The following is a 72,089-nucleotide window of genomic DNA, read 5'->3' on the forward strand; positions in this document are numbered from 1 at the left end:
TTAACTTTTCTCAAATAATCTCATCCGTTTATGAACATTGAAATCTCCAGTTAGTATAATGGTCACATGTGTATCGACTTTTAGTTAAGTACAGCTCCAGCATTTGGCTGGTGTGAAAATGGAAACCACAAACCTCACAGCAAATTATGCACCAACTAATATAAATGCTTACTGCCAGGTAGTTTACAGGTGCACTGCAACCCAGGCCATGAATACCAAAATTTATTTAAACAGATAGTTTACAATTTCTACTATGTCATTGCAGAAATTTCAAGGTCACTACTCTGAAAAAACTGTGTCAACAATGTAGGACTTTGGGAAGTTATGTTCTCAATGGATTCCAGACATTTTTTTTTAGGAACACAAGACAAAGAAATGTGTAGGTGCTTTAACATTTTTGACTCGATACCATGAGGAAGGTAATGAATTATTGAACCAAATCATCAAGGGTATGAAACATGGTGTTCCATGTGACTTCTGAATTAAAGCAGGAATCAATGGAGTGGCAACACATGTTTATGAAAATCAAGCAGACATTCTCAACTTGTATTGAATGGCTGGTGATGGAAGCATAGAAATGAATGAGACTGAAATGAACTAATAATTAAGTAATATATGGAAATATTTAGCTTGTACATGTCTACTTAAAGTAAATAGGTCAATTCTAGCCCTATTTCATGAAGCCAAACACTTCCATTGGCAAAATGCTTCATAAAATAAAATTCATTGTGCCATCTAGCTGGTTGTATGATAATGGAACGAATTTTGTGCAATGATTCACAAAGTTATAGGAAGAAATATGTTTCAGATTGGAAACACAAACTACCTAATAATGTTAAAGACATGGGTCCCTGACCTTTCTATTTTCAGAACTTTTTTCTTTTATATGAGGACATCTTCAAAGGAAGACTTATTGTATACAAATGTGACTGGGAAAATAGAAAAGAACCCCTAGTTGTAGGCAAATTAGCCAAGCCTTACTACTTTAAAAATCTCTAAATTAGTGGTCTTCCCGTCAGTCAGCGGTGTAACACGTAAGTATTGTTTTCAATTGCTACCATGAATAACTGGTTGACCAGTTTCATTGCAAGGATATCCTAATGAAAATCATCAATATGCACTTTTTTCTAATACTATCTAGTAACTATTGCCCTGACATAAAACTCTTCTAGGAAGGTGTTTTAGCTTCCATTTAGCTCCACAGGTACAACCAATTTGATGGACACAGGTGTGATTTACATCTTCAAAACTTATTATCAATGATTGTTGCTCCCTAACTGCAAATAATGACTATCAAACCACTTAGCAACATCAACCTGCATGTCATAAACAGAGTTGCTATTGAGGCAATGGTAACATTATAAGAAAGTATTAAAGTTAAGGCTGTAACCACTGTAAAATGCTTTGTAACAGCAGGATTTAAGGAAAGTGATAAATGAAAAGGTACACCAACAATAAACAGAACTATTATTCACACAAAACAGATACATACATAACTGACAAATATCTTGCTCCTGCTGTGCCCATTTTTTGTGTTATAATGCAATTTGCTTAGTGTCTCTTTAATTGGTATGGATTTTGAGAAATACTAGGTGTGTCCGAATTTAATACTTTGTCAGAAGCCAATGATAGAAAGCTGTTGCATTTAAACATCCTGGAATGCTGCCAGCCTCGACTGGGATGGAATCTATCTTAGGAGTGGAAGGATAATGACTAATAACTGTGCCACTAAGGCCAGCCACTCTTTTCAATCAGCTTCATACATTTTAAGAATTTCCTCAGTAAAGTGGTAATGTTGATAATTGTTGTAAAGGGAAGTACAACAGGACAGCCATCTCCTCTTAACATTTCTGCTTCTTTTACTGCCATTTTTCTACAACCTGGCCCGACCAACAGCACTGGTTACGAATAGAGGAATGTGGCAGTGGTTAGTCAATTCACAGAAGCTTACAAACTGAATGCTGTCGGAAGTCACCCAGAACAAATTGTGCTGCTTTCCTTTGGATCTTTTCCAGTTCCCATATCAAGTAATCCTGGTGTGGGTCCCATGCACTGGAACCATACTCTAATTGGGGTCTTACCAGAGACTTACATGCCCTCCCTTTACATCCTTATTACAACCGCTCAATACTGCCATAATCATACCAGTATGCAGAGATCTGTAACTTTTATGTACAACCTTGCTAATGTGATTAACCCAATGAAGGTCTTTCCTCATATCAACACCCGAGTACTTACAGTGAACCCCATGAGGTAGTTTCACCCCATTAATACAGTAATTAAAACTGTGAGGACTTTTTCTCTTGGTGAATGATAAAACCTGAGTACCAGATTTTTCAACCTGTTTACCATCATTCAATTGTCTGCTGCCAATCTCTCAACATTATTGAGGTCTTTTTGCAGTTACTCACAATCCTGTAGCTTGTTTATTACTCTATACAGTAGAACATCATCTGCAACAAGTCTTATCTGTGATTCCAGTTCTTTACTCGTATGATTTGTATACATAAGAAAACATAAAGGTCTAATAATACTGCCCTGTGGGACCACCACTCTTAATTGTTACAGGAGGAGAGAATGCTTCACCTACTCTAATTCTCTGAGTTCTATTTACTAGAAATTTAGCCACCCATTCAACCACTCATTTGTCTTCCAAATGCCCTTATTTTCATTAGCAATCTCCAATGATCTACACTATCAAAAGCCTTTGATACATTAATACTGATACAGTCCATTTGGCCTCTTGAATTTAAAATATCTGATAAATCTCAATTCTGTAAGTTTGCACATACCATACACTCCTCTTGTTCATTAATGATCACTGGAATGTCTTTCCTGGAATCTGTTTCTACCTTAAATTACCTATACATTCCCTTCCATTTCTCCGTAAAATTCATAAGACTACCAATCATGTTATTATGTTATTATTAGGTGTCTTTTTTTCACTAAATCCAAATTCCTAGTAAGTTCCTCCAGTCTCTCCTTACTTCCACACTTGTTCCTAACTCTATTTCTTTCTTACTTGCACTAATCTCTTTAACACTCTGTTATAATAAAGTGTGGTCTTTCCAATTCCTTACCACCTTTAGAGGTGGTAGAATTGCTATAAACACTCTTTACATTTTTATTTACCATTTTCCACTGATCATAATTACTTTTTAAAAACTCCCCATGCCACTCTTCTCAACCATTCGGTATTTCCCAATAGCACTAGTTTTACAACCTTTGTTTCTATTTTATTTTATTTTAAACTACAACAAATATAGCTTCCCGAGTAATGAACAATTCATAATATTGTAGCCTGGTGGGTAATGATGATTATTATAAGAGGAAGTACAACTAGGCAACCATCCTCTACTAACATTAACCAGAGAGGAAAAAATGAAGGTATCTGCCAAAGGAAGACAAGGGCCATGAAAGACTCTGTAGGCTTTGTAAGCCTAATAGGTCTAGAATCAGGGTTAGAAAAGAATAAGAGTTGGCCAAGGGAGGTTGAATAGGATAGATGAAAGTGAGGAGCCTGGTACAAGTAAGTGGAAACAATGCCAGAACTCAGCTAAGGTCCCAATTTAAGAGCCCCTGCAGCCTCTTTCAGTGTATGTGCTATGGTTATCAGCCCTTGTTATTCTTTATTTCTGTAAAAACAGCACATCAATAGTAACTTCCATTTAAAAAATGTTTGGGGTGATAATTTTAAATTAATTAAATTAATTCTATTACTTTCTTTACAATACCGGTACTTCAACAGTTGAACACTAACTACTTTATGTCATCTTTACTTGACTTCCAGCTCCCTACACACTCATCACTGCTCCCTAGTCCACCCCATTACACTGATTGTACCACCCTATAACTCTTCTAAATAAACTTCCTAACTTTTACATACCATAGAAGTTGAAGTGAAGGCCACCTGCACGTAGATTCCTATGTTTTACCCACCCATTAGGATCTACAGATCTCGCTCCCAATTTCTTACTCTCCCCCTACATATTCTTATTTAAAACCGCGTTCACTCTTATTTACTCTAGTTTCATTTCGTTAATGGCAATAGGCATTGTTCCGTTCAAAACTTTTCTCGCTGTTAACAATCTCCGCTCCTGGAAATTTCTCTTGTGTTGTCATATCCAATTCCATACATCCGCAACTATGCTAGTACCTATTCCTGCTTGCCTTATAAATGTTTTATTGCGCACAAAAGTGCATGAACAAAACTCTTATCAACAATCGTCTGTACAGAATTTTGTTAAGGATTCTATTCTCAGTTTACACTTAAGCACGTGATAGCATTCACAAAGTTCACCGCATCTTTTGCACCTGCAGTCCGGACTTGGCTCATGGAAACTCACTTCAATACACAGACGTTGGTGAAACCCATGGACTGAGAGTCTGGTCACAACGTGTTTCAACTCATAGCTTCCCTGAGTCCAGTTGCGGTTGATCATCACATCACATTGGTAAAAGTCCCACCATATAATGTCCCTTTTTTGTTGAAGTTCTTGTAGGAGTTCCTTATACACTGGGGTTGCTGGGAGCAGTAGATTTAAACGCAACTCTTCCACAAAGAATAATCCCCTCGACAGTTGGTACCAACATGGAAAACTATCACCTACTCCTTACCTTCAACTTTCCTCAGCATCTGCCTTAAACTAATTCCTGTACAACACTCTTCCCTTTTTCTCTTTCGCCCACACACTTTCCTAACAGTCACTAATGTCCAGAGCCTCAACCCCACCCATCTCAACAGATCATGTCCTCTCTTGATCATTTTTAACTTTGCTGGTGGCTACAGAATCTACTTCCTCAACCCTTCTCTCCCTCTCATGACCTTGTGTCACCTCCCTCTTCCTAGCCTCTACTCCATGTTTCCCTTTCCTCTTACTTGGCCCCTCCTCTGTAACACTTCCCTGTTCCCCATCTTCCCTTTGCTATTCTACCTGCAGTGACTCATATCACTTCCTCTCCTGAACTCATCAAGCAGACTTAATTATTATCCCATCCATGATTTACCGTATCCATCGATCCCCTGTCTTGCTTTCCATCCTATTCTTTGAACAAAAGCCCCGACGATCTCATGTCTTAGGGCTGTCTAGTTCCCGTCTATTGTGTTTCTTTCACCATCTTTCATTCATCCCAGTGCAACATTTTCCAAAAAACTTTCCCTCACCCACTTCTAACTTATCTAAATCCCATATCATTTTCCTTTCTTTCTTTTCTTTCTTTCACTTCAGCTACCAAGTTACAGTATGACTGGAATCCAGGTCTAGCAATTCAATACATCTCTACATAGGTAAGTATAATGAAGGCTATTTGATATTTCTAGTGTCTCCAGGTCTTATCTGTGTATACAGGTGTCTTTTGTGATTTTCAAACCAACTGTAATGAGTTATTAATATGGGATCAATGCACAATTCCATCAGCTGGCTTCCTCTTTTATTTCTTTGTCACAGTTCATATTCCCCCAGACTACTGCCAGACTACTGGCAAAAATGAGTGCAATTGGACTAGACAAAAGAGTGACTGAATGGGTTGCTATATTTCTAGAAAATAGATCTCAGAGAATTAGAGTAGGTGAAGCTTTATCTGACCCTGTAATAGTTGAGAGGGGAGTTCCTCAGGGCAGTGTTATCGGACCTTTATGTTTTCTTATATATATAAATGATATGAGTAAAGGAGTGGAATCAGAGGTAAGGCTTTTTGCGGATGATGTTATTCTCTATAGAGTGATAAATAAGTTACAAGATTGTGAGCAACTGCAACGTGTCCTCGAAAATGTTGTGAGATGGACAGCAGGCAATGGTATGTTGATAAACGGGGCTAAAAGTCAGGTTGTGAGTTTCACAAATAGGAAAAGTCCTCTCAGTTTTAATTACTGCATTGATGGGGTGAAAGTTCCTTTTGGGGATCATTGTAAGTATCTAGGTGTTAATATAAGGAAAGATCTTCACTGGGGTAATCACATAAATGGGATTGTAAATAAAGGGTACCGATCTCTGCACATGGTTATGAGGGTTTTCAGGGGTTGTAGTAAGGATGTAAAGGAGAGTGCATATAAGTCTCTGGTAAGACCCCAACTAGAGTATGGTTCCAGTGTATGGGACCCTCACCAGGATTACCTGATTCAAGAACTGGAAAAAATCCAAAGAAAAGCAGCTCGATTTGTTCTGGGTGATTTCCGACAAAAGAGTAGCGTTACAAAAATGTTGCAATGTTTGGGTTGAGAAGAATTGAGAGAAAGAAGAAGAGCTGCTCGACTAAGTGGTATGTGATATAGATGTTGATTTCCATAGGGAATCTGAAATATTTGTCCTGAATGAGCAAATTTATAATACCAATATAAATGGTCCGTTATTGGACATTATAAATTTTCCAGCTAGCTCATTCTTGGTTGCCAGCGTTTCGCCCTCGTGTGCTAGGGTGGGCTCGTCAGTTGGCACCTAGCAGACCTACCAATACGCTGGCTAGTGCATACCGTGGAGGCCACTGCGTAGGCTAACTGGAGCCACCGGCAGTGCCAATGCACTAAGAGACTTTGTCTCATCACTAAAAATTTATGCCTGCTTGGCCATCAGATGATATAGATGTTGATTTCCATAGGGAATCTGAAATATTTGTCCTGAATGAGCAAATTTATAATACCAATATAAATGGTCCGTTATTGGACATTATAAATTTTCCAGCTAGCTCATTCTTGGTTGCCAGCGTTTCGCCCTCGTGTGCTAGGGTGGGCTCGTCAGTTGGCACCTAGCAACCAACCTAGCAACGCTGGCAACCAAGAATGAGCTAGCTGGAAAATTTATAATGTCCAATAACGGACCATTTATATTGGTATTATAAATTTGCTCATTCAGGACAAATATTTCAGATTCCCTATGGAAATCAACATCTATATCATCTGATGGCCAAGCAGGCATAAATTTTTAGTGATGAGACAAAGTCTCTTAGTGCATTGGCACTGCCGGTGGCTCCAGTTAGCCTACGCAGTGGCCTCCACGGTATGCACTAGCCAGCGTATTGGTAGGTCTGCTAGGTGCCAACTGACGAGCCCACCCTAGCACACGAGGGCGAAACGCTGGCAACCAAGAATGAGCTAGCTGGAAAATTTATAATGTCCAATAACGGACCATTTATATTGGTATTATAAGTGGTATGTTCCGAGCTGTCAGCGGAGAGATGGCGTGGAATGACATTAGTAGACGAATAGGTTTGAATGGCGTTTATAAAAGTAGGAAAGATCACAATATGAAGATAAAGTTGGAATTCAAGAGGACAAACTGGGGCAAATATTCATTTATAGGAAGGGGAGTTAGAGATTGGAATAACTTACCAAGGGAGATGTTCAATAAATTTCCAATTTCTTTGAAATCATTTTGGAAAAGGCTAGGAAAGCAACAGATAGGGAATCTGCCACCTGGGCGACTGCCCTAAATGCAGATCAGTATTGATTGATAATAATACTTTATTAATGGTAATACCCCATCACACAACCTCATAATTTTGGACCTATCACTGCATTAGTCACTCATCACAATAAGTGTTTCACTTATTGTTTCACCCGGGAGAGGTAACGCGGGATACTTCCAGACCCCCATGGTGAAATCTGGAATTTCTGAGTCTGTGTTTGGTTGGCTGTACTGCTAATACTTAGTCTACCTTCATTCAGGTGTTCTCTTAACAAGTTCCTGCATGCATCTCCAGTGTTCTGTGCCTTGGAGAAAGAAAACAGCCAGTTAATGTGACTGGGGTGCCCGTGGACCCCCACGTCACCATTTGTGGAACTTTTAATTTATATAAGACTAGGCGATACTGTTGAAAGTGATTATAATATTTATGTGCACGAACTATATGAAAAATGTTTGCAAACCTTCCATTAAATGAAATGTCGTATGGCTTTTAGTGCCGGGATATCCCAGGACGGATTCGGCTCGCCAGGTGCAGGTCTTTCTATTTGACTCCCGCAGGCGACCTGCGCGTCATGATGAGGATGAAATGATGATGAAGACAACACATACACCCAGCCCCCGTGTCGTTGGAATTAACCAATTAAGGTTAAAATCCCCGACCCGGCCGGGAATCGAACCCGGGACCCTCTGAACCGAAGGCCAGTACGCTGACCGTTCAGCCAACGAGTCGGACAACCTTCCATTTATGCTGGAGAACACATAAAAAGTGAATGTGAATGAATATTACAATGAAACAGAATTGCAATTAAAACTCAAGTGATAGCAAATGGTGTTGTCAGGTATTGTTGTTGTATCTGTTTTTTGACATGACAATGAAGTTACTTTACACAATATTGCAGTTTTATTTTCTGTTAAAACCTCGCTTACTGTTTATTTAATAAAATTTGGTTTTGCTTTCATTCCAGTATCACAAAAGACAAGAAACTGATGGGGGTCTGGGGACACCCCACGTTACTACTGGCTTTAAGAAAAGTCACGTTACCTCTCTCAGGTTAACGACCTACATTAAACCTGTATATATATTATTATTATTATTATTATTATTATTTTTTTTTTTTTTCCTGCTGCATCTGCTGAGATAGTAGGCATATAAACCTCTTCTTCTGATATGGGAAATGGCTTGGTGTCTATCTTAACTGAAACAATCCATTTGTAGAACATGGTAACATACCTATTGTCATATTTTAATATTCTTTAGTAAATAAACCCGGATTTGCTTACTTGATTTTGTGAAAATAATTCTGTAGTCATCTGACCAGAAATCCTGCTCTTCCTGTCAACATACTTCACTAATTATATCTCACCTTAAATTACTTTTTATGAAAGAGTATACCTCTTCAGGATGATGAAATTAGACAGAAGTATACGGATATGATTAGTGAGACGTTCCAAACAGTGAACAGTAAGCAGATTCAGGATATAGAAAGAGAATGGGTGGCGTACAGGGATGCTGTAGTAGAAACAGCAAGGGAATGCTTAGGAACAACTGTGTGTAAAGATGGGAAAAAGCAAACATCTTGGTGGAATGATGAAGCGAGAGCAGCTTGTAAACGTAAAAAGAAGTCTTATCAGAAATGGCTCCAAACAAGGGCTGATGCAGACAGGGAATTGTACGTGGACGAAGAAAACAGAACAAAACAAATAGTTGTTCAATCCAAAAAGAAGTTGTGGTAAGATTTTGGTAATAACCTGGAAAGGCTAGGTCAGGCAGCAGGGAAACCTTTCTGGACAGTAATAAAGAAACTTAGGAAGGGAGGGTAAAAGGAAATGAACAGTGTTTTGGGTAATTTACGTGAACTCATAATCGATCCCAGGGAATTACTGGAAAGGTGGAGGGAATATTTTGAAAATCTTCTCAACGTAGAAGGAAATCTTCCTGGTGGTGCCGCGAACAACTGAGCTCATGGGGAGGAGGAAAATGAAGATGGTGATATTACGCTTGAGGAAGTGGAAAGGATTGTAAATAAACTACATTGTCATAAAGCTTCAGGAATAGATGAAATTAGACCTGAAATGGTGAAGTATAGTGGGAAGACAGGGATGAAATGGCTTCATAGATTAGTAAAATTAGCGTGAAGTGTTAGTAAGGTACCTTCAGATCGGACAAAAGCAGTAATTGCGCCTATCTACAGTATAAGCAAGGGAACAGGAAGGATTGCAACAACTATCAAGGTATCTCATTGATTAGTATATCGGGCAAAGTATTCACTGGCATCTTGAAAGGGAGGGTGCGATCAGTGGTTGAGAAGAAGTTGGATGGAAACCAGTGAGGTTTCAGATCACAGAGGGGCTACCAGGATCAGATTTTCAGTATGTGCCAGGTAATTGAAAAATGCTACGAGAGGAATAGACAGTCATGTCTATATTTCGTAGTTCTAGAGAAACCATATGACAGAGTACCGAGGGAAAAGATGTTTGCCATCCTGGGGGGACTATGGGATTCAGGGTAGGCTATTAAAATAAATTAAAGGCATTTACGTTGACAATTGGGCTGCAGTGAGAACTGATGGTAGAATGAGTCCTTGGTTCAGGGTACTTGCGGGGGTTAGACAAGGCTGTAATCTTTCACCTCTGTTGTTCGTAGTTTACATGAATCATCTGCTGAAAGGTATAAAGTGGCAGGGAGGGATTCATTTAGGTGGAAATGTAGTAAGCAGTCTGGACTATGCTGACGACTTGGTCTTAATGGCAGTTATGTTGAAAGCCTGCAGTCTAATATCTTGGAACTTGAAAATAACTGCAATGAGTATGGTGTGAAAATTAGCATTTCGAAGACTAAATTGATGTCAGATTGGTGATACAAAGCTGGAACAGGTAGATATTTTAAGTATTTAGGATGTGTGTTCTCCCAGGCTGGTAGTATACTAACTGAGATTGATTCTAGGTGTAGCTTCAATGCAGTGAGCTCGCAGCTGCGATCAACAGTATTCTGTAAGAAGGAAGTCAGCTCCCCGATGAAACTATCTTAATATCGGTCTGTTTTCAGATCAACTTTGCTTTATGGGAGTGAAAGCTGGGTGGACTCAGGATATTTTATTCAAAAGTTAGAAGTAATAGACATGAAAATAGCGACAATGACTATTTTTTTTTTTTTTTGCAAGTTGATTTACGTCGCACTGACACAGATAGGTCTTACAGCGACGATGGACAGGAAAGGGCTAGGAATGGAAAGGAAGCGACCGTGGCCTTAATTAAGGTACAGACCCAGCATGCCTGGTGTGAAAATAGGAAACCACAGAAAACCATCTTCAGGGCTGCCGACAGTGGGATTCGAATCCACTATCTCCCGAATACTGGATACTGGCCGCAATTAAGTGACTGCAGCTATCGAGCTCGGTCGACAATGATTTCCGGTACGAACAGTTGGAAACAATGGCAGGAGGGTACTCAGAATGAGGAGATAAAGGCTAAGTTAGGAATGAATACGATGGATGAAGCTGATGCGTAAACCGGCTTTGGTAGTGGGGTCAATGGTAGTGAGGCGAATGGAGGAGGATAGGTTACCTAGGAGAATAATGGACTCTGTTATGGAGGGTAAGAGAAGTAAAGAGAGACCAAGACGATGATGGTCAGACCAGGTTTCTAACGATTTAAAGATAAGAAGAGGTATAGAACGAAATGAGGCCACAGCACTAGTTGCAAATAGAGGCTTGTGGCGATGTTTGGTAAATTCGTAGAGGCTTGCAGACAGAATGGTGAAAGGCATAATGGTCTATAATGAAGATGTATGTATGGATATACCGTACCGTACATTATATTTAAGAAGCTCTCTTTGTGTAGTAATAGTCATTGATGTTTACTGGCAGAGTGCAGTAACAAAACCAACTTCAAAGTCTAATTTAGAATGAGCTATAGGTAACATATAGGTAGGTACCAATTTATTTTATGACTCCCACAAAGTTTTGGTATCAGCTGGTACTATAATTACATACTGATGTGCCTATTAGAGGGCACTGCATGCATAAGTATAATATGTACCTTGAAGTAGGATAGTGAGCCAAAATTATTTTCTAGCATTCTATTTGTTGAAAATTAGTGCGTATCGATTGATAGAAGGACATCAAGACATAAATGAAGAGGGGAGAGTTCATTATTTATGCCTAACGGCATTACAAAATATTGGTAAATGATGAGTGTTTTCAAGTTTCTCTCCATGGTTGAACGGTCAGCATGTTGGCATATGGTTCAGAGGGTCCCGGGTTCGATTTACGGCCGATCGCGTCTGATTAACTTCTCTGACTTGGGACTCGGATGTTTGCATTTGGCCCAATACACTCCTCTTCACACCCACGGACACAGCACACTACACTGAATACAGCTCTTCACAAAGGGTTGGTGTCGGGAAGGGCATCCGGTCGTTAAACAGGTCCAAGTTTACAGTTCGCACCAGCGACTCCTCCAGGGTGTGGGATAAGCGGTAAGCCTGGAAGAGGAAGATGGTTGTTGTTTTAAAGAGGCACAACAGAATAATCAGAAGCCCTTAAATATATGAAGAGGACCATGACAGAAATGAGAAGCTGTGAAGCAGGCTGATCAGAAAACAGAACAGAAAAGTGTAGAGCTGCCTACCCTACAAATGATCACGGTGAAATTTGAACGAACACGCAAGAGGAGTAATGTATCCAAATCATTTCAAATTGAGCGAGTTGCAGGAAAAGCAGAATGAAAAACCTCTCATTAGGCCTAAATATACAGATTCGCTTTCAAAATAACTGTAATGATCGCAAATGCAGGATTGAAAGGTACGGGCAAAAATATGCAGTTCGCCCTATTACTGTTACTATCATTATCACCATCAATTTATTTTATCTCTCGAAACCCCGTAGGCAAGAGCACGGTAGTGTCGCTTTGTACAGACATATTTTCAAAGAAAATAGCACTTTTTTTTAAAAACAATATTTCATCATGGCCATCTGTACGATGTAAAGAAAAAGTAAAAGTATATATGAGCTCGTTGTTTTCCATCCCGAGCTTTACCTTTCTTTGTTATCAGTGTCTCCCTCCAAATTCTATTTGAAAACTATCTTCAAATCTATTGGATGATGTACAGGAGCATGTCAACCAATCATTTATCAAGTAGTTTATTCCGTATGAAATTAGTTCCTTATAATTAATAACCAGTGGTTTATTTATTAAGATTATTATAAAATAAATCTTAATTAAATTAATATTATCTAATTTTGATTTATTTCTTATTAGTTCTTGCCATAAATTTAAATTAATATCTTGAAGCGGAACATGCGCAACAATACCGCGTGCAATCCTTTCCGTCCTCTGTTTCAAATTCGTTGTGGAAGAGCTCAGACGTAAGCAGGATAGTGGTACTGGAAGTAATTGGTTTTCTATCTCCTATCTATCTGTTTTCGACAACAGACTTTGAAAATGCGAGAAATTGTTCATATTCAAGCTGGACAATGCGGAAATCAGATTGGAGCTAAGGTAATTTCATATATATTTAATGGTCTTTTATGGATGTTTTCTTCGCATGCTTAGTGATGTTATTGGTGAATATTTCTAACCCTTCCCTCTTTTATGAATTAATCTGTTCATGGTAGAGGAATAATATATTGTATATTAATATAATGTAAAGAGAGAGTTTATTGGTTTCAAGCTTCACATATAATTTGTGTATAATGAACCCATGGAACGAACACATTTTGAAAAAAAATTTCCCCCTGTAGATTTTTAAACGTGCTGTGATTGTGGTGAATTAGAACACGTGCCGTAGTTACATCTTAGGCCTAACTGCAAGTGGCTCAAGGTTCTCTTTATGAATAATTATTTAATGTGTGAAATAGGAATGAATTCATGACCTGCAATTTTGTTTTTTCAGTTTTGGGAAGTAATTTCAGACGAGCATGGCATAGACCCCACTGGCACTTACCATGGCGATTCTGATTTACAGCTCGAGAGAATAAATGTATACTACAATGAAGCTACAGGTGAGTTTGCAAGATTCACATGGTCTACTAGTAATTATTAGTTTCATTGTGAAATGGTAATGTAGACAAATGTGCATAATGTAGAACTGGATAGTTAGTGCACAAGTCTATGACTGAACTTGCATGTTTATGAAAACTACATGATGTTGGTCACAAAATTCACATGCTCATCTGGGTTCTGGATTCTGGTAAGACTTCTACTTGTGTATTTTGTTATGGTAATAAAACAAGGAAATACATTAAGTGGCAAAACTCTTTATTGAGTATGCATAGCATCTCTTCAACAAAGGTAGGTCTTAAGGCCGGTCTCCACTAATTAACATTTAATAATAAGAAGAATAAGAGAAAAGCGCACAGCGTGCATAAATGTTCTACATATAGCAATTTATTACAAACTATGCACTTCATTGCCGTATCGATTAGGTGGTAATATTTTCTTATATAGCAATTTAGTTGCTGCAAAGTTGAGTTAGAGATATACGTCTCTGGTGACACCATAGCACGATACCGATCACACGGTTCACATACACACGATACTTCGTCCGGAAAGTGGAAACCCTTTTTCTTCCACATGCGAGGGTGGAACCCGTGCAATGCGAATCGCGTCAGCGTGTGGCGCAGATCGTAGTCCACACTTTTCCAGTCTGTAGACATTGCTTTAGTCGAGTAGAATTCCAGCCATATCTCTTTCTTGTTCTGAAATTCTCCAAAGAGTTCCTGATATGCCTTTGTGGATGGTAGGGGCATTTTCTGTCTTAATTGTTCTATAGGTTCTCCAACAAGCTTGTATGTTAGTCTAGATGGAGTGAATTTCGATGCACATAAGTCTCTTAACACGTTGGGTGCCACGTGCCGCCATATGGCGTCACGGTGGTCTTCAAATTTGAGATGGCGTGACGCCATATGGCGGCACACCGTTCTTGAAATCAGAGTTGGCGTGACGCCATATTGCGGCACAGTTGAGTTTCAGGCGATGCGCCGTAGATAATCAGCTGTGACATCTATGCGGGTAAAATTGGTACTACGTGAAGGGCGAACTTCAGGGTCTATTCCAGCTATGTATTTTTACTGTATGCCACCATATGGCGCCACAGTATTCTTCCGAAGCCACTGAGTGGCCTGTGGTCGTTGTCACAGGTGAAAGCGTGCCAGGCATTGTTTATTCCTCGTTTACGTACGTATTATCACTCAGTTTATATAGTTGTGCAAAAATATAAAAAAATGGAAGATATTGGTAATCTTATGAGGGAACACATACATGTGTTACACTCGGATTCGGTTGAAATTTGGTAGGAATATTCGTGGGAGACAGTAGAATGCTAAGGTGAAAACTGCATGTACCCAGCGCAAGTTTAAACGCCAAAATTGAACAAATAAATAGTCATAAAATTAGAAGTGCCGCGGGAGTATCGGGGTGTGGCGGAGAGGTAGGGAGGAGCGAAGCAGCGGACGTGAAACAACCGGGCTGCGCCAGCAGCCAGGTAGCGTAAGGTTAGCGCGTTCCCCTTAACTTCCCGATCAGATGTGCAAAACGTAAATATGAAAACAGCACATGAAACAAGTGTACCGGGCGAGTTGGCCGTGCGCGTAGAGGCGCGTGGCTGTGAGCTTGCATCCGGAAGATAGTAGGTTCGAATCCCACTATCGGCAGCCCTGAAGATGGTTTTCCGTGGTTTCCCATTTTCACACCAGGCAGATGCTGGGGCTGTACCTTAAGGCCACGGCCGCTTCCTTCCAACTCCTAGGCCTTTCCTATCCCATCGTCGCCATAAGACCTATCTGTGTCGGTGCGACGTAAAGCCCCTAGCAAAAAGAAAAAAAGGAAACAAGTGTACAAAGGACGATGTTTGAACAACGATGCCAATAAGGTTTGAAAAATTACGAGTAACAAGAACTCGGGCGTGCCGAGACGCATATTTTCAATGTTAAGAGTTATCAGAAAACTGTTATCAACAATATGTCATGTAATATAAGTACTTGTTTTGCATTTTACTAGGTTTTCATAAATATTGCGTTAATGTGGATTAGCAAATAAATATCTCGTATTTGAAATTCGCATTGCACATTCCATGTCAAAAAATTCTGTGACACCATATGGCGTCACGCTATATTTTATCTTTCCTAAAAATTGATGCGACACCATATGGCGTCACACATGACCATGGTATGGTGAGATAAAATTTACTTAGTACATCATATAAATATATCCCAAGATTATATAAACAGACTACAATGCGTACAATTGCTTTGGCACCAGCGGAATGCAATTCAAAAACAAGCCTGGCACCAGTGGAAAAGTGTGCTACAATCGGCTTGGCACTCAACGTGTTAAGATGTGTTGCTTTGATCTGCTCGATGTCTTTTGAGATTTGATTTGGTGAAATGTGTCCATATTCTAGTCCGTAAGTCACTATGGGCATTATCTTGGTGTTGATCTTTGTGACAGTGGGTACAGAGTCTTCGCAGGAGTTGGATGTCATTGATGGCCGTTATGGCTGCAGTTGCTCTATTCCTGATGTGCTTAGTGTAGGTTGTTCCAGTGGTCTGTAGTGTCATTCTGAGATAGTTAAATTCCTTTGCTATTTTGATTGGTTCCTGGTTTGGAGTGAAGAACAGTTGGTCTTTGACAGTTATTTTCCCTCCCTTCCTAAATATACGGACTGATTTTTGCTATTGATCTCTAGCTTATTCTTCTCTGCCCAATATGTTAGGTGATACATTCATTCCTGTAGTACCTCCAAGTTTGATGAGCCTAGTGCATTGTCTGCGTATGAGTAGACAGTGAACCTGTTTCTTTAGATTTCCGAAGCACTCGATAACGTCTGATGTTGCAAGATTGAACAGTGGGGGGCTTGCTGGATCACCCCGCAGAATTCCATTGGTCTGTGGTATCTCTGTCGAAGTTTGTATTTTGTCTTTGATGATGAGCTCGTTTAGTTATATGTTGTCCATGATCGTTTTGTCTTCCCCGATCCTACGTTTAAGCTTATCGATGATTATCTGGTGGTCCAGTAGGTCGGATGAAGAGAATTTTGCCACTGTTGCTTCTTACAAGATCTTGAGACGGGAGGAAAGGAGAATGTGGGTACAGCAATATCAGTAAAGAGCACAATGTGGATGACATTCTGAATGAGCTAAAAGTAGAAACTTTCTGAGAATGTCTGAGCATGATTTTAATGTAGTTTAGGAAAAAAAATACTTCTTACCATAAGAGAAGAGGACACAGTTACGAGCAGCTATTCCACCTCACCTGCGTCGGATAACTGCATTTCCGCACTGTATAATCTTTGTCCACTCCCATCCCAGATTTTTCTGAACTTTTTGCAATTCTGGGCTGTACTGGGAGCGGAGGGAGGCTAGTTTTCCTTTCTTTTTTTTTCAATGCACTCCCGGGAGAAATTAGACAACTTGAGTTCCGGGAAACTGTCGGCTTTCCTTGCTTTACCTCGGTATTCCTTCGATGAGACGTCCCACAAAGAAGGCCTTTCTATTATATCATTAAGTGCAGAGTAATCTTGCTCCACCCCATTTGACTATACATTTTAGTATAGTGCAGAGAAAGACACGTGCGCCTACTGTATTTGTAGCTTGACTATAACTTTTTTTTTCTCTCCAAGAGAAGCACGTCGTTTAAGCTATCTGTTGGCATGGAAACTGCCCTGGCAGTATTAGAGCATTCAAGAATTATGGTTGAGTTTCTATGAGTTTTGACTTGACAGTTAACCAGAAGTCGGACATTGGTGCCAAATTGTTATCGGTATAAACAGCACAGATACCCAACACAACACGAACGGAAATGTCTATACTCTTAATATAAGTCCAAAATCAATTATTCTTTGTAGCAAAATGCTTAACTCACATAGGATGAACAATAACACATTTAGGATAAGGCTATAATATAAGAAAAAGATCAACGCTCAAACAGATAAAACACAAGAAAATGAAATGAAATTTCTACTTACCGTTTTGAAGGAAAAAATTCTACGAGGGAAATACACGACTCGTTTTCTGAGTCCCTATCGGCATTGTCATAGTCTGTTGAGGTTTCACTCTCCTGGCTATTTCATCAACCATATCAACTGGGTACTAGTGCTTTTTTTTTTTTTTTTTTTTTTTTCACAAGGTGCAAGAGTTCCCGCCTTCCTTGTGTTATCATGAAGCGAAATATTGTGCTCCTCCAACCATTCAACTCATTTCTAGCTGCCAGTGTTCGTGCTTTGTAAAGAATGACAGAGTGAACTGACTTAAGACTGCCGTAGAAATTGAGCGCAATACAATACACAGCTGATAGCACGTGTTACAGAAAACAGATCAACACTGGTAACCGAAACTAGAGTGTAATGCGCTCTATCAGAGCAATTGGCTGCCTATGTTCGGCTGTTTATTAATTCACTTAGCCCCTGCCAAAAGGCAGCGCTCAAATGTCAAGTCGAAACTCATAAGAACGGAACTATAGGGAGTCTTCATTTGCATACCCTTTGTGGCCCTTGTCTTTCTTTGGCCAATAATTCATTGTTTGAAGTGTCTGAACCCTTCAATTTTTTTCCCTTCCATTTAGGATGGTTGCCTTGTACTTCCTCTTAAAACAGTCACCACTGCCTTTCCAATTGGAGACCAGTATCAGTTTGTTCAGTTATTAGGAGCGTTATAGGAGTTCTCGAAGGACACTTAACAATCTTTGGTAAATAACCAGCATCAAAATGGCTTTAGTAATCAACCAGGAACTCCTAATACATTCATGTTACGAGGAAGCCTCTGCTCATCTACAGATAGAGAGAATGACTTGATAGTATTTCTAGATATATTGAAGGCCTTCGATGAGAGGCCACAAACATCTCAGATTGACTATACCATCTCAGCCACTCTGCAGGTTAATAACTCCAGCTACATGAACGTTGCAGTACTATCCACATAAATACATCTGTCAAGAAAACACAAGATCTATAGATAGTTCAAATAACCTGTAATTGACATGTTATGAAAAGGATACAGCATTTAAATTTTCACCAGAATGAATCAAGAAGATATATTCAATATAATGGACATTAATGTACTCGCGAATTTAATCACTGGAAGATAAAGTTACTTATTAATCAAAATACTTCAGAAATTTTAAAAAAATGCCGTGTACTATAAATTGCAGAGAGCATAGAGTTAACAAGGAAATGCACTTTTACTTTCCCGTAATTTCTGTCTGTATGTACATGCATCACGAGAAAACAGCTGAAGAGAATTTAATAAAAATCGGTATGCAAAGTCGGTGAATAAGTTGCTACAATCTAGGCTGTAAATAATTTTATTCACGCTAACTGAAATGGTAGTTTAGGGAAGGCCTAAAATTTAATTCTCAAATATTTATTATAGGTCATATCTTAATGAAAGTCGGAATAAGTTGCTATAATCTAGGCCATAAATAATTTTATTCACGCTGGGGGAGATAGTAGTTTAGAGGAAGGCCTAACATTTAATTTCCAAATAATTATTAGTGGTTGCATCGATAAATACTACATAACTAAAGTTATATAGTATTAAATTTCCGATCATTTATGTCTTATAGATTGTTACCATGCCGGGTATGATCAGATATATTCATGAATTTGAATTTTTGTTACTAAGTCCATATCAGCGCCGAGTCACAAGAAAATGGCTCAACAGGATTTAATGAAAATCGGTATGTAATGTTGGAAAATAAGGAACTACAGTCTATGCTATAAATAATTTTATAAGACACCATAATATCAGAGTCAAAAGAAAACTAAATGTGATGGCCTATAATATGCAAAACTCCTAAAAATTAATTTACAATAACATAACTTTGACGGTTGACCATTGTTTGCTTTGTGTCTTCCGTTGCCATTCATCTCCCATACATTGGATTACTGCTGCGTACCGAATATTTCTGTTTTAATCTGCTTTACATCACACCGACAGTTAGGTCTTATGGCGACGATGGGATAGGAAAGGGCTGGGAGTGTGAAGTAAGCGGCCTTGGCCTTCATTAAGGTATAGCCCCAGCATTTGCCTGGTATGAAAATGGGAAACTACGCAATAACATCTTCAGCGCTGCCGACTGGGGTTCGAATTCACTATCTTCTGGATGCAAGCTTACAGCTGCACGCCCCTAACCACAAGGCCAACTCGCCCCGTCGTACCAAGTGTAACAGTCTGCCTGAATATTGGCGGGAAGTAGCTGGGGAGTTAGATAACTTTCTTCTTTAGCATGCTATTCCTCTGGTTCCTAAATTCTTTGATACTACCAGTGCATAATGCACTGGTTCATCATAGCATTCGAGCTATTCAATCCTACTCTGAGGCACTGATTGGAACGAGCAGTGTGCATATTTAACGAAATAATTGCTGTGGAGTGGTCACGGCTGTCTGCGGCCTGGTCACTCCAGCTCTGGAACTTTGGACTTTTAGACCAACACCGTAATACTATTTGCTAAAAGTGAGAAAATGTGCAGTTTTTCAATAATAGAGTATTTTATATGATAACATTGCTTTCAGTTGCTACTTTCCTACTGACGTTTTTGTAATGACCTATGTTGACTTCAGTTAGGAAAGCCAGTCTTTCTGAGAATCCCGTAGCGAAGCACGGGTACATCAGCTAGTATTACTATAAATATGTAAAATTAATAACAGTATCGGAACCACAATTCAATATTTCTCATTTTCATTGGTCTACAAGTAAAGGAATGAAATGTATAATTACATAAGAATCCAGCCCCTAGCAATCACTGTCGGAGTCGTTCATTTATTACGATCCATTCAATGGTATTCTGTTGCTGGTTTGTGCCCCACATTTTTTCTTCAGTCTCAACTTGTTTTAAACACATTTCTCAACATTGAGGTGTCACGAATTCAGTCCCTTCCAGGAACGGTTTTCTTTCTTCCACAAGGATGAAAGTTTTGTTGTTATATTGTTGTTGCTGGGACAAAACCTATGGGATAATATTTTTGGAGATATAGTGGAACCTTGGATTGCGAGCATAATTTGTTCCGGCTACATCATTGTATATCAAAGCAAGTTTTCCCATAAGAAACAATTGAAAAGCGGATGATTCGTCCACAATACAAAAATATTTATTCGCATACCATTTCTAAAACAAAATATAACATAAAATAAATTAAAGTGCACTTTTCCTGACAATAGAATCATTGTTGGTGTGAGGGAGATGAGATGACATGAGAAGAGTTACTGTGTAGCACGAATTTCACTAACGGAATCATTGCTATCTGTTGGCTCACTGGAATTGTTTTCTTTTCTTGCAACTTTAACAAGGAACCTGTCTAAAGACTGTTGCTTTTGCCTCTTTTGAGGATTTCACGAAAAATTGGCATTGCATTGTCATCGAACTGATTCATCGCTCGCACTGCTACAGCTTTATTCGGGTGGTGTTTTTCTACAAAATTTTGCAGTTTCCCAAACTTTTCACTTCTCCCGAATCTCAGTTGAAGTGAGAGATTCCATTGACTTTTTCCTCCTTCTCTTCACTGCACAAGATCTCCACAACCTCCTCCTATTGTTTGCGATGCAGGTCCATCTGTTCGTTGGTCAGTTCCTGGCTGTGTTCTTCCACCAGCTCTTGAATGTCCGTCATTCAGCTCCAGCTCCATAGTCTTCCCTAAGGACACAATTTCATTGACAATCGGCAGATCATAGTCACCAACAATCCCCTCAGTTATGTCCAAAAACAGTCAGACCACACCTTTCCCCAAGCGGAAGTGAGAGTTCTCTTGGTGACACCATCCCAGGCTTTATCGATGGTCTTCAGGCAGTTCACGGTGGGGAAATGATTTCTCCCAAACTCGCGGAGGGTAAAGTTTGTTTCTTCGGTCATTTCCAAACATCACTCAAATAGTGCATTGGTGTATAGCTTCTTGAAGTTCGAAATGACTTCCTGATCCATAGGCTGGAGTAGTGGAGTAATATTGGGAGGAAAGTAATTAACCTTAACGAACTTGAATTCCTCCAGTAAGTCGGCCTCAGGCGTTGAGGATGAGCAGGAGGATTGTATAACCAGCAAGACTTTGAGCGGCATCGTTCATCCATTCAACAAACGAACAGGAGGGGAAAATGTAGGCACACGTGACGCTCGTATTGCGGAACCTCACTTGCTTATCACGTTACCATTTATTTAAAGTGTTTGCTCGTCTTACAAAACACTCGTATACCAAGTTACTCGCATTCCGAGGTTTCACTCTATACTGACCCGCAGCACATACATTATGAAGAGCAAGAATGCCTCGACAATATTTCACCTTAGATGATAGAACCCTACTGGCCAAAGTTCGAAGCTAAAGTATTTCACATAGGTTTTGTCCCGGCAGCGTCGATATGTCACGTGGTTCTTTGCTTGGTTCTGCAGACTTTCGGTGAACAGTGGTATGGGTGGAGAGGATGAGTCGTGCTGACCACACAGCCCCTCATAATCTGCAGGCCTTCGGGCTGAGCAGCGGTTGCTGTGCAGGCCAAAGCCCTTTCAAGGGCGTAAGTGCTGTGGGGTTTGGTAGTGGTATGGGGGTAATGTTAAAACTTGCCTTTCCAATTACAATCTGATATCAGATACTTGATACGCTGCAAGAGTTCCTACCACTCTGTAGGATGGCATTAACGAACTTCCAACTTGATACTGTTCTATTTGTAAAGTATTCTTTTCCCGTCCGAATACTTAATCATATTCCCATTTCTCCACGATTGGTTTGGCAGTTTTTCAATTGTAACCGAAGAGGCTCCAGGCTTGTCGACGAACGGTTGTAAGAGTGTAGACGTGATAGCCTTTTAACTCGACAGCAAGAAAGTTCATATAATTGTTACCATTGATGCTTCCATGGCCTGTAAGTATAGACATGATACAGGCTTTATGAGCTTATGGCCCAAAAAGCCTACATCATGTTCATATAATTGATTCCAGCCAGAATGGAGCCTCACACCAGCCAGCCTGAAGGGGTTAATATTGAAAATATGAAAATCGAACATCCGTTACAGTGTGACCGTGGAATGGTTTTATTCAAAAGTAATTGCCAAAAGTGCTAATACATTTATCTCGCTGGGAGATGAAACTATAGATTCTAGTTTTGTAGAAAGAGGTAGGTGGCTGATGGATCCATAACTGCATCCACACTTGCACTTCAAATCCTGTTGTAAATCTTCACAGTAAAATAGAATCGTTGGCATCCTTGCCACTGCTTAAATCTGGTCAGAAATTTAGTCCTTAATGCCACAGATTGTCCCTCTTTAATTTGCCTGTTTCAAACTGCAGAGAAAGTACAGTACTACAAGTTTTCTGAGACGTAGAATTATTTAAGTGCTTTGAAAGAAACTCAATGTACAGATTTTCCGCACAGCATTGTACATAGGAAAGAAGTATGAAGGCCTTCGACTATCTAAAGCTGAACGGGAATTCAACCTACAGCACATGAATGCTTAAAACACACTCAATAGTATTGCTAATGATTGAACTGCATGAAGAACAATTTATTAAATGATGCAAATTACCACAAAAGGGACTGGAGTAAAGCTGTATAAGGAATATACTCCCAACAAATGGGTGGAGTACCATCACTGTCTTGACATGTAGCAGATGGTGTGAGGATGTGAAAATGGAAAGTTTCCTCAGAACTATCCCCAATAGACAGCAACCTCTTCTTGCAGATGTTGCCGAGAATAAAACATTGGGTAACGTGTTGGGGAACTGACCTTATGGTGATGCCATGAGAAACTCTCACCATCATAAAATATTCATTGCTGAAGAACTTCGTGGAAAGAATTGTACAGTCGACGAAGAGGTTCGTGGCTTGTCGAACGGTTGTACGAGAAGCCTTTAAACTCAACAGCAAGAAAGTTTACGGTATTGATTAGTTGGAATGGAGCCTCACCAGCCAGCCTGAAGAGGTTAATATTTAAAATATAGTAATATCTACACACCTGGAATAGAATTCTACAGGAGTAAGTACCATTTAAAGATATGGCAGTATGGGGTTTGATCATAGGGGTACATGGCACAGTAAGTAGTTTTTTTTATATTATTATAATATATAATTCGCTGGGGTCATCAAGGGACCATGTTAAGTCTTGTTGCATTTGACACTGAACTTGGCCTTCTTTTAGAGCTCAAATTTCCCTCGTGAGTGGACCTGTTTACGCTCCTCCGTCCAACGGGCACCGTGTCTTCTCTTCGGTTGCTCATCTCGGTTTAGCCCGTTCAATATTTTGTTGCGGAAGCGATCTCTGTTAAGGGCGTCTTCAATGAGGTCTTCTTTGGTGTTTTTAAACCAGGGAATTGTGGTTTTGAGGTTTGAATAAATAAAGTCAAAGATCTCTTTAGATAACTTTATTCTTTTCAGATGACCGTAAAATCGTGCCAGTCTTTTTTGGATTGTCGGTAATTTTCTCTATTATTATTCTTATTATTATTATTATTATTTCTGGAACAGATTTGGCTTGCAAAAGTCCAGGATCCATGAACAGGAATACAAGGTGATTAAAATAGAAAACCCTATAAATTTGAGACTATCAAAAGATTAGCCTCCCCAGACTCTCAAATTTTCTATTTAATAACATATTAGTAGATTATAGAATGTGCATATCCTTTTATAATCACCTTATTCGTGTTTATCTGTATATTGGATTTCATTATTTTTATTTTTGTGCTGTTTCTCAGTTTGCCTGGGAATTAAGTGCTAACAGTTTATATGCATGTGATTTTAACAGGTGGAAAATATGTTCCTCGAGCCATCCTTGTGGACCTAGAACCTGGCACCATGGACTCGGTCCGTTCGGGGCCTTTTGGGCAAATCTTTCGCCCTGACAACTTTGTGTTTGGCCAGAGTGGTGCGGGGAACAACTGGGCCAAGGGTCATTACACTGAAGGAGCTGAGCTCGTGGACTCTGTATTAGACGTCGTGAGAAAAGAGGCAGAGAGCTGCGACTGTCTTCAAGGGTTTCAGCTAACTCATTCGTTGGGTGGAGGAACTGGTTCTGGCATGGGTACACTCCTCATCTCGAAAATCAGGGAAGAGTATCCTGATAGAATCATGAACACTTTCAGTGTTGTCCCTTCTCCTAAGGTGAGATACTTCCACGTAGTTAAAATTATTTGTGCAGGGTAATTCCACATGAGCTCAAGACAACATTTTATCAATTTCAACCTCACTATCTCTGGTTTTTATGAAGTTTGGTGTGCTGAACACCCGAATTTATGGAAGTCACCCTATCGCCAAGCACTGCATTGATGTCCCTTGGTGTCCTTGAATCAACAGTAGGCAGCTTAAAACTCTTGACATTCGCTGACTCAAGGGTTTTCTGTTTAGATACTTTGTATGTTCATATTATTATATTATTTTGTAAGAGATTTTGTCAAGAATGGCTGCAAATGCTATTTTACAAATCACCCTGCTTAACTGCTTATTACTGCTTATGACCGTGCGGTGCTGTTCAGGTATTTTACGGCCACGCTACTATCCTGGAAATACTGTAGTAGTGCGGCATATGCTTCAATGTCTAAAACTGCTGAACCTTTTAGTGTGCACCATAGTGGAGTTAAGGCCACCACACACAGAAAGCTAAGCTACGCTATACTATGCTATGCTAAGCAATGCCAAGCTGTGGTGTGCTATGACACGAATAAAAAGCTAAGTTAAACTATGCTAGGCAGCACTTTTGTCTCTCTGTTGTAAATAATCAATTGCTCTCTCTGCACTACTGCTCGGTGGCATGATTTTTTTCGAAGGGGTTCGACTGGCTGAGTTTGTGTAGATGGAACGGATAATGAATCTCATATGTGATGGGGAATGTAGGTTATCACATTCTGGACTCACGCAGTCATCTGGGTGGCTACTTCAGTTATCTCTTAACGTTGATATGTTTCCTGCCTGTCAGTGTTTGAATGTGTGCTGTAAGGAAAATTAAGCTATTAATACACATCCAAACTTATATTAAGAAATGACACGCGGAGATATGTTTATGGAGAACGAGCATATTGAACTGTCCTCGTCCTTGTCTCACAGGCAATTATTCATGTCATTTTATTAGTGAAATGTTTATAATTTCTAAGCTGCAAAACATAACAAAGCGAGATGTTATTTTCTTATAACCTCGAATGACATGCGTTTTAAATTATAATATACTCAAAATATAACTTCACTTATAATTTCATCATTTTTTAATATTTTAAAAATATTTCAAATATACTGATTGTGATATTTGCTTTACGTCGCACTGACACAGATAGGTCTTATGACGACGATGGGATAGGAAAGGCCTAGGAATGGGAAGGAAACAGCCGTGGCTGTAATTAATGTACAGCCCAAGCATTTGCCTGGTGTGAAAACGGGAAACCATCTTCAGGGCTGACGACAGTGGGGTTCGAACCCACTATCTCCCGATTACTGGATACTGGCCGCACTTAAGTGACTGCAGTTATCGAGCTCTGTTTAGTCATACTGCGTGCGTTAAAATGACAGAAGTTTTTAAGTTCTTTACCTAAAACAATATATACTATCATTTCACCTTTCACGTTCTTAGTAACTGTTGATATATTTAAGAATATGGCATACAGTTGCAGAACAGGCGCTTCAACTGTATCTGCTAAATTGTAAATAATGTGCGTAAAGCCTATGAAAAAAGTATTCTTCTCAAACAATTAGAACTGTCAAAATTGTGATTATATAGCTAATTTATAAATGGTAGCCTACTTACAATCAATTTGAAGTACTGAAATTTTCTGCCAACAGTTTTACTTCCTTATCAAGTCTCTGTAGTAATTTGATGACTTATCATAAGGGCCGGGATATCTTTTCACCTCCTCAGTTAGTCGTTCTTCTTTTGGACCGTTATCCATTGTATTAAAATATCGAAGTACTACCAGAAGACACTCACACAACACGACCAAACACACACGACAGCTCGCCAGACCAACTTCTCAGAAATGAAAAAAGCGCATGCGCCAAGCTAGCTACAGCCAAGAAAATCGCCTGCCTAGCGATCTGTCTAGCTTAGCTTAGCTTGGCTTAGTATAGCTTAGCACAGCGGCCTGTGTGTGTCATCGTACTTAAATGCATTGTGAGCGATATTTTTCACAACACCGCGTGGCTTAGCTTAGCCTAGTTTTCTGTGTGTGGTGGCCTTTAGGCTGGCAACTGGAACTTCCCGTTCTAGCCTCATTCTCAGCCTCCTCCCTGAATTGGGAGTTCCATGTTGACAAAGAAGACGGTAGCATATACATCTCACGTACATTGCCAAAATTTGTGAAATGCCATAATATACAACCTCTTTATTACCTAATGCCAGCAGAAGTCAAACTGGCTAAATGCCACACAACCGGGCGTGGTTCTAATTGATAGCTTGTGTTGAGAGTTTGATGTGGCTATCAAGTTGTCTTGAGTGGACCTCTAGCGAGGTACCTCAGTGGCTAGTTTTGCGGCCAGATATATGAATAGATCTACTGAATTTCACTGCATCATCGTTGCACTTTTTATACTAGCATTTTTTTAAAAATAGGGTGCAACCGTTACACGGATAATTATTTTAATATCAGTATTGGTATTGCTCAAATTTATCTGTATCTATAAAATAAGAGTTTTGCTTGTACATTGCTCAGATTCTGAAAAGGATGGTATTTGTGTATCGGTCATTTTCACAGAAACAAGGAAATGCACTTTTACTTTTCTGCAATTTATGTACGTACGTACATGCATCACGAGAAAACGGTTGAAGAGAATTTAATGAAAATCGGTATGTAAAGTTGCGGAATGAGCCATTACAATCTAGGCTATAAATAATTTTATTTACTCTTGAGTGAAATGGTAGTTTAGGAGAAGGCCTAAAATTTAATTCTTATATATTTATTTGTGGTCGTATAGGTAAATACTACCAGTGTTGCCAACTTAGCGGATTTTCCGCTGAATTTGGCAGAATTATAAGACTGTCTGCGGAGAAATATATCATTTAGCGGACAGCAGATTTTTTGGCGGAATTTAGTGTTTTATCGATTTCGCGTTTTTTAAAATTTGTACTCCAGTCTGTCTCAGAGCTATTCCGTATTTCTTGTCAGGAACTAGCAGTCACATGAGGAAAACATGTTATTTGGATTTGATGTTATGAGATCATCGTATCATAAATTTGTAATGTGTAGGGAAAGGTTACTTATCTCTTAGTTGACGAATTTATTTAATCGTATCAGAAACATACATTATACTTACAATAATAACAGGACAATAACAAATCTGGTACTATAATCATTAATCATTTCTGATAAAAAATGATAATAATCGTATGGCCTCAGCTACCGTGTGCAGACATTTCAATTTGATGCCATCTGGCTGTCTGCTCGTCAATTTCGACGTTCCGTTTTACTCTAGGCCCCCACTAGATGGCAGACCGAGTAAACCGAAACTCTCTTGGCCGTCTATGGCTGAGATTTAATGAATTTTGTCGGGTAAACACGAAATGTGTCACCAGAGATCTTTTACATGCCGACATCGTACGACATGGAGTGTCGAATGGACTTTTTTCCGCCCTTCAAAAATCAGACTACCTCTGCCGGGTTTGAACCCGCTATCTTGGGATCCGGAGGCCGACACTCTACCGCTGATCCACAGAGGCAGCTATCATTTCTGATGATGGCAGGTAACGATGTGATTTAAGCTCTCCATAAATACAAAATTCATACAAGATGAGTATTTCAGAGTCAGAAGAAAACTAAATGTGGAGGCCTACAGTATTGAAAGCTCATAAAATTGATCAACAATAACATTACATTGACCATTGTTGTGATATTCTTTGTCTCTTATGCTGCCACTCATATCTGATGCGAGGAATTAATGCTGCGTACAGTGTAACAGCCTGCCTGAATATTGGCAGAAAATAGCTGGGGAGTTGGATAACCTACTATCTTTACACACTGCTGACTGAATATTTCTGCCTTTAAAGATCCTCGCATACACTCTCCCTTTGTTCATTAATGATTCTTAGAATGTCCTTGTAATCTGTTACTTCCTTAAAGTACCTATACATACTTTTCCATTTTTCACTAAAATTTGTATGACTACCCATTATGCTTGCCATTATATCCTTATAGGTGGGCCGGCACAAGGTTGCACTTGACAGTTGTAAGTCATGTTGGCACCACTACAAAAATGAAACGAAGAACGTCACCCGTCAATCAGAATCACCAATCCACTACTTTTTATGTCAGATACAGTTACGCATTTTATTCATGTTAATTCGTATTTAATTCCGTATAGTGTTCATAATCTTTTATTTGCCTACACAAATAAGAGCATTTAAAAGATATTATAAAGTTTAAGGGAGCTACAAAATAAATACGAACTATTTTCAGTTGATTGTTGTTGGCAATATAGGTAGTATAGTGGTGCCATCTATAAGTAGCTTGACTACTGTACTGAAGTGTTGCCGTTTTGTCTGTCGCCGCTAGCACGTGGTCAGGTGTGATTCGCGCGTTTATGCAAGTTTTGTTTTCATTGTGAGATAATTGTGAAATTTTATTTTAACGAATGCAGTGCGATGTCTCGGAAATGACAACATGAAGCGCGAAGTGATAATCCTTTGAGCCGCGGAGTGTCCCTTAATAGTCAGGCATTAGAATTAGTGCGGAGAACTCGTGAGTTTTACGAGAGGGAGACGAAATTCGTACGCTTGTATAGCTCTGTCCGTTCCTGTAGATCATGTTGTGGATCGCATATCTCAAACATTAGGGCTTTCAAAGCGTACTGTCATTCAAACAGGTGTTCGCCTCCAAGAACAGAAGGAAAACGTTACTGGGGTACATAGCAGTAGCAAAAACGGGGCTGATAGTAGGGACTTGTTTCACAGCACTCCGGGAAAGAAACGAATTAAGCTATCTCCTGTAACAGGAATTAATTCTTTCCAGGCTGATGCAATACGAAGACACGAGTACGATTTTTACAGCTCAAAGTCCCTTCTGTCATTGTTATGGACAATGCACGTTACCACTCCGTAATAATGGACAAGACCCCTTCTTCAAGCGCCCGTGTAAGTGGAATGGCTGCAGTAAAGAAATATCCCAGCGCATATGTGTATGACTAAATTAGTCAACACCGGGCGAGTTGGCCGTGCGGTTAGGGGCGCGCAGCTGTGAGCTCGCATCCGGGAGATAGTGGGTTCGAATTCCACTGTCGGCAGCCCTGAAGATGTTTTTCCGTGGTTTCCCATTTTCACTCCAGGCAAATGCTGGGGGTGTACCTTAATTAAGGCAACGGTCGCTTCCTTCCCATTCCTAGGCCTTTCCTGTCCCATCGTCGCTATAAAACCTATCTGTGTCGGTGCGATGTAAAGCAAATAGCAAAAAAAAAAAAAAAAGTCGACGAGGTAGCGAAGGAACAAGGGCACGAGGTTATTAGGTTGCCGCCGTACCACTGTCACTTCAACCTCATTGAGTTGGTACGGTATGGGGTGAAGTAAAACATTACGTACGCACTTATAACAAGTCCTTCACAGTTACTGAAGTGGAAGGACTGTTCCGGGAGAGTACTGCTCGAATGGGTGCGGCTTTGTGCAGGAAGAAATTTAGCCATGTCGCAGCATTCATTAATTCGGCAATGGCAATACATGGCATCATCAGTGACTCTCAGGAGTTGATGATCTGCCTAGACGATGATGACAGTGACAACGAAGGCGACGGTAGTGATGGCAGTGAACTGGAGGGTATCGAGCCTCTGCCTTTGTGAATCAGGTATGAAAATACGGTTTCTGAATTTTCGTAAATTTTATAGAATTTACTTGAAACATTTTGTGTTAGCACCGGTGTATATTATTCCAACATTTATTGGTGTAGGTGTATATGAAGTGAGATCCTTGTCGGCCGATTTCTTCCGTGTTTTCAAACATCGCGATAGTAAGAGCTTCGTAGTATATTTATCTCGTATAATTTTGTGTGATGAATAATCGGTGAGTTGAAAGTTCAATTTTTGTCGGCAGATTTCATTTGTATTGTGTATCATCGCGATGACATTAAAAACATTTCTCCCATGTTTTTAAAAACCCATGTGTCGTGCAATCAGCTGTTGTTGCAGCGGCAACATCGCTTCGTGCGCCATTGCAGTGTGACCAATATTGTGCGCAGCTGTCATGTGCAACCTTACGCCGGCCCACCTATAGTTGACTTTTGCTATATTCACTTTCTTAGTAAGTTCCTTCAATTTCTCCTTATTTTCACAGCCATTTTTAACCATTTCTTTCCAGCCTGCACCTCCTTACGCCTGTTGCTCACGGTAAAATTTTCTGTCAAATTTATTGTACAATAATTTAATTTTATATAATTTCTGTTGCTCGCGGTCAAATTCAAGTTTTTTTTTAAATATAAAATAGGACGTTCTATTCCGTAAAATTAATTTTACGAAAAGAACCAATCAGCGAAGTTGACATCACGATGGTGCTGGCGCTACGTCGTGAGAAGATTGTGAAGCTTGATTGTAAACAAACACTTCTTTCTAAAATGGCAGGAAGCTCGATTGTAAACAAACACTTCTTTCTAAAATGGCAGGAGCCAGGTGGACTAAGGAAGATGTTAGTGATTTACTGGACGAATACAAGAAATATCCATGTTTGTAAGAGGTTAAAACGCCACTTTACCACAACAGAAATGCAAGAAGAGGCAGAAAACACAATCACCGAATTCCTGTATGAACGCTGGTCTTTTAACTTCAACTAATTTTCGGCCAAGGACAGCAATCCTCTACCTTCTCTTTTGATCCAATCCCGAATCGAGCATTTCCTGGCATTTCTTTTCTTCTTTTTTACCACTGTACAACATAAAATTGCAGCTAAAGCAGCAAGTTTTGTTTTGTTTGTTGGAGCCATACTCTCAAACAAACTGTAAGTTCTTGGTTTAAAAGTTTATCTATTGATTGCAGCACATATGCATCTTGGTTCAGAAGTGATTCATAGATGGCCATCCTGATGCTTCCGTAGATTTTATAAAATAATTTTACCGTGAGCAACACAACTTGTTTTCACCAAATTTTTATAAAATTAATTGTACAACAAATTTTACGAAACATTTTACCGTGAGCGATAGGCATTAGTCTCTTTATCTGTTATAATATAGTGGATCTTTACCATTCCTTACCACCTTTAAAGGTACAAACCTATTTTCACATTCCTCAACAATTGCTTTAAAGCCTATGATGTAAGTAGATATGATTGCATTGTAGTATCCTGTTTAAAGCATGAATTACTGTATTTTATAGCTCAGAAGTATTATTTTTTCGTCAAACCTGTTTAGGTTTTTTGACGCAGGTTAGTTTTACTGTTGCCCCTTTTCAAAAGTTGGCAGGTATGTGGTAGCACAGGAATGCTAGTAGGAAAAGAATGTCAAAGAAATGGTAGGCGGCATCTGTATTCAAAGATCTCAGGATGTTACTGTACCAAGTGCGCTGCTTTCTTCGTAGCAGATACAATTGAGTCGCTGAGTGTCTGTGTTATAACTCAACTTTTCCCACATCTGAGGACTGAAAGGTTTTGAGTTTTGTTAAATGTAAATTCATGCTTTACAATATTTCATTATTCATTTGATGAAATGTACAAATGAAATATTCAAATTAGGTTAACTAAAGACAATTTAGTTATTTGTACCTTAAATTGTTTTCTATAGATAGTCCTGCATTGATGCAGATGTATCTGCGGATACAAACTGTATGGCAGTGCGTATAATTTTGCTGATCATCTCAATAAAGACGTTTATTTATTTTCACTTAGGTATACTGTTTTTGCTTGTGGTTAGGTGATCCTTTACATTGGTATGAGAGATGGATGATAAATATAAAGAGCCCTGAGACTTAAGTCGTAAATCTGACCTAAGCCTAACTGGCAATTAATGGAAGGAACAAAGGGCAGTATGTCGGTAGTTGTCGCAAGGTAAAATCCCGCATAAACCACTCTATGGATTCTGGTACCAGTATCAGGCCTATTGTATTATGTTAACAGATCCATCGGTTTCAATACCTTGGGTGTAATATACTGTAGTTAAATATTTAAATTATCTGCGGATAACCATTCGCGAATGAAGTGCGGATTTTATGTATCCGTGCAAGACTCTATCTATAGAGTACCAGTGTTCCTGTTGGCAATTTGCTTATAGCGAAAGGTAATAGGTACAACTCAAAAGTTGTACCCCTCTTTTTATGTTTTGAAGTTCAATAGAATGGAAGGAATAATCTGTGTTTTAACCTCAAATATTACTGTACAATTTAGTTGTAAAATAATTATTTACAAAACAGTATTGTAAATGCAAAGTTGCACTAAATGGCTCCTATTGCATATTTTTCTCTCGTGGATTGAGCTAAAATAATTGCGTTTTTAAATGGTAGTGTGCTACTTACTCAGTGCAGATTTAAATTTAAAGGGAGCAAGAATAGCATTTGGAAATCCTCAGTAGGCACAATACATGGAAGAAAATAAACATCTGATCTCGTAAACTTAAACCTCGATTAATTAAAAATGCTTAATTGGCATGCCAATATTCTGTTATTCACTTTTTGTGACTAAAATCATAGTATCATTAAAAAAGTTATAACCTACACTTCAAATCTGAATGCAAACTTCTCTTATTAAGAAATTTGTTTATTTGATCATTTCCCATTATCCAGCTGTAGCTTGGTAGGGGCAAATATGGTTCCTCTCCACTTTCTTCAGTCTTCCCACCACTCCAACACTGTCGCAGTCCAGGTTTCTTTCTCGAATACTGCGTTGGATTGTGTCCTTTCATCTCAATCGTGGTCTTCCGTGGCATCTTCCTCCTTGCATTTGCATTTCCATCACTTTCTTTGGCATTCGTTCATCACTCATTCATTTTATATGGCTTAATCATCTTAATAGACTCTTCTCTATTCTATCAAATTTTTTTTTCACTCCCAATTTCTTCCTGGATTTCTCATTCCTTATTTTCTCTTCTAGTTTTCTGTATCGTACTCTTAAAGAACTTCATTTCGGCTGCCTGTATTAGACTCTCATCCTTCTTTGTCATTGTCCAAGTTTCTGCTCTGTAAGTTATGAGTAAGTAATACATCTTGTATATAGTTTATTTTGCTTCCATTGGCACATCTTTGTCCCATAACAGGTTTCTTACACTATGATAGAAACAGTTTCCAGCTTGCATCATCTTACTAATTTCAGCATCCAGTCGAGCATTCTCCATTAATTCACTCTTTTGGTATTTGAGCGTCTCCACTACTTCCAGGGGCTTGTCTGCAAGTCTAATCTGACCTTTCCCTTCTTTCTTGTCTCTAGTCATAAGTGTTTTACTCTTTTCTACACTTATTTTCAATCCACACTCTTCAATCTTCCCATTCACCACCTCCAACTGTTCTTGAACATTCATGTCCACTTCCTCCATATGCTGCTTTAGCTGTTTTCATGATGTCGTCCATTACTATTGTAAACAGGATTGGTGATAAACCACTTCCCTCTCTCGGCCCACTAGTGATTTTGAATCAACTTGTCCTGCCAACTTGTGTTTGCACACAATTACGACATTCACGATCATGTTTATTAATCCCTGTCCAGTTTCTTTTAGCACCAGACTGTCCCAAACTTTAGTCCTGGGGACACTGTCATAATGCCATCCTATCATTCCCGTACACCCATTGCTTTTTCATTAGTTGTCTCATAATGAAAATGGGCTCTGTTGTTGACCTTCCACTTCTGAAACCAAACTGATATTCCTGTATCTGATTTTCAACCCTCAACCTTATCCTCCTTTCCAATATTCTCTCCATTATCTTAGCAACATGGGATATCAGAGTAATTCCCCTGTAGTTTTTCAGTACTTTCTTGAAAATTGGGATGATTATTCCTTTTTGCCAATCCTCAGGAACAGTCCTGAGAACTTCATATGTCCTGTAGGCCTACAGCTCCAGCTGCCTTTATAATCTCCAATGAGATTTCATCTATTCCAGCAGTTTTGCTTTGATAACACCTGGATATTCCGGTTGTAAAAAAAAAAAAAAGGAAACATTACTAGTACTTGCCAGCACATTTGCATAGAGTTCTTGATTTTTGAACGTAAATAAATACAGCAGAAGTCGGTTATAGCGATAATTCACAACAGCGGAAGATTTACTCGCTATGGCGGATTGTCATATCTGATTTTTGTATAAAAGTCCGAAAGCCCCCATAAACATTACAATCAGTATGAAACGGCAGTTTGTTCAAAACTTGCATTTCTGCGGATATTATCCACACAACGGCTTACTTGTTTATTTTTCAAAATCCGATACTACGTGAAAGTGTATGTTTAATTTCATTCTTGAAAATTAACAGTATCGTATTTCACTGAATCCTTCAAAAAAATGTAAATCGGGCTCAAAGTGCTTTGTAAAATCATATGAATGCCTTTGTTGTACAGAACACATTTTTACTTCTTTTAGACGCCAAACATTGGATTTAATTATGCCACATTTTTTTGCGGCTGCACAATTATTCTTTATTTCTTCGGGTTTAATGATCATTAACTTAAAATGGGCATAGTACTGAAGAGAACCTGTTGAACATTTGCCGGCAATACCTAATCTAAATGGAAATTCTAAGTTCCCATGGAGGGAATTAGATATTTTTCCACCAATGGAGCATATCAAAATCAGATAAAAAATTAGATGTGTGGCTTTTCTGGCGTTTGCTCTATTAACCAGCGTTTTGTGTTAGGTCTGACACTAGACTCTTCAGAGTGGGATGTGTCAGACCCTACCCACTGACGCTGGGGTGTATGCTGGTTAATACAGCAAACGCCAGAAAAGCCATACATCTAATTTTTTATCTGATTTTGATATGCTCTATTGGTGGAAAAATATCTAATTCCCTCCATGGGAACTTAGAATTTCCATTCGGAATTGCTAGGCGGGCATTAATTCCATTGTGGAGTTTTCTCCTGTATGCAGTTATCAGACTGTGCCTGTTAAATAGGCTTCTGATAAGTTCACCTGCATACACCCCAGCGTTGTGGCCTCATTTAGTTCTATACCTCTTATCTTTAATTCGTTAGAAACAGTTGTCTAAGGCTTCGGCCACAGTGCGGGCGGCGAGCGGAGCGTTGCCGCTGTCGAAAAGTTGAAGAGTGGGGAGGAGGGAGCGCCTGTGTGGACATCTAGCGAGAGTCAGTAAGCGGCGCGGTGTCTCCCCTGCACGAGGTGATTAAATAAAGACAGTTTCAAAGGTTTCTCGTTTGTCTCTGCTTGTAGAATTTTTTAAATCTAAACTGAAGAATTCGACGCAGGACTAAGAGAGAATTTCGTAATCATCCAGTAGGTAAATAAATAACGTGAAATGCGTGGGGAATTGTATCATTTATATGGAGAACTGAATTGATTTCCTGCTAAGATTTTTCAAATATATAACTTCTATGTCCATTCAAACTTTTGACTTCTGTGTAAAACTTAAAGCGCGATTGCAGAAGCAAGTCACCAAATTCCAGAGACCCATAAAAGTCAGATGTAATGACGAACACAAGTTTTCATATCGGCAATATATTACAAAGGATAATAATATTAATTAAACAATAACAATAGGACGTAAAATAATAATAATAATATGATGCATTAAAGACAATATTGTTTATGCCCATAACCGTGATTAATTTTTAACTGAATTTATCTGGTACATTTAAGATCGTTCCAATCTCTTTCCAGGCTTCCCTTGTCGCTGTTAGGTTTTCGAAGTTGTTCTCTCTGTCGTTCCATAGGAAAGTTCAGGTTTGAACTTCAGAAATTAACACTTTCATCTCCTCTCCTTTTAACTCACGAACAGTCATTGCGAGCGGCGCAGCTGATATCTCAAACAGGAGTGAGCGGCTGGCGGCAGGCAGCGTTGTCCTTGAGCCAACTTCCCCTCCAAAATGACGCGCCGCTGGCACTATGGCCACATGCATTTGCTAACGCAGGTTTGAGTCTCATCTTTGCCGCCACGCAACGCTCCGCTCGCCGCCTGCACTGTGGCCGAAGCCTTAGTCTATCTCTATTTCTCTTACCCTCCTTAGCAGAGTCCATTATTCTCCTAGGTAACCTATCCTCCATTCGCTGTCTATAAAACTTAATAATTTTACTAAGAGTCAGGGACAGTAGACGCGTTATAACTGTGCCACTGAGTAGCTGTGGCCTTCCTAAGAATTCGAAGGCTCTCATGTTTCGATGCCATTCTGCATATTTGAGAAACATTTTTGTAGAGGCTAATAGAATATCGTTCTCTCTTCACTATTTCCTGAGATCCAGTTACGTTACACACAGGCACTGTACAACCGGTTATCACGGCTAGCGATGTATAATAGAGGCGGTTGTTTGTCAACGAATTCTGTGTGTGTGTGCGTGCGGGAGTGAGAAGCGGCGTGGTTACCGCAGTAATTGCCAGTGGTATTCATTACTGTTAGGCCGCGAATGCAAGACAACCCTTCATTTTCACGTGAGATTCTGGGGAAAAATCAGTCTTGGATTGAGAGAAATACGGTATCACTCAAGAGTTTCTTCTTCAGATGGTGTCACCTAACCGTATGTGTCATGAAAACATTTGAAACACATGTAGAGAAATGAGTTATCCTCGCTAAAAATTTACATGTGAATAGCCTTTCCGAAATTTAACTAGACGTGAGAAAATATGAACTATCCTCTGAAATAAATGATGTACGGTCATATCTTGATGTGTATCACATTCTTACTTAATTTCAGTATATAACCTTAAAATTAAGAGGTCATTTACTTCAGCCGTTATTTTTAACAAGTTAACTGCTATCGGCCATGTTATTTGCGCATTTATTATGAAAACTTTATCCTTTTTCATCTTGAATTTTCTTCAGAGTACAGCAGTCGTTCGGTATTACTAATAGACTCCATCGCCTTCGAATGTCGACGAGAGAACTCGCTAGTGGCCATAGCGAGAAGACGATACCGAAGATAATAGATTGCATGCAACATAATCGCTGGGGTGCACAAATATCGGCAACAGAAAAATCTCACGCACTTAATCGCTCGTAATGATGGGTGCATGCGTGGTAGGGCTCTCGTAACTGAAGGATAATACTCGGTTTAATATGGGAATTTTGAAGTGACAGCAAAACATTGTCGGTATAATGGGGTTCTCGTTATATGCCGTACTTGTACAGCGAACTTTTACTGTACTTAAAACAACGTACCCATGTGGCCTTGGCGCTGTCACTGGCACGTTTCAGTATAGAGGAAATAGACTTATTAGGAATGTGTGTTCACTTTTTTCGATATTGTCAATTTCCAATTATCGCTAGCCTCGATGTCACTGTCTTTCTTGGGAGCATCTAACAGGTTTATCATTTTGTTCTGTGTCTGACAGTTGTACATTTTCAGTTCCTGGAATTCACTAAACTTAAAGGTAATTAAAGGTACAAAAATAAGTGCTACACGAGCAGGAAAACATTTGGCTCACATCCAGCAATGTGTTCTCCAGGTTATGTGGTTAAAAAAAACAATTAAGGCTAGTGAAATAGACAATAACACTTCATTACTTGGTCACAAAGCAACGCCAATAACATGGCCCATCTTAAAAATCAGTAAGGAGAACATCTGAGGTGTGAATCTGTTCCTCAATGGAGCACGTATAGTGTTTCACAGTATCTGTACCTGGGCACCATCATTGACGAAGCAGGGGACAATTTGCAAGAGATAGGGTTGCATTGGAAAAGCGAGGAGTGTTTTCAACTCGGTGAGCTCAACCTTAAAGAATCATGACCTTACATGGATACCAAAATGCAGCTCCTTAGGTGCTGTGTGTTTTCTGTTCTCTTTTATGGTGTGGAAGCATGGACCCTTACAAAAGCCACCACTGCTAGACTGGAAGCATTTGAACTCTGGCTATACAAAAGAATTTTGAGATTATCAGGGGCTCAAAAGTTACAAACGTTGAGGTTCTGCACCTAGCTAACAAGAGACTAGAGCTGTTCAACACCATCAAGTGTCATAAACTACAGTACAATACTTTTGGACGCATCATGAGAAATCAGACAAGGTATGAGTTGTTACAACTTATCCTGAAAGGAAAAATAGAAGGAAAAGGATCTCCTGGGCGAAGAATTTCCTGGCTCGACAACCTTAAAACCTGGTTCAACAAAACATCTGCAGAACATTTCCGAATTGTAATGGATGAAGTCAGAATAGCCATGTTGATCGGCAACGTGTGAGGCGGACAGGCCCAAGTATAACATCAGAACAGAAGTGCATTACTTTTGAGCTTACTCAGTATTCCCTTGACATGTGCATCTCTGGCTTAATTTGTTCCATTTTCATTGTTAGACAGTTAGTTGGGACCGTACCACAATATTGTCATATAGTGGGTTAGGTGTCATAAATCTATCATACATATATAAAGCAGAATGTCTGTCTGGTTGTACCTTTAACAATCCATACAGTTGCACAAATTTGAAGCAAATTTTGTATACTTAACTTTTAGGACCCTGTGGGTAACCCCATCTACAAGAAAATTTAACATTCCTCGCCATTCCCTAGATTTAGGCCTTTTGCACATTAACATAGGCTAAATATTAAATTTGCCGTACAAGGACGTGACAGCTAATTTTGAGCCTCACTGCGTAAACAAAACTCGGTATGTCCCTACGGGCCTCAAAAACCCTGTTTTAAGGGCCTAACACCAATCGTTTTTGGAGATATTGGCATCACACTTCCTTGCTGTAGGAAAGGGATGAAGAAATGACCAACCGTAACCATGGCACAACATCAGCTCAAGGTTTCTGCGATAGGATATGGGCATGGTGTTCGAAGTAGGCACGTGCGTAGATGTATGTTAAGCCAAGAAAATATTCTGCTACACGGATGACTGTCTCGGAAAAAGCACTGGGGGTTTACGCCACCCCTAGGGGTTGTGGTTGGGAGGGGGTGGCATATATAAAAATAATTTAAAATGGTTCGGAACTGTAAGTTTTGGGCTCACTGAGATGAATAGCGACACTTTGCATGTCGTTTAAGTCCAGGTTAACCCGCATCGGCGTGGAGGTGAGAAGTAGTGAAAAAGAATTTATCTAAAATAACCAAGATTGTGGGTGAATGTATGTTCCAGCATAGCTTTCAAACACAGTGACTGTGGGGGCAGGACATCTCCAACACCGGACACTTTGGATGCCATTTAAGTCTCAGTTCAGGCCCAGTCGGAATGGAGGTTGAGAACAGTTGAAAAGGAATGTCCAAAATGACAGACTATGGATGTGTAGGTTATATTCCAGCATATCTCTCAACTAAAATTGGTGCACACGTCTTACTATAATATCTGGAAAAAAATTACGTGGGATAAGGCTCCCCTGGCAGAGGGGAGGATACTAAAGAATAATCGAAAACGGCCAATATTACTGCCATAGTTTTGGGGGTCGCTTAGATAAATGCTGACACTCCGGATGGCTTTTAAGTTGAAGGTCAGACCCCATCGCTGCTCTCAACCAAACTGTGTACGGATATGAGTTACTATCTCAAAAAGATGCCGTAGGGGTAAGACGCCCCTGAGGGAGGGGGTGATGTAAAATAATCGAAAACAGCCCATATTAGTGCCAAATTCATAGTTTCTTGGGTCAGTGAGATGAATAGTGGCGCTCCGGATGTTGTTTAAGTCAAAGTTCAGCACCCATCGGCATGGTGATTTAGTAGGGGTGATAAAGAAAATGTCCGAATTCATAGAGATTAAAGGTTTTTTTTTTTTTTTTTTTTTTTTTTTTTTTTTTTTTTTTTTTTTTTTTTTTTTTTTTTTTTTTTACAGACAAAACGCTGGTTAATAGGGCAAACTCCTGAAAACCCTTACATCTGATAGTTTTTGACAGTTGTTGGTGTCGATCGGCTGATTGGAGACAGTCACAGTGACAGTTGGAATTGTGTACATCATATAATGCAACACATAAATACATTTCGTTATAACTTATTTTTATTTGTTTGAAAGCACAGCTCCTGCTTAGATAAAAAAGGAAACAGACTGGGTTGAAGTGGAGAAGCAACTGCAAGTTATTATGGTATGGAAAGCGTGTGATGCACGTAAATTGCTCAAATGTTCAGTAATGAAAGTGACACATTCTTAAGCACAATATTATAATTTAAGGATATGTTATCTTCTAAGATAAATACAATATATTGTGGGCAGCTACAGAGGGGAATTTTATTTTCCGATTTGGTGAGGTGATGTGCATGAGGAACCTTCTAAATGACGGACGCACTGCAACAGTCTCCAGTTCAATGTTTGGATTTACTGTTCCTTGAAGAATCTCATTGTGAAAATGTCCAAACTATATTCTCCACTCAGGAACCATGTCTTAGATATAAATTCAGATAGTATGAGGGTAAAATCAGATGTTTTCAATAACTTAGCTTCCAACAGCGTGAGAAGAGATGAATTTCCATAAATTCATCAGAATTTTCATCCTTCAGATAATGTAATTATCCTCCCTCCCTCAGTGACAAACTTCGCAGGGTATGAGAATACTTAAAAAATTTTAACCAAAACTTTGGTCAGTAATTCGTGGCAGTCTGTTCAACTGATCTTGCAGTGGATGAAGCAATGATTCGCTATTACAGTAGTTTGGTACTAAGCAACATGTCCAAGGAAAACCTACGTTCAGCCCTAAACTCTGGACCATTGCCATGCGATTTGATTACCTCATACCCTTCAAGTCTTATCAGGGATCTAAATGAGCTCATCCTGGACAGTCCAAATGTGCATTAGGGGCAGCAGTTGTCCTCGCACTTGAAAGTAGAACGCCAGCAAGCTGCAGACTAACTCTATTGACCAATGTAACCTGCAGATGACACCCTTGTATTTTGTTTGTGCAACACGTTTTCTGTAGATTTTTAATTTTATATTGTTTTCCGTAATGTACCTAACATAATCTGAAAGGAAATACATAGATATTTCCTACATTGTGTTTGGGCTTTGACGGGTTAAATCATCTTTACTGCCCTTGGAGGTCCCTGACACATGACAAAATCCTTGGACGCAGCCCTCAACTTCTTACTGCACAATAAATAACTTCCCAACAAATTTTCCTTCCAGATTAACAATATGCATAATTATGAATGCATTAGAGCATTGATGTTCATTGCTCATGCTGTAACACTCGGTACCTCTGACTGCCAGGGTGCATTTCCTCGTCATATCGTGATTGGTCAGTGTTTGCCGACATTTCGAATACATTGCTGTATTTTCAGTATTTCAGTTGCCTTGAAAAAGAATACTGCAGTGTATTCAAAAGGTCGGCAAACTGTACGTAATGAACAGATAACACGGTTCAACCCAGAAAATAATCTAAATATCATAGTACTGTATTGTGCAAGACATGTAGAAGCATTTTTGACCAATTGTATCTCCTGAGTTTTCCTGATTTTCATTTTGTAATGTTGGCAGGTATGCTACTAGAAGTATAGTACTGTTGTGCTGTTCTTGTCGACCGGCGTTTTTCTTCTCGTTTCGTCATGCTTTGCTCACTTTTGGATACCTACAGTTCTGCCTGCTCTTGTCATTAGCAGCAAATACTGCGCATATATGGTAGGCAATAGATGGGGCTTAGTGTGTATTTAATAGCATTGGCGGTTTGTGATCTTGCGCTCATGAGGGTTCCTTGAGAAATAATTGAAATGCAGATTTCAAATTTGCCTCAGTAACTTTCTACCCATGTGTGTGTGTGTCCCAATGGGTTAAGGAAATTGCTGGTTTCTTTTTTTCACAATGGACTGGAATAATTATAAAAATCTTTACAGGGGAGTTTTTTAAGCTGAGACGTTAGGTGGCTATCGCCACTAGGTGAGACTGAACAAGATGCCTTGGAGCTTTTGAAGTGGTCCTATTCCTTTATTTGTATTTTAGTTGGCGACTTGTAAGCACTTCAAACAATTTGAAATTTACTTTACAAAATAAATTGGTTCTTAAAATTCCCATTACATAGCCTTTGGAGGGAAAGTACATTTTTGCATTTACTGTCTTTATTAAGAGCATCCCAACATTGATGGGTTAAGTTAGATGTCTTTGGAAGTTCTGGAAAGATAATAAAGCACCTTCCAGCTGTGGTGAAGCTAACTTGTTCTACTGTAGTAGAACTGAAAGTTTTAATGAGTTATTCCTTTCCCGAAGTTGTAGGCCTATATCATTTACTGAATTTTGGAAGTTAGTCTAATAACAATTTTATTCCAAGGGTAAGTTACATATAAAAATGAAATTTTGTAAAAAGTAACCATTCCAAGTAAAAATTAATAAGCAAGTATTTGGTACAAGTAATTACTGTTATTTTACTTTATTTTATTATTTGAAACTCTTCGGGACTATAATTATTAAATTTGCTCCACCTTAGGGCATTAATTCTAATATAATACTAATAATTTTTCTTGCATGAATTGGAATTTAATACAATTTATTTCTGAGGCTCGTTTTAGTTTTGAAAGCTATCCAAATTACTTTTCAGCTGGCTTGCTAAACCTAATACTGAAGGAGTTTCTGTTAGGGTTTTCTCCCGTAGCCTTTGGCAGTCCCCTGCCACTTCTACAGTACAAGGCTTCTAATTAACCCCAGGAGGATGGGTTGCCTCATCCGCCAAAGGTGCCGTTATGGACTTTACCCGTAACCCTGCAAGGCCTGCCTCGTCCGCAGTTTCCACAGTTCCGAAGTCAATCCCCTTCACTGAAGATTACGTTGAGATCTTCACTCATAACCCTGTGCTGGGACCCTTACCAGATGTTACACACAGGGGTCAGTGTGCTCTGGGACTCATATAGGCAGGGCTGCCTCCGAAGAGGGTCCCTACTTGCTGGTTTTATATCTGCTCTGGAATAAACAAGTGCCATTAAGATCAAAACAAACTGTTTCGAACATACTTTGTCCCAATATTGACTTATGGGTTGGAAACATGCACAACTACCAAAAGAGATGACAGCAGACTTCAGCCTTCAGAAATGAAGATTCTAAGAAGCATGCTTCGAAGATTAGGAAAGACAAAATAAGAAATGAAAATTAGAGAACAGGCTGGAATAAATCAGTCCCTGAAGGAGACCATAACTATAGGTAAGCCGGCACAAGGTTGCACAGTTGTAAGTCATTTTGGCATCACTACCAAAATGAAATGAAGACCGTCACCAGTCGGTTAGAATCACCAATCTACTACTTTTTATGTGAGATACAGTTACGCATTTTATTCATGTTAATTCGTATTTGATTCCGTATGTGCTTATAATCTTTTATTTGCTTGTACAAAAAAGAACATTTGAGAAATAAAGTTTAAGGGAGCTGCAATGATAAATACGAACTATTTTCAGAGGATTGTTGACCACCGTATTGCAGTTTTGTCTGTCGCCGCTAGCACGTGGTCAAGTGTGATTTCGCACGTTTATGCAAGTTTTGTTTTCTTTGCGAGATAATCGTGAAATGTTAACGAATGCGACGGAAACGACAACATAGTCGTGAACCGCGAAGTGATAATCCTTTGCGCTGCTGAGTGACTCTTAATAGTCAGGCGTTAGAATTAGTGGGAGAACTCTAGTTTTACGAGAGGGAGAGGAAATTCAAACACTTGTATAACTATCTCTCTATTCCTGCAGATCAAGTTGTGGAACGCATAATTATGTCAAACATTAGGGCTTTCAAAGCATACTGTTATTCAGACAGGTGTTCACCTCCAAGAACAGAAGGAAAAAGGGACTGGGTGTTATAACTGTCAAAAGATTGGCCACACCTCATTGCGATGTACAGGTTCGACGACCTGCAAAATGTGTAGGAAGTGCGAGCATGCTGGGGTTGAATGCACACCACCACCTGTGCGTCAACTGCCCGGGTACGCATGCTCCAATCTCCAAGGAGTGCCCCACATTCAAGCGGGAGAAGAAGATCCAGGAGATAAAAACGCTGGATAAGCTATCTTATCCAGACGCCCGGAGGAAGTTCAAGTCCATGGCTGCTCCGGAGTTCTCCATCTCATTCGCAGAAAAGGTCGCAAACGTACGGATCACTCCAGAGTTTTTTACAGAACACCGGTACTGAAAATGCATTGAAAAGTCAAAGCCAGCAACAAAATTCAGTAACTAAAGAAACTGGAGATTCAGCATGTGAAGCACCGTAAAGAGCGTTACTGTTGACGTTGCCTGGGAAGGGCCCTTCCCAGGAACGTTCGGCTGGGAAGTCCTCTCCCAACAGGGCGGGGGGAAAGACTTCCCCAAATAGGGCTGGAAAGTCCAGCCCTCCTTCCAATGCCCAGATCATAAAGGAGGAGAAGGTGAAGCCACAGAGCTCCCTTAAAACATTGGAGAAGAAGCCTTCTCCAACTCAGTCGGGGTCCACAGGATCACCGAAGAAATCCGGCAAGCCATCTGCCGGCTCTCCTCCCAAAAAGAGAGAAATGGTGGGCAAGAGCGAGAGGCCCCGACGCCCTCTTGTTCTATCACTTTCTGGAGAACCTAGTTCTCCCAGGAAGAAGGCCCACTGTTCCAGACTAATAAGATCACCGTCCGCGGAGGGTCCAGTCTCCGCGCCTCCTTCTTCTGAGGAGACAATGGAGACTGAACCACTCATTGTCGTGGATGGTGACGACAGTACCGACAACAACGGCGGAAAATGGCAGGTATTTGACAAAAAGAAGGGCAAGCAATTGTCCTAATTTCGCAACACTACCAATCCACACAATGGCACTATTGCAGTGGAACTGCAGTAGTTACCACTGTCGCCTAGCTGAGTTACGTCAACTGATATCCGTCTATGCGGCCTCCATAGTCTGTCTACAGGAATCTCGTTTGAGACCTGGACACAACACGACTATGAGAGGATATCGTCTTTATTCCAAAGACAGAGTAGCTGTGGATGGCGCGGCAACTGGAGGCGTTTGTACCCTAGTTTGCTCCGACATCTTCAGCGAAGAAGTACCGCTCCGTACTCGGCTAGATGCAGTTGCAGTTCGCACTCCGTTGCCAGTAATGACGAACGGTTTGCAACGTGTACTTTCCACTGGATTATAACCTTGATATGCATGCACTACAAGATTTGATCGCTCAGTTGCCTCCTCCTTTCGTCATGCTAGGGTATGTGAACGCCTGTAACACACTATGGGGTTCTCAGTCTTTCTGTTCTAGGGGGAGGATGCTCGAGCGAATGATCAACCTATTTGATCTTTGTGTGCTCAATACAGGGGAACCGACACATTTCAGTAGCGCGCATCGCACATTTTCACACCTGGATGTCACTTTGTGTAGCCGTGCGCTAGTTCCCCTGCTACGGTGGCAAGTTCACGACGACCTCTGTGATAGTGACCACTTCCCGATAATTCTGTCTCTCTTGAATCAAAGACAGTCTGAGGTACCCAAGCGCTGGTTACTTCGGCGGGCAAATTGGCCAGAATTTACAAAACACGCAGTGATGGCTGATGATATGCTGGAGTCTGTTGACGACCACGTCTCTTCCATTACTACTGGAATTTTGGCTGCTGCAAAGGAAACAATTCCTTCCTCATCCGGTATTCGTCGCCGGAAACAGGTCCCATGGTGGACGGACGAAATTGCAGCAGCCATACGTGATCGCCGACGGGCTTTTAAGCATTATCGTCGGAATCCCACGATGGCCAATCATATCGCATTTAAGCGTCTGCGCGCTAAGGCCCGTTTTTTGATTTGAGAAAGTAAGAAAGCTACGTGGGAAAAGTATGTGTCATCCATCACGGCACATACTCCGTCATCACAAGTGTGGGCAAAACTCCGCCATATTGTCGGAGTACAGAATGTGCCCTCAGTACCCGGAATCTCCATTAATGGAGATATAGTTACGATTCCTTCAGTCATTGCAGACCACATCGCGTCACATTTCGCAGATACGTCCAGCTCTAGGAAACAGGACCCTGCATTTCTTCCTATCAAGCGCGAAGCAGAGGCACACCATCTCTCTTTTGTCTCTAATGCTTCGCATCCCTACAACGTGCCCTTCACGGAGTGGGAGTTGCGAAGTGCACTTGCGCTATGAAGAGATACGGCTCCTGGACTGGACAAAATCCATAATCAAATGCTTGAGCATTTGAGTGACAGATGTCTCAAGGATACCCTCACCCTATTCAACAGAATATGGAGTGAGGGAGTGTTTCCATCTCAGTGGCATGAGGGAATTGTAATACCAATTCCCAAGCCAGGTAAAGATCCAAAACTTCTGTATAGTTATAGGCCAATATGCCTTACAAGTGGCCTCTGTAAGCTATTTGAAAGGATGGTTAACCGGCGTCTTGTGTGGGCCATGGAAAAGGAGGGTCTCTTGTCTAACTACCAGCGTGGTTTTCGCTCTCATCGGTCTGCCACTGATCACCTAGTCAGACTGGAGAGCGCCATTCAGGAGGCCTTTCTCCGGAAGGAACACCTAGTCGCCGTGTTTTTTGACCTGGAGAAAGCTTACGACACTACCTAGCGATATGGAATTCTCTCCACACTACACCAGTGGGGATTTCGGGGAAATTTGCCAACGTTTATTGAGAACTTCATGTCCCTCCGTCTCTTTCGAGTCCGTGTAGGGAATGCTTTTTCTCAATATTACGTTCAGGAAAATGGAGTACCTCGGGGATCGGTACTGAGTGTCACGCTGTTCGCAATCTCCTTCAACGGCATAGTTGCCGCTGCTGGGCCCGCAGTCGTTCCTTCGCTGTATGTAGACGACTTAGCTCTACATTACAGCTCCGGAAGGGTGGCGTTTGCTGAGACAGCTACAGCAAGCTATTAACTGAGTCGACAGATGGGCCCTGCAACACGGTTTTCGATTTTCAGCAGCGAAAACCTCAGTTGTACACGTCTGTCGACGTCGGCCTGTGCATCCCGATCCAGAGCTCCGCTTGCGAAACAGTGTCTTACCAGTGGTTGACACCTGCAGATTCCTGGGTCTCCATTTTGATAAGAGACTTACGTGGCAGCCCCACATCCGTCAGTTGAAGGTTGCCTGCATGAAGAGACTTAACATGCTTAAGTTTCTCAGCGGCACTTCGTGGGGGGCTGACCGTGCGGTACTGCTGCGATTTTACACGGCTACGGTCCTCTCCCGAATTGACTATGGAAGTGCGGCTTATGGCTCAGCATCAAAATCTACGCTGAGCCTTTTAGACAGTATTCACCATTGTCTAGTAAGGCTGGCAACGGGTGCTTTCCGTACTAGCCCCATTCCCAGCCTACTCGCTGAAGCGGGAGTTCCACCTTTACGGGTAAGGAGGCAGCAGTTACTCCTCACGTACGCTGCCAAAATTTGTGAAATGCCACTACATCCAAGCTATCAATGCATCTATCGTACTCAATACCACCAGCGGTACCAAGACCAGCCGAATGCCACACGGCCGGTTGGGTTTCGGATTGATAGCTTGTGTCATGATTTGAATGTTGATATCGGTGGTTGTCTTGAAAGATCTCTTAGCGAGGTACCTCCGTGGTTGGTTCCGCGACCGGATATACGTCTAGATCTGCTGCGTGGACCCAAGGTGAACACGGATTCCTCCGTTTATCGGAGGTATTTCCAGGACTTCGTTCACCAATATCCGGCTGCGAGACTTATCTTCACGGATGGTTAAAAAATCGGAGATAATGTTGGTTGCTCTTTCGTCATTGATATGAGTTCGATGATCTCGCTCCCTAAGGTATGTAGCGTGTATACTGTGGAGCTTTACGCCATCTTACAGGCTCTGCAGTTTGCACTGCGTGACGAAAGAAGCCACTTTCTGCTGTGTACCGATTCGTTAAGCTCTCTGCAGTCTATTGAAACCTGTTTCTCGCAACACCCACTGGTGCGGCAGATACATGACTTTCTAGCCAGGTTATGGGATGCTGGCACCAGAATCACTTTCGCATGGCTTCCAAGCCACGTTGGGATTGTGGGAAACGAACTTGCGGATGAAGCTGCAAAGGAAGCTGTACTTTTACCTCGAAGACCAGTCAATGTACCTGCTAAGGATATTTGTTCTCAGCTACGTCGAACCATCTTGGCGTCCTGGGAATCGGAGTGGCTAGATATCCGAACTCCCAACAAGCTGAGAGCAATTAAGAAGACAACTACCGTGTGGCGGTCCTCATTCCGACCTTCACGGAGAGAGGCCATAGTACTATGCAGGCTGAGGATAGGTCATTTACGATCCACGCACTCTTATCTCCTAAAGAGGGAAGACCCCCCCCCCAGTGTGTTCTTGTGGTGCCGATTTCACTGTGGCCCACATCCTCACGGAGTGCGCCGATCTCTCTGGCCTAAGACGGAGCCTCGGCCTGCAGGAAACACTCTAACGCATACTAGCCGATGACGCGACTACTGCTGATCTCGTCATCCGCTTTATGTGCGACAGTGGACTTACCAAGGGTATATAAATTACAAGTGTACTGTTACTCAGGGAACGTACGTTCCCTTTTGATACGTTAGTAATCCTTTCGGTCTAATCCTAAAGTTGCGTTTTGTTTTATTTTGTACTGCGTTTCCAAATTACTTGTTGAATAAATTATTTCTTTTTTATATTTTGAAGTTCTTTTCCACCTATTTGTTCAGAGAGGATGATTACCTCGTACTTCCTCTTAAAACAAAAATCACCACCACCACCACCGAACATAGCAGTAGCGGAAACAGGGCTGATAGTAGGGACTTGTTTCACAGCACTCCGGGAAACAAACGAATGAAGCCAACTCCTGTAACAGGAATTCATTCTTTCCATGCTGATATAAAACAAAGACACGTGTACGATTATTACAACTCAAAGTCCCTTCTGTCATTGTTATGGACAATGCACCTTACCACTCTGTAATAATAAACAAGACATCTACTTCGAGCGCCCATAAGGAACTGTTAGTGAAATGGCTGCAGTAAAGAAATATCCCAACGCATATTTGTAAGGCTAAATTAGCCGACCAGGTAGCGAAGGAACAAGGGCACGGGGTTATTAGTTTGCTGCTGTACCAATGTCATTTCAACCTCGTTGAGTTGGTATGGTATGGGGTGAAGTAAAATATTACGTACGTACTAGTAAGTCCTTCACAATTACTGAAGTTAAAGGACTGCTCCGGGAGGATATTGCTTGAATGGATGCGGCTTTGTGGAGGAAGAAAGTTAGGCATGTCGCAACATTCATAAACTTGGCAATGGCAATACATGGCATCATCAGTGACTGTCAGGAGTTGATCTACCTGTGTGAATTAGGTATGAAAATAAGATTTCTGAATTTTTGTAAATTGTATATACTGTATTTTACTTGAAACCTTTTGTGTTAGCACCGGTGTATATTATTCTAACATTTATTGGAGTATTTAAAGTGAGATTCTTGTCGGCCGATTTCTTCCATATGTTCTAACATCACGATAATAAGAACTTCACAGTATATTTATCTCGTATTTTGTGTGATGAAGTATTTTATTGTAAACTTAATCGGTGTGTTGAAAGTTCAATTTTGTTTGGCCGATTTCATTTGTATTGTGTATTATCATTATATTAAAAGCATTTCTCCCATGTTTTTAAAAATTCACGTGTCGTACGATCAGATGTTGTTGCGGTGGCAACGCTTCATGCGCCATTGCAGTGTGACCAACATTGTGCGCAGCTGTCATGTGCTGCCTTACGCCAGCCCACCTATAGGGCACGTTTGCGATAGTTTGGTCACGTCAAACGTATGATAGAAGATTGCAAAACAATGGTTGCATAGTGAGATTAGTGGAAAGAGACCTGTTGGTCGACCTAGGAGGAGATGGCTGGACTAAGTGAAGGAAGATATCACATCCCAAGGCTCAACTGGGATGAAGACTTGAAGGAGCAGTGGTACATGAATAGACTAAAATGGAGAGCACTCGTAAACCAAATGTGGGAAACTGGAGTGGAAATTTGATAATTTGCTCTATATTTATCTTTATACAATAAAACCAAAGGTTGGGTCTTGTGTACTTTTTGTTCTCATCCTGGAGACCTTGGTTACTTTCTTCCAAATAGCAATCTCCATTAACATTACCAAGTCTTTATTTTCTCATCCCTTTGCTGGCTTGAGTATAAAATTATTCTTGTAATGATAAATTTGCATTCCCTTTGGTCATGGCCTAATTAATCCATAGGGGTCCAAACATCTATGTATGGATGCTGAAATAACTATCAGCCTAATTCTTCCAATCTTGCAGAAAGTGGTCGTATTTACAAGGAAAAACTTCACAGGAAATAGGAATAGTTATAATTCTTAATGTGTTAAAAGTAACATTGGTTCACTAGCTACCCTACCATTTCACGATAAAGGCAACTTAATGATTTATGTATCAGTAGTGGTGATAATGAGATTAATGTTCATGTACACATTCAACAATGGTGTCTTCAGAAAAAATAGTTAGAAAAATATAGATGTCATATTAGTGGGGTTAAATGCTGCTACCGGGAGATAGTGGGTTCGAGCCCCACTGTCGGCAGCCCTGAAGATGGTTTTCCGTGGTTTCCCATTTTCACTCTAGGCAAATGCCGGGGCTGTACCTTAACTAAGGCCACGGCCGCTTCCTTCCAATTCCCAGGCCTTCCCTATCCCATCGTCGCCATAAGACATATCTGTGTCGGTGCGACGTAAAGCAAATAGCAAAAAAAAAAAAAAAAAAAAAAAATGCTGCTACGGTGGCGACTATAGGGCGTTCCAACCTCTAATTACAGTACAGCGTAGATGGAGCCCGCTGTTGGGAAATCGACTCATTAAGATCCCGCTCGAGTGTGGCATTTTTAGTTTGTCATTTTAAGTTCATTCCTTCATAAATTGATATTTTTAGGGTGGTAAAATAAATTCAACGTTCCTTAATCACTGCCGTTGCTCTCAGAGATTGGACGTACACCTATCATTTCTGCAAGGCCTGCCTGATGTTTCCGCTTTGGATGAACCGGGTTTGGGAGATGAACTTGATGATGCGGACGATGAAGAAAGTCTTATTTAAAACTGTTCATCGTCCTGTAATTTGTATACTTTACACGAATCTTTCATTCTTCTTTACTTCGTTCACGTAATTTGCCCAATTATCCATCGTAATATTCTTATACGCAGTGGATATTAAATTTTCCATTTTTTTTCTTGATTGATACGTTATGATACCAGATGTAGTTTTTCACCTTGGACCACACCATCTCAATAGGGTTTAACTTACAGTGGTAAGTCGGGAGACGTAGAATCTGCCGACCTACCGCTTTTGCCACTTCATCTGTTCTCTGCTTATCATACAGGGCCATATGCTGAGAAGCGATGTGCAACAATTCTTGCTTGAGCTTTCCAGCTGAGCTCAAGGTCGCGAACAACCGTAATAAGCTGGCGTAGGCCTAATTTGCGCTGTACAATATTTGCATTAAACTGACTACGAACGGTATACCGGTGACCAAATTACAATGGAAGATTAGAAATGGATTTCGCCATCATATTGGGCGCTTTTGTATCTAATGTGCTTTATTTTATTAGATTAGAGAATTAAAAACTTGTGGTAGATTGTTTGGCTTCGCATTACTTGTGTTAGATTTTTTGAACAGTTGGCTGATCAAAGTTGCTAAACCTAAAAAATTTTAGAGGAAACTGATGTTTCCCTGGTGAAACTGAATGTAAAGTTTTGCGATTATTAAGTCGCATACCGGTAATTGTTTGATGCTGGCCTCGCGATCTAACTTAACTGCCTCTCGCCCAGAGGGCCCGGGTTCAATTCCCGGCCAGGTCAGGCGTTTTTACCTGGATTTGAGGGCTGGTACCAGGTTTATTCATTTTACGATTACCTGTAATTGAGGAGCTATTAAATGGTGAGATGGCAATCCTGGTCTAAAGAGCCAGGAATAACTGCCGATACGATTCGTGACACTGACCATGCGTCACCTCGTAATCTGCAGGCCTTCGGACAAAGCAGCAGTCGCTCGGTAGGCAGAAGGCTCATAGGGGCTGTGGTGTGGTTTAGGGGTGTTTTGTAAGATAAGTATACATATTTCGCTTTTTGATGTTTAGCCAAATTGTTGATGGTTCATTCATTCCCGGATTTTATTTCCCCGTGTTGTACCTTTTTAAAAAAATGCCTGGTGTCTCCAAAATCGAAGAATCTGAAGTTTGACTGTATTGCATCTATTTAACCTAAGGACTCATTGTTGTTGGAAATTGCTTTGCCTTATGTTCTAGATTTTGTATCTTTTGTAGGTGCAAATTCATTAAGATTTTTCTATCAGTTAAAATTCTTATAGACAGTGGCGAAGTGTGAATTGAGTAGACAGACACTTTAAAAAAATTACACTATTTTAATCATAATGTATATGGAATTTTGTTTTCGGTGAGGTATTATACAGTAGTCTCGTTAATCTGAACTAATTGGGACCAGAGTCTGTTCGGATTACTCGAAAAGTATTTTATGATAATGTTTTTGTTTTTACGTCCCGCTAACTACTTCTGCGGTTTCCGGAAGCGCCAAGGTGCCGGGATTTTCTCCCGCAGGAGTTCTTTTACATGCCAGTAAATCTCCTTACACGAGGCTCACATGGTTTACTGGGCAGCAGAGGCATGGGAGGGTGTCGGTGAGCAGTTCATGAGGATAACGTGGAAGAACCTGTGGCTGAGTCTCGCATTTATAGTCCAGCTGAAGCGTCTGCAAATGTCAGTCTCCTTCAAATCGTTCAACTTCCTGGGTGTGAGGAAGCGAATGAAAATTACATTAGCGAGTGGATGGAAGCTGACCGTCTTCAATTACAAACAGACCGAGAAATTGTAGCTATGGTGGAGAAAGAATCTGGAGCTGATGAGGAGCAGAGTGACGACGAAGACCACAATGAACTAGTGTCACATTCAGATGCTGCGGCCGCCTTAGAACTTGCCGTGTACTGCGTCGAGCAACGCTACGCCCACTGATGTGATGTTTGAGATGCTGGTTTAACACTGCATCTTTGAGTAGGTTCCAATCACTACAGCAAAAGAAACTTAACAGACTTAGTAAAGATAAACGACCAGTGATTGATGGTTTATGATGTGTAATTATGTTTACATTAAGTTATTCTGGTAAAATATTACTAATAAAATACAAGTAAATCTTCATTCTATAATATGTTCTTTTATTTCAATAAGAGATTCTTTTTTAAAGTTGAAAATGTCAGTTCGGATTAGCCGGACTTTTGAATTAACAGGACTCTAGTGTATTAATGACTGTGGAATTAAGACAAGCCCTGTAACGACCTATAACCCTACATGCACTAGTTTTATTTTAAAATATAGACTAAATAGGCAGTGGGAGTTGTCAAATTACATACTTTTAGAATAAACAGTGGCAATATATTTCATTGCTATGTAGATTAATTAGAGAAATAAGAAATAGATTTTCGTACAAGTCACCTTAAACAATGTTCTTGTAAATGAGTTCAATCCGCTTGTCCTTCAATTCAGTATATATATCTATTACTCTAGTCTTGATATCAGGCGCCTTACTAAGAAGCCACACCTCCTGCTCTATAGCTAGAGTTCCCAAGTTAGTCTCTGGTTGGTCACCGAATTCCTTAAATAGGTTTTAATTCGTTTCAAGGCACTCTTAGCGCGTTCACTAGAAACTGATGATAACGGAAGAGACAGTATCACGTTAAGCAATTTTGTCGTTTCTGTATACACTCTTTGGAGTACATTATTAGAAGGTAAGCCAGTTGTTGGGGGTTATAATGCCGTAGCTAATATTGGCGGGCAAGAAAATGTGCTTGAAGGGTCTTTCATTCATTAGGTGTAAGATTGCTATACTTCGTATTTGAGTATATTGCCATCATTATTTTATTTTTAGACGTGTGTTTTAATTAAGTAAATTCAAATTACATTGAAAGCACGCCTGAGATTGTAGCCAGTAAGAGCACCTTTGTAACTCAGATTCAGATGCAAGCCAATGAGAGCATGAGGAGATGCTCGTGTAAGTCTGTCTACTGGGCGGAGAAATCGTGCTGTAGGGAAAGTCAGTTCCTTAGTCATCACCTACAGATTGGACTCATTCCTGCATTCACAGGCAGCTTATGGTTTCCAGCCCCATTTATATGCCAAGGCACAGCATCCATGATTAGTGCACATCTCGTTTAATTGGACCCTTAACTGACAGGGTAGCTGGAAACCCAGGAGCTTTTCATTATGCGGTTTAACTCTTTGTCATTGTGGAGGTGCCCTGATGGACTATTCTTCATTCCATTTCTGTTGTAGATTGGGTGCCCAAGTATTGACAAAATATTGAAGAAAAAATGAGAAATTCACGTAAAGTTCAGGTAGACATTTAATCAAGTGGCTTACTTTCACAGTCCTAGAAACCTCCTTCTGCATAAGGGGTGCTTACATGTAATTTTAGGTAAATCTTATGCTTCCTCGTGACCCCGTACTTAGTATTTCTAATGGTTTTTTGCTAGTTGCTTTACGTCGCACCGACACAGGTCTTATGGCGACGATGGGACAGGGAAGGGCTAAGAGTGGGAAGGAAGCGGCCGTGGCCTTAAGGTACAGACCCAGCATTTGCCTGGTGTGAAAATGGGTAACCATTTTCAGGGCTGCCGACAGTGGGGTTCGAACCTACTATCTCCCGAATAGTGGATACTGGCCGCACTTAAGCGACTGCAGCTATTGAGCTTGGTAAATGTTGTTTTTGCTCTGGGGTACACTGCTTCAAAGGCAGATTGAGATGCTGTTTATCTGCAACGCCTGCACTGTATACGTGCCAGGAAGATTGAGACTATCCCTGGCATGAACATGGGACTGTGTGTGCGCCAATCATTTAAACGAATATACATCAGCTAAACAAGAAAACTACTATGTCCATATTTGGAAACTAGAGAAAATTCTTTTTATATGGGTGAATAACATGCCTGGAGAAGGGAAGGTTATTTAGTTGTATTTTCAACCAATGCCATCAGGGGATGAACCACTAATGGCGTTTTTGTTGAGCTTTACAAATTTTTATACTTCATACAGTTTCCAAATTTAATATAGACTTCTATTTTATTTGTAACTAGCTTGTATGTGCGGCTTTGCGTTTGTTCAGTTTTCTTTTTGTTAGTTTTGGCCCTTGGTCATCCCATGTATTCATGCCATCCTCCCTTTCCATATGTAAATTCTAGCTTAAATGATGTTTTCAAATGGTAAAAATGTTTATTACCCATCAAGTATTATAAATGTACAGACTGCCTTGTATTTCGGTCTTAACTTTCATGACATTTTTTTCCAGGTGTCCGACACTGTGGTCGAGCCGTACAATGCTACCCTGTCTGTGCATCAGCTTGTGGAAAACACAGATGAGACTTACTGCATTGATAATGAAGCTCTGTACGATATATGCTTCCGTACCCTAAAACTCACCACCCCCACTTACGGAGATCTGAATCATCTGGTTTCTGCCACTATGTCCGGTGTTACAACATGTTTGAGATTCCCTGGTCAGTTAAATGCTGATCTAAGGAAATTGGCTGTTAACATGGTTCCATTCCCCCGTCTTCATTTCTTCATGCCAGGTTTTGCCCCTCTTACTTCTCGTGGTAGCCAGCAGTATCGTGCTCTTACTGTACCAGAACTCACACAACAGATGTTTGATGCTAAAAACATGATGGCTGCATGTGATCCTCGTCATGGACGTTACCTAACTGTTGCTGCAGTTTTCCGAGGAAGGATGTCCATGAAAGAAGTAGATGAACAAATGCTTAATGTTCAAAATAAGAATAGCAGCTACTTTGTTGAGTGGATTCCGAATAATGTTAAAACTGCAGTGTGTGATATTCCACCTCGTGGTCTGAAAATGTCTGCTACATTCATTGGCAATTCTACAGCTATCCAAGAACTATTTAAACGAATCTCAGAGCAATTTACTGCTATGTTCCGACGAAAAGCCTTCTTGCATTGGTATACAGGCGAGGGCATGGATGAGATGGAATTTACAGAAGCAGAATCAAATATGAATGATTTGGTGTCTGAATACCAGCAATATCAAGATGCCACTGCAGAAGAAGAGGGAGAGTTTGAAGAGGAGGAGGGAGAAGATAATGAAGAAGGTGGTTAGATATAATTATTTGGCTTGCTTTTATTTCTTGCTGATGATCATATTTGCTCAATATTGAATAAGACTGTAAATTTTAATGCAATTTTGCTGTGCCTTAAAACTGAATTAATGGTTTAGCATAATTTCTCTTCTTTTCTCTTTACCCAATAAATTATTGAAAATGTTCCAATGATAGTTTTATTTTGTCCTGGTAATTCAGTATCGACCATATTTCCCCAGGGCACTTGCAACCTGGTGAAGTGTGTGTCCAGCCAACCCTTGTCACATTTTTGTAGAAGTTCGGGTATGATTGGAAATTATTCTTCTTAGCAAATTTTTACTACCAGATGCTGTTCATAATGTCATCCTCATCAGAGGATTTAGAGATTAAATAAATGATCTGATATAGGATTGTAGCAAGGAGCAGAATTAAACCTGGTACCAGCATATTAGCTTATTCCTGTCGAATAACACCAAGCAGTCTGCTAAATGCTTAATGTTGCCATCTGATGTATGAATCGCCAACAGCACCATGTGCTCTCACTCCATATGACCAGTGGATAGGTTTGGAATTGAATCCACGCTTTTGGTTTGCCATCCAGTGATAAATTCTACATTACCACTTTTCTCACCCTGCCAGTCAGCATTCTGATTATCATTTTTTCTGACCAGTTGCAATTGAACTAGCTAATCGTGTCAGACCACATTGACTTGACACTTGAATGACCATGACAACCTGCTGGGTTTAGTGTGGTCAACTCTGTACTGGAAAGCTGGCAAGGCATCACTAATTGGCTGATATCAATCCATTTTACCTTCTGAAGCAGTTGATACCAGTGATATGTTATTGCGCGGATTTTCTTAATTCCCCTCCAGTTCTATTTAGTAGTGATGGGCAGTCTGAGACTAGGTCTCGAGACTAGCGCAGGCACTATTCTCGCGAGAAATTTCGAGAGCATTGTGCGGACCACGTACCTGCTACGCAGGCGTAGCAGGGGAGAGCTGATACTCCCAGGTGGCGGATAGGGGGGTTCTACCCGGCTTGCCGGCGGACTTGAGGGAAATAAAATACCCCTCGCGGAACAAACACACTACCCCCTTCGTGTGGGGGACGTACATGTAGAATACACCCGCGGTATCCCCTGACTGTTGTAAGGGGCGACCAAGGGATGATTGAATTTGAACCATGAAACTTCTCTTGATTCGTACCATCATGCGGGGAATGCCATGGGTTGCATGTACTTGCGAGTAGTATCACTAACTTGGTACGAAATAGGTTTGTGATTAGTTGCAGTAAGAAGCCTGGCCTGGTGGATTCCAGAACCCGTGCGTTGTACGCATGTGGGCAACACCATGGGTCTGGGCGTAGCCTGTGAGTTGTACCGCTGTATGAGCGGCACAGTGGGTCAGCATTGCCTGTGATTGGTACCCACTATGTGAGGAACACCACGGGAATACCGGCGCCCGTGACTAGTAGACCTAGGTGAGGAACCTTACCGGTTTGCATTGGCTATGAGTGGCGCCATTGTGTGAGAAACACAATAGGTCTGAATTCCCTGTACGAATTGCAATACTTGTGAGTAGTACCATCTTGTGTGGACCACCGTGAGTCTTTGCTACTTTTGATCAGTATCCCAAAAAGACAAATAACATCGTTCGACTTTACTCACGACATGTACCATTCTGTGGGGCCTTAGACGTGAATTTAGCACCCCTTCGGACATCAAGCATCATTGTGCTTTATAAATGGCCCCTTGGTCAGTAATACTCTTAACTACCTTCTTTTTGAGTCTGATCCACTGTTTTTTTTTTTTTATTGCAGGGTTCATGTCCATTCTTCATGACATATTTTATTTTGGTCAGTGGATGTATTTGAATTTTGTTTGATTTCGTACCATTAGGGGCCGATGACCTGATGATAGGCCGAGCGACTAGGGCGTTCATTTCTACCGAGGTCTAGTTTGACGCGGTATAACAAAGTGTGCGCATTCTGGCATTGTATTGACTGGTAGGTACAGAAATCAGTGGTTCAAGCTAGTGATGGGCAACGCTGTCGCTCGAGACTGACCTTGCAGATCTCGAGACCGATCTTCCTGTAGTGAAAGCTGTGCAACGTACCTGTAACGGCTGTAAACTTGATAGTATATCATCGGCGGTTATTGCGTGATATAGCGTTCTCATATGAAAACGCGGGAGCCAGTACATTTTGTAAAATGCCTGGAAAAGTACTGCATGTTCAACAATGAGCCCGTTAATACCATTAACGAAAGCGAAAACAGAATGTCAGTTCACGACTTATTTGGGGTGGATATCTTAGCTGAATAACCATGCATAATTTGTGAATAACTGTAGATACGATGTGCACCTACTCGTATACTGCAAGTGTGCATTATTCGAACCTGAAACGGGGAAGGTGTGCTTTGCTACATATGCAACCCCCATTACACATGAATAGAACGTGTAATCTAAAATGCTCGACTTTGCTCCAATTCTTTCAGCAGTGGTGATGGGCAACGCTCTCGAGACCGATTCTCGTGTGCCGCGAGCTGTGCGACGTATCAGTAACTACGAGTGTAAACTCGAAAGTTATCATCAGCAGTTCTCATATGGAAACGTGTGTGACGATAAATTTTGTCAAAAGCCTAGGAAAGCTATGCATGTTGAACTATGATCTTAATACCATTAACGAAAGTGAATACAGAATGCCAGTATCTTAAACTGTTCACGAGTTATGTCAGGTGGACTTAGCTGAATAACCTGTATAATTTTTTAATCGTTTTTAGGATGTAAACCTCCCTGGATGCCTTACAATCGTTGTCGGCAGGGTAGCTTATTGTGATTCAGATCGGGCCGGAGGTGTTCTGTGACGATTCCTCTTCACTGAAATGCAATTGTAAGTGACGGATCGTCCTAGAAATATTTCCGCCGATGTAATTTACTTTTGAATAAGCAACACAGTGGGCTGTGCTATGTGACATCTCTTTAAAATAACCGACATCCGCGATTTACGTTGCGTTTCGGACATATTCTTAAAGTTGTCGCGTACAACTAAAGACAATTTCACATGGCACCGTTATACATCGAAGTGTCTAATTATGACGCGAATACTCTATAACATTGTAAGGAATTATTTCCTTCATCAAAATATCGGTAAACACAAGCAGTGGTCATGTTATTGAATGCGAGGTCTGATAACGATGTATACATACCTGTCGAAAGAACTGAAGCATTTTAGATTACTCATTTCACCCATGCGTAATGGTGGTTGCATATGCAGCAAGGCGCATCATGCCACGTCTCCAGTTCGAATAATGTACACCTAGTATCCAGGTACGTGTACCTACAGTAGCCGTCAGGTTCTGTACTTAAACCACTCATTCGTGTACCTACCAGGGCATACAATGCCAGAAAGCGTATCCTTTATAATTGTTATACTGCGTCAATAGACCTCGGTAGAATTGAACGCCCTAGTCGCATACTCGGCACGAACAACATTAAACTCCGACTAACTGTAGGCCTACGACACGTTGCTCGCCGCAAATTGCGGGGACAGCGCTCTCGACATTTCTCACGAGAAATAGTGCCTGCGCTACTCTCGAGATATCTTGAGACCTCTTCACAGACTGCCTATCACTAGCTTGTTGACATGTATTTACGGGTGGTGAAGGTGCATGGTTTGCTATTCGCATACTTGGCGGAAACAACATTCAGCTCAGGTAGGGTTACCAGCTGAAAATTTCCAAATGTAGGACATTGCTTAGCAAAAAGCAGGACATTTAAGAAAAACGCCTGACAATTTCAATCGATAACAAAATTGTACATATATTACACGCAACTTTTTCCAAAAGGAAATACCTTGCTTAATGATCAGTCCTTGCTGCAGTTCATTTCCTTGAAGCTGTATTTTTCAACAGAACCTACTTCTGAAAGAAGACGCGAGTTATTTTCTTGAAGTACATATTTATAAAAGTTTTCACACGACACATCTTTGAAAGAACTTAACAAGTAACATTCCTTTCACTGATTCTACCAACAAACGGTTCTTTTCCTTTGTCCATTGAGAATTTATGAATGAAAACACACGTTCAGTGGAGGCATTGCTGCTTGGTATGGCAAAGAAAAACTGGCAAATGTTCAAAAAGTTCAGAAAATACCTCAATGACTCAGACGTGCCAAGTCTCCCGATTTTTCATCGTTCCTCCCGATCGCTGGGTCCGATTTTCAGAGAAATATCCGTAATTTTCGTATTATTTTAAACTCCCGCGGATTTCCTCGTTCTATCGATATATGGCTGGTCGATAGCAGTTCTAATAATGATACCAGATGGCAGTATGGGGCACGGTGGCCAGTTATGTGCTGCTCTTTGGTCTATAATACAGTTATTCTCTTCGGAGTAACCTAACCTCAGAAACATAGTCGTTCTACCTGGGACAAGACCTGCAGAAATGCTCGCGTTGCGCCTTAATATTTGTTTTGGCCAAAAGGTCAAAGAGAAATATCATGCAGTGTTTAAAAGTGCTTATAGGGAAGAGTTTCCGTGTTTGAGTGAATCCAGAAAGGGACCAACGTTCACATTCTGTACTATATGTAGGTTTGATTTTGCAGTTGCACATGGCGGGAAATACGATATACTCAAGCACATGCAAACGAAAAAAACATAAGGAGTGTGTTCAGTGTGTAAACCAGAAACTGAACTTTTCATGTAAAAACCAAGATGTAAGTCCTGTAACGAATTCCGAGGCGTTATTTACGTCATTTACAGTATAGTAGAAAATAACCTGCCTGTAAATTGTGCCGATCACGCGCGACCTTTGTTTCGCAAAATGTTTCCTGATTCGGAAATCGCTAAACGATATGGGTGTGCTAGAACGAAAACAGCGGCTATCATTACAGAAATGTGCATGGAAGAAAGGGCGAAAATTGTATCACATTTGCAGGTGGATGCATTTTCTGTTGCTACTGATGGTAGCAATAAAAGCGACTTAGATATCCCATTGTTGTAACATTTTTTAAGCCTGAACTCAATGAAATTCAGAGTTGTCTACTCTCTGTGCCTAATATAGAAGGGGATGCTACCTGAGCTAACATTGCCAATCCTTTGCTCTCAACTTTTCGGGAATTCTGCATTCCATTAAAAACCTGCCTAGCTCTTGGTGCTGATAATTCTCCAGTAATGGTAGGATTAAAGAATGATGTGGCAGGATGTTTGAAGCGGGAAAATAGTAACATAATCATCGTAGGCTGCTCTTGTCACCTAATTAAACTTACTGCCGAGAAGGCTGCGGCATGCTTGCCCGTAAATGTAGATGAAAGTATAATTGATCTTATTTTATTATCTCGAAAGGTGTGCAAAGAGGAAGGAAAAGTTCAGGGAATTTCAGACTTTACACAACACAGACCAAGAAAATTCTGAAGTATTTGCCTACTCGATGGTTATCACTAAGAAGCTATTTAGATAGGATTTTGCTTCAGTGGGACCCTTTGGTTACATAATTCAGGAGCGAAATTGTGAGTAAGGATGCTCAGATGGGAACTTTGTGAAGACTTACAAAATTCCTAAGCAGAGTTTAAGTGAAGATGTGTCTTATTTGTCTCAAAACTTTAAGGATTGTCATAACTAAGGGCCTTATTTTTTGGTGAAATAAAACTGTTGATTTCGGTGTTAAAACTAACACTATTTCGGTAGGTATTTCGTGAAATAAATTGTCATACTGATCGATGTTTCTTGTGAAATATTCCTTATGGTATGGGGTAAATCTAACTAATTTTTGTGATTAGTGGTTTTAAAGTGAACACTTGTAATGTACCTATTAAATTGTTATTAAACCTTAGAACAACCAAATATACAAAGTGTTATAGAAATAAGTACCGGTAGGCCTATATAAATCACTGAAACCTCGAAACGAAGTTAGGCGGAAGTTAGGAATTTATACATAGCCTACACTTTTTTGCCGGTCATGTGGTGTAGGGGTTGCGTGCCTGCCTCTCGCCAGGAGGCCCCGGGTTCGATTCGCGGCCAGGTCAGGGATTTTTCTCTCGACCTGAGGGCTGGTTCGAGGTCCACTCAGCCTACCTGATTAGAATTGAGGAGCTATCTGACGGTGAGATGGCGGCCCCGGTCTCGAAAGCCCAGAATAGCGGCCGAGAGGATGCGTCGTGCTGACCACACGACCCCTCGTAATCTGCAGGCCTTCAGGCTGAGCAGCGGTCACTGGGCAGGCCAAGGCCCTTTCAGGGTGTTAAGTGCCGTGGGGTTTGGTTTGGTTCTACACGTTTTTACATTTTGAATGACTTGTCTCCAAAGTAAAAACTACGCATGGTTTCAACATTATCAGGATTCAGAGTTGTGCGACAGTCAGAAAGTATATTTTTGTAAACAAAGCAACCCCTTTCACTGACCACATTAGACGTCGGAAACCATAATGCTTGCGAACACTTGGTGCAAATTTACTGTGGTCTTCGATCGAACCTCCTAAAACTTCACTAACAATGTCTTCTTAATTCTCTTCTATCAGACGGGCTTTCACTGCATTTTGCAAAGCCATATATCCCTGGAGGATATTTATGGATATGCTGGTGCTGCCAGGCCGGGGATGAGTAACTCAGACAGTTAAGGCGTTGGCTTTCTGAGCCCAAGTTGGTAGGTTCAATCCTGGCTCAGTCCGGTGCTCAAATACGTCAGCCCCGTGTTACTAGTGGGACAACATTCCGACATCTCGGCGTCTCCGAAAACCGTAAAAGTAGTTAGTGGGACGTAAAAACAATAACATTATTACAACTCAGCCAGACGATTTTTTTTTTTTTTTTTTTTGCGTTACGTCGCACCGGCACAGATATGTCTTACGGCGACGATAGGATAGGAAAGACCTAGGAATTGGAAGGAAGCGGCTGTGGCCTTAAGGTACAGCCCCGGCATTTGCCTGGTGTGAAAATGGGAAACAACGGAAAACCATCATCAGGGCTGCCGACAGTGGGGCTCGAACCCACTATCTGGATTACTGGATACTGGCCGCACTTAAGCGACTGCAGCTATGGAGCTCGGTGCAATTTATTTACAATAGGCCTACTAATATCGTCATATTTTATAATAAAGTCGGTATTATTTATCTTTCCTTTTATATTCATCCATGTCCTCATGCCAGGATTATCCAGTTTTTCTACAGAAATGCTGGTTTACATGAATGCTTTTGTTGTGTCTATTACAAATTGCTCTCTACCAGTTTTCAATACCTTTGCGATGTGTAAAGTATCGCCGATTGTTATTTGCCGCCTAAAATTATGTTCATTTGCTTCATTCTTCTTCTTTTTGTGTGTTTCTGATTCTCTACAGTATTTATCGCACGTGTCTCTTCGTTTTCACGTAATGCGAACATTACAGTACTTACACATTAGAATCTTTCTTGCAGCATCAAATACATAGAACGCCTCACTGTTGTATTCCTCGGCCCTCGGAAAAACTGTTGTGACTTTAGTTTTCAGCATTTTTGTACTTAAATGCTGGACATTTGCTGATAAAGTTTCATAAGTGGCGAACTCTAACTGCGAAAGAGTATAATGCCCACTGCTGTATCTACAACCGATCTTGCTACGAACACAACGCCATTTGCTGTAATCGATAACATATATCGATTTTTAATGATTGCCTTAGAGATCGCGGAAATGAATACACATACCTCCGATAAACAGGGCTCATCGCTTGGTGTGCATTTGTGTAGAGAATATACAGCGCTATCAATCAACTGAGAAAGAAACTACTATAGTCAAGTTCTCAGAAGCATTTAAACGTTTATTGGAGATCTTTTCCGATACGATTTCGCATTTTTCGTGCCAAGTGGGGTATATTTCGTGATTATTTGCGCGATTCGCGTAATAAATCAGATTTCGCGATATTTCGCGAGTTCATTTCGCTAAAATACGTTACGGTACGGTACCTACAAGGTCATATATAGGCTAGAAAGAAGATATGAAAAATTTCGTGCGTATCGCTATTACCAAAAAATACGGCCCCTAGTCATAACATTTCACCTTACTCCTCAGTTAAAAGGAAAAGACAGTCATCAGTTCCACTAAAAAAATGAGACTACCTATGACACTAAGAGCCATACATTGTCACGTGAAGAACGACTTTTCATGTTTCATCAAATTTACATAAATCATTTTGCCTTATTCTCTCAAGTTTTATGGATATCTTTGAGAATCCAAACGTAGCTCTTCAGTCAAGTGTGCCGCACATCCACTTATTGGGTCATTTTTGGAGGAACTATTGAAGAATGTGATGGCAAGTTTTGTGAAACCAGACGTTGTTAAAAGATCCTCTTCTCTCCTTGGTGTAGATTATCATACTCCAGCAAATTAAAAGGATGATTTTTATCTGATGATAGGGAACTCTGCGTTTGTTTTAGTGAACACCTTGAAGTCTGAGGAAAAGTGCATGTTCTTTAAGTCTGTTAGAAAGTGTTTCCCTTCATCGTGTGACTACATGGTACACTAATTTCCATTCAAATATGAAGTTTTAATTAATGCAGAAGTTGCAAATATTTCTGCTATATGTAAGGCATCGTTTTCTAGCCTTAGATTTTTCATAAACAAGTGTCCGAACATGTTGACTAGTGAAACGGAACATTTGGATAAAGAAACTGATATTATGCACTCCCAGTTCTGTAACTTTCAGCTCGAAGAAACAGACCTGGCAAAAGGAAGAATTGATGTTCAATGGGCATTGGTAGGTCAGATGCAATCAGCTGATGGTGTACTTAAATATGACTGACTCTCTAAGGTGATGCTTGCTATTTTATCAATTCCACATAGCAATGCAGAATTTGAAAGGATTTTTAGCAGAGTCACAAAGAAAAAAACACAGTTCAGATCCTTGCTGTCTGAACAAACTTTGGAGAAACTTTTAACCTTGAAATCAGTTCAGCAAGGCAAGTGCTTTGAACAAAAATTTTGTTCCGAGTTTCTGAAGAAGGCTAAGTCAGCTACTGGTGTGTTGAACAACAGTTAGTCGTAATGTGATCACCATGTTGACGGATGAGAAGTCACATGTTCCTACAGTTCAGGTATGTCCAGTATTTAGTATTCACATATAAATGATGGAAAATATATATATGAGCAAATAGAATTGTTAATGTATTGAATTATAATGAATTTGTACATGTTTTGCCATCAGTGATGTGTCGTAATATGTCGCGATTCGCTGCGAAATTTCTCCTGATTTTTCACTTTTGAAAGTTGTCATGTCTGCAATGTTCTGGCACTTATTTAAAAAAAAACAGACCGTTGTTGGTCTAGTGTTGTATCTTTATCCAAAGTTGAAGTTTTAGAATAAGCCCTTCCGTTGCAGAACTGGTCGAATAATTTTGAATCGCCTATTTCTACACCTTTTGACTAAGTACTGAATACATGGTACAATATCGTCAAAGCTGGTCTTTAATGTCTTGAAGTTTCAACCATTTGAAACACTTGAATTCTTCTATAGGATGCATCCATTTATCCAAGTACTCAGTGCAGGTTTCATAGAAACAAGATACATTCTCCATAAACACTTTTGCATTCTTTATCCAAACCATCTTCTAAAAATGTATTTAACATCTGTCTGACTTTAAGGGGAATGAATTGACCTTCAAGTCTGCCTTTCAATGAAGATTGGACAGATTCTAATAGTTCAAGCACTTCTACAACTGAATTATGTTCTCAACTGACAAAATTTTATAGTGAAAAATGTGCATGGTTGAGGAAAGAAGCAAAAGATAGAGCTCTGAAAAGTCATTTTCAAGGAAGTTTCTAATTGATGAAGGCACTGACTTCCTACCCTGAGAAAGAAAGTAGGATTTCAGAGCTGGGATCAATTGCAGGATTCCTTCAACTGCTGGATACAATGTTAACCACCTAGTCTTAGAATGATTTAAAAGCTGCAGATAATTTACATCAACAAATTCACAAAAGTCTTTCAGTTTCTGAGTGCGCACTGCATATATACGAAAGAAGTTGAAAATTTTCATCACCACAGACTCAATATCAACAGGAAGAGCATCAGCTCCATGTTGCAAACAGTTATATAGAATGTGAGCAGGACATCCAACACCTATTATGTTTTCATTCAAGTCTTTCTTGAGAGCAGAGAATACATTCTTCCCTTCCCTGCGTGCAAGGCCTATCAAATTAACATTGGCATTGTCTCCAGAAAATGCAATGCATCTAGAATTAATTTTATGCTTTTTGAGAGTATCTGGAATACAGGAGGAAATGCATTCAGAACTTTCATTTGGACATGCTTGTAAATCAAGAACTTTTTTCTGAATGCCATTATTTTTGTAATCAAAGAATTGGATGACAATTGGAAACAACTTTAGTGCACCATGATTGCTTGCATCTGTTCCTAGGCCAAAAAATGAAACTTTATTGTTAAGAGTTTCAATTATAATATCTGTCGAGTTAGGAGCAATAAAATTATTTACTATGGCTTCTGCCTTAGTTCTTGCACAGGTCAGTTTCTGTGCTACTTCAGAACCTAAGAACATACTCTTATTCAATTTAGCTGTGCATTCCATTGATTTGTACGACTGGTGATGGAAAACTGTATGAAATGACATTGTAGCTCCTGCAGCTTGAACTTTTTTATCGTCTGGTGAATATTTGGGAGTGACAAATGATAACATTGAACATGATATTGACCTAGTTCTCACCGTCTTTTTGTGTTTTTCACTGTTATCGTGTCTTTCCAAGTCACCAACGCCTTTGTATCCGACATTAACATAACTATCACACACTGCACATTTCGCTTCACTTTCACTGCGTCCGTGAGTAAAGCAAGGATACTTAAGTTTTAGTTTATCCGAAAATTTACACTTTTTTTTAGATTCACTCCGGTCAGGTTGCAAAGATGGCATACCGGTACGTAATAGGATGCAATGAGATTAATATTTCACTGCACTCGCTGCGTACTCGCACTATAATTTACGGCGACAACCAGATAACCAAACACGATAGCTAGTGATGGACAGTCTGAGACGAAGTCTCGCGATTTCTTGGGATTTCTCGAGACTAGCGCAGGTACTATTTCTCGCGAGAAATTTCCAGAGATCTCGAGAGCGTTGTCCCCGCATTGTGCGGCGAGCAGCGTGTCGTAGGCCTACAGGTAGTCGGAGCTGAATGTTTGTGCCGAGTATGCGAATAGCCAACTACGGGCCTTCTAAACATCGTAAATATGTATCAACAAGCGACTAGGATGTTCATTTCTACCGAGGTCTATTTTGACGCAGTATAACATAATTACAAAGGATACGCCTTCTGGCATTGTATGCACTGGTAGGTACACGAATGAGTGGTTTAAGTACAGAACCTGACGGCTACTGTAGGTACACGTACCTGGATACTAGAAGCGTGCATTATTCGAACTCGAGACGAGGCAAGATGCACCTTGCTGCATATGCAACCGCCATTACGCATGAGTGAAATGTGTAATCTAAAATGCTTCAGTTTGCTCCAGTTCTTTCGACAGCTAGGTGTACATCGTTATCAGACCTCGCATTCAATAACATACGACCACTGCTTGTGTTTACCGATATTTTGGTGACGAAGGAATAATTACTTACAATGTTGTAGAGTATTCGCGTCATAATTAGGTACTTCGGTATATGACAGTGCAATGTGTAATTGCGTCTAGTTGTAAGCGACAACTTGAAGAGATGTCCGAAATGCAACATAAATCGTGCTTGTCGGTTATATTGAAGAGATGCCATATAGCACAGCCCGCTGTTCTGTTTATTCAAAAGAAGTAAAATACGTCGGCAGAAATACTGGGATGATCCGACACTAAAAAAACATGATATAAATTAAGTGGAATAGTTACAGAACACCTCCGGCCCGGTCTGAATTACAAGCAGCTACCCTTTCGACAACGACTGTGGGGCATCCAGGTAGGTTTACATCCTAATAAGTTATTAGAGTTATACGGGTTATTCGGCTGAGAAGTCCACCTGAAATAAATCGTGAACAGTTTAAGATACCGTACTGGCATCATGTCTTCACTTTCGTTAATTATTAAGGAGCTCATAGTTCAACATGCAGTACTTTTTCAGGCTTTTGACAAAATGTATTTTCTCACACGTTTTCATATGAGAACGTTATTTCACGCAATAACTGCCAATGATGTACTATCAATTTTACAGTCGTAGTTATTGGTACGTCGCACAGCTTGCACTGCAGGAGGATTGGTCTCCAGATTCTCGCGAGAGTCTCGGGATCTGTGACGTCAGTCCCGAGCGAGAGCGTTGTCCATCACTAACGATAGCTGCAAATCATAGCCAAGCACATGTTAACTGTAGCTCTCGACACTTCCGGTTTCCGACATAAACGTGGAAATGAAGCGCGTTGATTGGTTGATCGATGCCTGGACTTCGAGTTCAATATATCGAATATTAGTATTACTTATTTCCACCCTCGGAAGTAGCGTCCTGAGCTCATGGAGTTGATGTACGATACAATAACATGCTGTCTTCACCCTCAAACCTAAGTGAGCAATCTTGTAACGAAAAATGCCGGACAATGTCGATAAATTAGAAATGCCGGCCGGACAACCAAAATGATTGAAAAGCCGGACGGTTGGTAAGCTCAAGCTACCTGTAGGCCTACGACACGCAGCTCGCTACATAATGCAGGGACAACGCTCTCGAGATTTCTCTCAAGAGATGGTGTCTGCGCTGGTCTCGGGTAATCTCATCTCAGACTGCCCGTCACTAGACGACGGGGTAGCTTCTTATGATGCAGACCGGGCCAGAGGTATTCTGTGACTATTCCTCTTGTGTTTTTAAGTGTCAGATCATCCCAGAAGTATTTCTGCCGAAGTACTTTACTTCTTTTGAATAAGCAACAGCGGGCTGTGCTATGTGACATCTCTTCAACATAACCGACATCCACGACTTACGTTGCGTTTCGGACATCGTCTTCAAGTTGTCGCGTACAACTAGACACACTTTCACATTTTACCGTCATATATCGAAGTACCTAATTATGACGCGAATATTCTATAACATTGTAAGGAATTATTTCCTTCGTCACCAAAATATCGGTAAACAGAAGCAGTGGTCATATGTTATTAAATGTGGGGTCTGATAACGATGTACACCTACCTTTCGAAAGATTTGGAGCAAACTGAAGCATTTTTATTACATATTCCACTCATGCGTAATGGTGGTTGCACGTGTAGCAAGGTGCATCTTGCCTCGTCTCGAGTTCTAAAAATGCACGCCTCTAGTATCCAGGTACGTGTATCCGGGAGTTGGCTTTGCGGTTAGACGCGTGCGGCTGTGAGCTTGCATCCGGGAGATAGTGGGTTCGAATCCTACTGTCAGCAGCCCTGAAGATGGTTTTCCGTGGTTTCCCATTTTCACACCAGGCAAATGCTGGGCTGCACCTTAAGGCCACGGCCGCTTCCTTCCAACTCCTAGGCCTTTCCTATCCCATCGTCGCCATAATACCTATCTGTGTCGGTGCGACGTAAAGCCACTAGCGTACCACATCAACACTTAAACCACTCATTCGTGTACATACCAGTGCATACAATGCCAGAATAATTATGTTATACGGTACTGGGTCAAAATAGATATGGGTAGAAACCAACGCCCTAGTCGCTTGTTGACACGTAGTTAAGAAATTTAAAAGGCCCGTGGTTGGCTATTCGCATACTCGGCACAAACAACATTCAGCTCCGACTACCTGTAGGCCTTGGACACAATGCGGGGACAACGCTCTCAAGATCTCCCGAAATTTCTCGCGAGAAATAGTGCCTGCGCTAGTCTCGAGAAACGCGACACCTCGTCTCAGACTGCCCACCACTAGTCATGTTATTGAATGCGGGGTCTAATAACGAAAGAATTGGAGCAAACTGAAGCATTTTAGATTACACATTCCACTCGTGCGTAATGGTGGTTGCATATGCAGCAAGTCGCTTAAGTGCGGCCAGTATTCGGGAGACAGTAGGTACGAACCCCACTGTCGGCAGCCCTGAAGATGGTTTTTCGTGGTTTCCCATTTTCACACCAGGCAAATGCTGGGGCTGTGCCTTAATTAAGGCCACGGCCGCTTCCTTCCCACTCCTAGCCCTTCCCTGTCCCATCGTCGCCGTAAGACCTATCTGTGTCAATACTACTTAAAGCAACTAGCAGAGAAAACATCCTAATAACAGTTATTAACCAATTATACGGGTTATTCAGTTAAGTAGTCCACCTGAAATAAATCGTGAACAGTTTAAGATACTGGCATTATGGCTTCACTTTCGTTAATGGTATTAAGGAGCTCATAGTTCAACATGCAGTGCTTTCCTAGGCTTTTGACAAAATTTACCGTCACACACGTTTCCATATGAGAACTGTTGATAAATATCAAGCTTACACTCGTAGTTACTGGGACGTCGCGTCGCGCAGCTCGCAGCACAAGAGAATCGGTCTCGAGAGCGTTGCCCATCACCCCTGCTGAAAGAATTGGAGCAAAGTCGGGCATTTTAGATTACACGTTCCACTCATGTGTAATGGGGGTTGCATATGTAGCAAAGCACGTCTTCCCCGTCTCGGGTTCGAATAATGCACGCCTCTAGTATCCAAGTAGGTGTACATTCTATCTACAGTTATTCACAATTATGCAGGGTTATTCAGTTAAGATGTCAACCCCAAATAAGTCGTGAACAGTTTAAGATACTGACATTCGTTTTTCACTTTCGTTAATGGTATTAAGAGGTTCAGAGTTGAACATGCAGTACTTTTCCAAGCTTTTGACAAAATGTATTGGCTCACACGTTTTCATATGAGAACGTTATTTCACGCAATAGCTGCCAATGATATACTATATTATACTATCAAGTTTACAGTCGTAGTTACTGGTACGTCACACAGCTTGCACTACAGGAGGATCGGTCTCGAGAATTGTGACGTCAGTCTCGAGCGAGAGCGTTGTCCATCACTACTATTCAGACTCCATGTAGGAATGGTTATTGTCTTTGTGGCCACCATGAATATTGTTTCATGTGAGATTTCGATTTATTGTAGACAGGAAAGGTCTGCATCTTCTGCCTATTGCAAAGAGAAAAATCATGATCATGGAAGTATTTTACACAAGTCCTAGAGAATAAGGTGCAATAAAAATTGTTGCCAGTTTATTAGATTCGGAACTCGGATGTACTCGATTATGTATACGATTCTTCCTTTCTAATGTTATATTATTTGCTGACATATATCGATGGTGTGCTTGGTGATATTGTTTTGAAGTGAGCTATCTCTAGATTTTGAGATCACTAGTGAACAAGATGGCTGCTAGTAAATAACTGGAAGTTATTGATTTATGTATAAAATCCCTTTTAGAAAGTAATGATGATTAGGATTGTAATTTTTTCGTTGAAATTAGTAGTGGCAAGAGTAATGCTCCTGATGAACTAATAGATATGGAAATCGAAGAGAAAGTGCAGGGAGATTATTGTTAAAGCTCATCAGGTGGACTGAGTAGCCTATAGACCTGCGATGCTAATAAATTTAATGTATTCCTTGTTCACGGTGTGAATACCGTTTTTTCATGTATATTTAAATCTTAAATGCTCTTGTAAGAAATTTCTCGTATGGAGTGTCACTATATTTCCTTCAAAATGATCCCACCTCCAATGCAGTTTTAGTCCAAAAAAATGCAGGGCTCAATGGGTTAATGGCTTGTGGCAAGGTGGTATGGCTCTTTCCTCAATATAAGTTAGTTTTAT

At 40.5% G+C, this 72,089-nt stretch overlaps 1 protein-coding gene across 1 annotated transcript; it reads left to right on the forward strand.

The window, feature by feature from the left end:
- The first annotated feature begins 12,748 nt into the window (after positions 1–12,748).
- On the forward strand, positions 12,749–56,540 carry LOC136875662 (tubulin beta-4B chain). The gene is made up of 4 exons (XM_067149208.2): positions 12,749–12,899; positions 13,294–13,402; positions 24,117–24,472; positions 55,547–56,540. Exons 1-4 carry the CDS (start codon positions 12,843–12,845, stop codon positions 56,369–56,371), a joined length of 1,347 nt encoding a protein of 448 aa, XP_067005309.1. The 5' UTR covers positions 12,749–12,842; the 3' UTR covers positions 56,372–56,540.
- The last annotated feature ends 15,549 nt before the right edge of the window (positions 56,541–72,089 follow it).

The sequence above is a fragment of the Anabrus simplex genome, chromosome 6, assembly GCF_040414725.1.
Source record: "Anabrus simplex isolate iqAnaSimp1 chromosome 6, ASM4041472v1, whole genome shotgun sequence".
In the NCBI taxonomy this organism is placed as follows: domain Eukaryota; kingdom Metazoa; phylum Arthropoda; class Insecta; order Orthoptera; family Tettigoniidae; genus Anabrus; species Anabrus simplex.

Coding starts and splice junctions, on each gene's coding strand:
- LOC136875662 (XM_067149208.2), top strand. CDS start 12,843: ATGCGAGAAATTGTTCATATTCAAGCTGGACAATGCGGAAATCAGATT. Junction 13,403..24,116: donor ATACTACAATGAAGCTACAG/GTGAGTTTGCAA, acceptor TGATTTTAACAG/GTGGAAAATATGTTCCTCGA. Junction 24,473..55,546: donor GTGTTGTCCCTTCTCCTAAG/GTGAGATACTTC, acceptor ATTTTTTTCCAG/GTGTCCGACACTGTGGTCGA.